The sequence below is a fragment of the Lactuca virosa genome, chromosome 4 (genome assembly GCF_052849685.1).
Source record: "Lactuca virosa cultivar CGN04683 chromosome 4, Lactuca_virosa_CGN04683_v6, whole genome shotgun sequence".
NCBI lineage: Eukaryota > Viridiplantae > Streptophyta > Magnoliopsida > Asterales > Asteraceae > Lactuca > Lactuca virosa.
The window spans coordinates 327,405,026-327,477,114 of record NC_136429.1 but is presented as its reverse complement, the minus strand read 5'-3'; the positions used below and the strand labels follow the sequence as shown (position 1 = coordinate 327,477,114).

The 72,089-nt window shown below is 35.4% G+C and overlaps 1 protein-coding gene and 1 long non-coding RNA gene across 12 annotated transcripts; both read left to right on the top strand.

Moving 5' to 3' along the window:
- Positions 1-28,262: 28,262 nt before the first annotated feature.
- LOC145108540 (7-deoxyloganetin glucosyltransferase-like) lies at positions 28,263-32,315 on the top strand. Of its 4 annotated transcripts, none has more exons than XR_013708369.1 (5): positions 28,263-28,860; positions 29,007-29,986; positions 30,836-31,346; positions 31,441-31,609; positions 32,113-32,315. XR_013708369.1 is itself a non-coding variant. In XM_079045577.1 (2 exons), exons 1-2 carry the CDS (start codon positions 28,344-28,346, stop codon positions 29,933-29,935), a joined length of 1,446 nt encoding a protein of 481 aa, XP_078901703.1. In that variant the 5' UTR covers positions 28,263-28,343; the 3' UTR covers positions 29,936-30,204. The 4 variants fall into 4 exon arrangements, 1 of the variants encoding a protein (XP_078901703.1); XR_013708368.1 differs by having other exon boundaries at positions 30,833-31,346; XR_013708367.1 differs by having other exon boundaries at positions 30,806-31,346.
- Positions 32,316-50,713: 18,398 nt separating this feature from the next.
- LOC145108539 (uncharacterized) lies at positions 50,714-53,633 on the top strand. Of its 8 annotated transcripts, none has more exons than XR_013708364.1 (3): positions 50,715-51,153; positions 51,448-53,254; positions 53,345-53,633. It is a non-coding gene; the product is annotated as an uncharacterized LOC145108539 (long non-coding RNA). The 8 variants fall into 8 exon arrangements; XR_013708362.1 differs by having other exon boundaries at positions 51,408-53,254; XR_013708363.1 differs by having other exon boundaries at positions 50,715-51,527; positions 51,644-53,254.
- The last annotated feature ends 18,456 nt before the right edge of the window (positions 53,634-72,089 follow it).

Here is a 72,089-nt window from a genome sequence, read left to right as displayed (position 1 = left end):
CGAGGTAAGCAGACCGCCACCCGACACGGCGGCTGGTGGCGGCAGGAGGCGGCAGCCACCACCTCATGGTGGTAGTTTTTAGTTTCTTTCCATTATACTTTTGCTAATTACAAGTTACAATGCCTTAACCAGGAATAAACACACACACACTAACTACATAAACACACACATGGTGGCACGTGGTGGTGGTGGTGGCCCTTTTGCGATTCCGGCCAAGACAAACACACACACGACACACGTACTGATCATATTTGCAGAAAACACCCCATCCACCCACCTGGTGGCTCACGGCGGCGGCAAAAATGGTCCCGACAGCGGCAGCGGCACTAGGAGGCTCTAAGATGGCGGTCGGAGAAGAGTAGGAGTAGAATGGCGGCACACGGCCTTGACAACGTCCTTGGCATCGATCATGGCGTCTCTTCCGATCGCTGACATTGTCACCGACGGCTAGGGTTGGCACTTCAAGGCAAGGAAGTGGGCAGCTCGCGAGCAACAGCAGCGGCGACATGAATGGCTACATCCGGAATGAAATGACGCCCTCACGGTGGCCTTCGATCCCAGCCATAACAGGAACAGCGACGGCTGGAGGAAGCATGGGCGGCGGCTCACATCTTCAATGGCAGCGGAACGACGCCAGCTTGCGGTGATCGTCTTCGTCAGCTGCTGCTATCCGGCACGGTGATGGCTTTTGTGGTCTCTGGTGGACGCGATGTCAGCAGAGGTTGCAGCGGCTTGGTGGTTCCCGACCTCTACAATGGAGGTGGCGGCGACTGGAGAGAGATGAGGAGAAGATGGCGGCTGATGTGTCCGGTTAGGGTTAGGGTTACGGAGTGGTGGACGTTAAATACCGACTCCATTTAAATATTATCCCATATTGACGCATTTAGTCCCTCCTGTCTTTTTTTTCTTCAAATTCAATCCAGAAGTTACCATTCCCACCCTGTCTCCTAAAATCCTTACAAAATAAATCCGATATTTACTTTTTAACCCCTGTTTCCATAATTTCTTTTATTTTAAGCCCCCAGAGATTCAAACATCGCCATTTGGCTTCCCGAAACCAACACTCCACTAATTATCATTTGATGTTGGACTACGCTAATATATAATAATAATAATAATTTCTTCTCGTGGTTCCGGTTAATTATTTAATTATTCTATTTTAAATGGGATGTTACAACTCTCCCCCACTTAAATTTGATTTCGTCCTCGAAATCGTTTCTTATCATTCCTTACACGCCCGACAACCTGAGCTTCATGGTCACAACTACAAGCATAACCCCAGCCCTTCCAAGGCAACCGTAACCAACCCCCGCAGGGTTCTAAAACCTGAAAATAAACGAATCTTGTTCAATATGATCACATTTACTTAATCTGAATTCTGAAGTCTCGAGGTGGTCTGGCTTCCTGACAGACTGCCCACACTGGATCCTTGTTGTTGAATTCGTTGCACTTATCTCCCAACTGGCTACTCAACTGCTAATAACCTAGGGTCCTCCCCCGAAAATAAAATCACAAATTCCACACTACAAGCTCTAACTCTCTTCCTGACAGGAGATTAGGTACTCCTTCTAGAGAAATTCGTTCTGATAACCAATCCCTAGCGATATAATGAACAACGAGATGTAAACTGGGTGATGACCGCTTTTGGATCAACATATCAATGTTTCCTTTGGTTCCTAAATCACATACATATAATGACCGACTCATAAGCACAAATACTCATACTTGGCCCAATCAGCCTTGGGCTGGAATACCAGGCATGCCTACGACGGGTCCAGTCATCCCTAGGATGGAATACCCTCGTATCACACGCATGTTTGGTCCAATCAACCCTCGGGTTGGAATACCAAACACGTCAGGTCCACTCAATCGTAGGGTCCGGTCATCCTCATGATGGAATACCCTAGATTGGAATACCACTATATCCAGAACTCGGGTCTAACCCATAACTTGAAATTCAAGGACCTATCCTTGCATCTCATCCAAAAATCCTCTGATTCGCCACAACCGAGTAACACTCATCTGAAATACTGGGTTCCAGCCCGGTCGCGGAGCTAAAGGTCTCCCACGTAGTTGCCTCACATGACTTCCGAACGAAATCCTTCCCTGGAACTAGTTGCCACTAGTTATCATGCCACTGCGACTCTAACAACCTCCTGATCAACCGATCGGATCCATGTGTCGTATCCCGTCGTCACCAATCCACGGCTAAAAGCAATTGCTACATGACCAATGGTAGCCTTACATCACAAGAAACCTTAAGTAATCCATTGCTTCCTTGATCTCATAATTGTAGTGACGTTCCTACAGTCTTACCACTGGCTTAATCAGGTCTAATTCATCTGCGTAATTCCCAAATCCAATCCGTGGGTTTCCATATCCTCCCTGCTGCACCCGAACTGGTGGGTACTACTGTTCCTTCCGCGTCCTAACAACGCACTCATGCTACCTACCAACCCAGTGAATGTTGCGGCTACACCCACAGACTTGCATCACTCTATCACTATCTGCTAACCTGGTGAATGCTACAGCGACACCCGCAGTCTTACAACACTTATCACACTACCTGATCGCTAGTGAATGCTACGGCTACCCCCGTAGTCTTACAACACTTTCCATACTACCTGATCGCTAGTGAATGCTACGGCTACCCCCGCAGTCTTACAACACTTTCCATACCGGTCGAACATGCACTCGACCTAACAGAAAACTGAACTTAATTCATGGCTAGAATCCCAACCTGATCCCCAAATTCTGCTATCAAGCACCGAGAAGACGCGATTACCATGCTGGGGGGGTCTTACCGAACTCCCAACTCACACAACACTCTAACCAAATAGCCACTAAGGTTGTCTTCCTTCCTGAAAATGATGCGAAACATGTCCCAGTTTCAAATCCGATCATGCTTCTGCATTCTGGGACGATTCTCCCCCACTTAGATTCAACTAAGTCTTCAAAATAAATGAAAATTTGAGAATTCCCAATCCTTCTCACTTTCCAACGATCGATCTGATGACAACCAGACCTTTCCAACTAGTACTCCTTTACTCGCCCACCCCAAATGATCACATGCTTCTAATAACTAGATGAATACTTCCTAAATCCCAGGGAAACCAACAGTTCCTTATGCTCGAATGATCCCACACCCAAATCTCGAAGTCCAAAGATAGATGCTCCAACTAGTCTCCCGCTCTCGGGCTCTAGAAATCATTCCATTCAGGGTTCGCACCCTGACTCCCTCACCCGCTCAAAAGTCCACAACTGAAATGCAGTAGCTGAAGCAACATCTGCCCTAAACTGGGCTACAAACTAACCCCAAGACATAGTCTACAATCCAAAAAAGTGAAATAGGTCACACCATCAATCTTTACCGCCTGATACAAGGGATCCAAGGCAAACCGGACCTCATATTTACTCATGCCACGTCGTGTGACATGCCCAATTTCACGGCCAGAAAAGACCGACTTAATTTATGCATTTAAAATAATTTCAGAGTAATCATTTGATTAAAAGTGTTGCGGAATTTGTTCCCAGATAAACATGATAACTATGTTATCAAATCATTTCCGAATAAATTTATTTTATTCACTTAAACCATTGGGATGTCATTGTCAATACAAAAACATAAGCATAAACGTAACTTACATTCATTTACACTAGTGATCTACTTCTCTTTTAATCTCTCACTGTAAAGCAACTTCGTATCGATACATGTGATACAATTAAACTGAGTGGGTCAGGCTTGGGAGCCTGGTGAGCATATAGGGTTTTCAACCCACAATAAATAATAAACTTATTAAGTTCTCAATCAACAATAAATTTATTAATTTCATCAACCAAAATAACCCTAATTACCCATTCCCATTATCCTCACTTTACGTCCCTAAAACAACTATCACAAGGGACCTAGCCTAAGGATTTTCACAAGGGGTGACAGCATTGCTTTCCTTCAGCAATTTATGTCAAATAGGCACGAAGTCACATCGTCGTCATGTGCTAGTCCATAGCTCTTATTCATCGACGGTATTTCCAACGGGAGTTCCCCCCCCCCCCCCCCCGCAATACATGTCAATGGGTTTTCCATATGCTAAGTCCATAGCTCTTATTCATCGACGGTATTTCCCACGGGTTTCCCCCCCCCCCACGCAATACATGTCAATGGGTTTTCCATACAGCTGATGAACATACAAAGGGGTTTCCCCAGCCATACATGCCCTAAAGGCACTCATGAGGGGAATAGAGTACAGCGAATGAACACTCTTGTCCATTAACACCTACAGGTTGCGAGCCTGCTAGTGTTCCACAGACCGTCTAGAACAGTCCATGGTTGTCATCCCTACTCTGTTGAATGACGGGGGTCAACGTTGGGTAAGGGCTTTTCTCATATTGCACCACTCACGCCAACGTTTGGGTAAAATCTTTTCCCATATTTCACCACTCACTCTCAACTCATGATCTATATCACTGATCATCTCATCTATCCAACTCACCTTTCATCACACACCCACTATTTAACTCATGATCTATGTCACTAACTCATGAAGCTAGTCCGATCACTTTATAAAAGAACAAAGACTCCAAAGCTCTTCCAAATAAAAGTATAGGGAAAATACTGATAAAGTACTCCTGTACGCTCCCGTACCCCGACACGTAATAGTGTCAAAAGGAAGAACTAATGGATGAACGCATAGTTCAAAAACACCTAATGAACATATAGTTCAAGAACACTTTATGAACATATAGTTCAAACATACGTACCGATTACAAGTCTACAAACGTTCCACTGGACTATCTAAAATAGTCTGTGGCCGTTGTCTATACTCTGCTAGATGACTAGATCATCTTAAACATCGATACCTCTCATCACTTTTATTTCATCACACATCATCTAATTCATCTACCCATGTTTTACCCAACATATTTGTAGATAAAAATATATATATACAGTTTAAAACTTATATAAAACATCTATTCAACAGTCACCTTAATTAAACAATCAATATAATTACACATAGCACGTATTTTAAAGAAAATACTTCATATATATGTGTAAGGTGAAAGTAACTACACACTGACTTGATTTAACAATAACCGGGCAGCACTTCGTTCCCTAAAACGATCGTTTCTAATAAAACCGGGAGTTTTATTGAGAAACCGGGCTCTACGAGGGTCGGGCTTCGAAACCGAAAAAATAAATTTATCGGGCTTCTCGGGCACTCCGGGACGTGTTCCGGGCGTTGGAAATGATCTCGGAGCATCGGGGGAGGTCAAAATGCTAAAAATATGAGTTTAGGGGTGAAAAAGGGCAAAATTCCAAAGTTACCTGGGAAGTCTCACAACCCTCTATTTATAGGGGGAAGCTTCTGATCGGACGGCTGAGAAGCCTCCAGGTGGCGAAGATCCGAAGCTCGCTGGACATGGGCTTGCACGTGGCTGCGCATGCGAAGGCTTCGCTGGCAGTTCCTGATTGGACCGAAGTCCGGGGCCGAAGTGGGTGGCTCGTGGCTCCTGCGAAGGCTCGGACGGATGAGTCACTACACACGCGTCGGATGCGAGGCTCGCCACCGAGACACACGCGTCGGACTCTCGGCTGCGCACGTGTCACTCCTCAGATGCTTCCACGGCTTCGGATGACTCAGCATATTTCGGACACGTGGCACTCATTCAGCGAAGGTGACGTGGCTGAAGCCACCTATGCGAAATTTCTCGGTTTTCGCGCCAAAACTTCTAAAATCCATAACTTTCGCATACGAGCTCCGTTTTTTACGTTCTTTATATGCACGCGTAGGTAAAATTACGCTCTACAACTTTCGTTTAGACTTTGTCGGCTATTTTTGACTTTAATTTTTAAATTATTATTTTTAACAGACCGGGACAGGAAATCCGTTAAAAATTCATAACTTCTTCATCCGACGTCCGTTTTCGTCTGTCTTTTTACCGTTGCGCTACTATTGACAAGACCTTCAATTCTCGTTTAGGTCGTGTCGGCTAAAAATCACTCGATCTAAAATTCGAGTTTTTAGCTGTCTACTGCTATGCTGAAACTTGGAAAAATCATAACTTCCTCATACGAAGTCAGATTTGGGCGTCTTTTTATACCTACTCTCGGTTTAACGAACACTACGAGTTTCGTTTAGATCACTAAGGCTAAAAAATAGTTTATCAAAAACTCACTTTTTACGACATTCGGCACCGTGCCGGTTTATCGTGAAACTTCGACAGGTCATAACTTCTTCGTTATAACTCGGATTTCGGCATTCTTTATATATCTGTAATCCTTGTCACGCTCACTACAAGTTTCTTAATAGATATCGGCTTTATCTAAAATTTAATTTTTGATGCTCATTTTTATTCTTAATTAATTAAAACCCTAATAATTAAGCATAAAACACATAATTCACATAATATTCACATAATTCCTTTTCATTTCTTCTAAATGAGTTACAAAGGTTAACCTAGACCATTATGTCAATATTAATGCCTAGCCTAGAAACAAGGGCGTTACAACTCTCTCCCCCTTAGAATGATTCCGTCCCCGGAATCACACATCAGCAAACAAATACGGGTAGCGACTTATCATGTCACTCTCCGTTTCCCAGGTGAGATTTGGCCCATTCGTATGTTTCTAACACATAAGCACTAATTCGACCATTTTACGTCACAACTTCCTAGTCTTACGGTCAACGATTGCCTCAGGTTCTTTAATCAACCTCTTGTTTTCATCCAACCTTAATTTAGAAATGGGAATTATGTCGGGCACATCTCCCGTAAATTTTCTCAAATAACACACATAAAAGGTATTATGAATACCCTCCAGTTCTTCCGGTAATTCTAGCTTGTAAGCTTGATTCCCGATCCTCCGAAGAACTTTAAATGGTCCAATAAATCTTGGACTCAACTTTCCCCTTCTACCAAATCTTATAAGTCCCTTCCACGGCGAGACTTTAAGTAAAACCGAATCTCCAACTTCGAATGATATCGGTTGTCTTTTCTTGTCAGCATAGCTCTTTTGAGCAGCTAACCTCCTTTCCCTAATCACTTTCAACTTTTCAGTAGTCTGATGGACTATTTCATGTCCCACAAACTGCTTTTCCTCAGCTTCCAGTCAACATGACGGCATTCGACACTTTTCCCCATACAAAGCGTGATAAGGTGCCATCTAGATGTTCAAGTGGAAACTGTCATTATAGGAAAATTCTACTAGAGGTAAGTGTTTACCCCAGTTACCTTGGAATTCTAGGGTACATGCTCTCAGCATATCCTCCAATGTTTGAATTGACCATCGGTTTGTGGATGGTAAGCTGTATTCAAACACAACTTGGTACCCAATTCCTCTTATAGACTCCTCCAAAATCTTGAGGTAAAACGGCTGTCACGATCGGATACAATCGTTAACGAAACATCGTGAAGCCTCACACTTTCCTTCACATAAGAATTTGCAAGTTTATCCATAGACCATTTCTCGTTGGCTGCTATGAAATGCGCACTCTTAGTGAAGCGATCAACGACCACCCAAATCATGTCGTGACTGTTCCTTGTTCTGGGCAGTTTAGTGACAAAATCCATAGTGATACCTTCCCATTTACCCATGGGTACATGTAAAGGATCTAAACTCCCATATGGTTTCTGATGTTGTGCCTTAACCCTAGCACAAGTTACACACTCAGCCACATACTTAGCAACATCGAGCTTCACCATCGGCCACCAGTAATAGGGTTTTAGATCCCTATACATTTTTATACTGTCGGGATTAATCGAGTACATGGTCTTGTGAGCTTCTTCCATCAGAAGATCTCTTACTCCTCCCATCTTAGGTACCCAAATCCTATCTTTGAATACCTTCAGTCCTTGACCGTTTGTATCAAACACCAATGTTTTATCCCAAACGTTCTTTCTTTCGGTCATTTTTCTCTAAAGCTTCCTCTTGAGCTTTCTTTATACTTTTCAAAATTGTCAAGACAACTTTAATTCTCAACGCTCTTGGCCTTTTCTTTTCAAGACTTACCTTCCGACTGAGAGCATCAGCAACAACATTTGCTTTACCAGGGTGGTAAAGTATCTCACAGTCGTAGTCCTTGAGTAATTCTAGCCAGCGCCGTTGCCTCATGTTCAATTCCTTCTGATTAAAGAGATATTGAAGACTCTTATAATCAGTGAAAAGTTTGCATTTAGTACCATAAAGATAGTGCCTCCCTATCTTTAAGGCGAATACTACCACTGCCAACTCCCGATCATGAGTGGGGTAGTTCTTTTCATGCTCCTTCAATTGCCTCAATGCATACGCTATCACTTCATCCCTTTGGGTCAGAATACAACCTAACCCAACTTCTTTAACAACGAACGCGATACTTCTATTAATCGCTTTGATCATCCTTTACTTCGATTTGACTTAAGTCAACTACTACATCGAACTTGGTTCTCTGAACCACGTAATAAACTCATCGTAGTCGGACTCAATTCGATATGACCACTAGGGTCGGAATAACAATCATCTTCTTAGTCATTACCGAAACGATGGTAACGACAGACTAGAATAAGACGGAATCAATTACGAGTTCCTTGGTAACCTTGTGACTTTCCCTGATCCAAGTGTGAGTCCTGTGCTTCCAGTAGTATAGATCTCTACTACTATTCACACCTACTCATACTCGTCCCAAGTACTGTCTCGCAGTCCCCAAATCCTAAAATCACAAAACAATTTAACACATACGAATGTGTCCAATTAATCATAAAATTTTCCTAGACTCTACTACGACTTCTTTCATGCGTATCTTCAATCATCAATTCTACTTCGACTCGGTTGGTGATGGAAATTCCAAACGATGGGACAACTTCAAGAATTACACCAATCGTTCCATCATCCTGCCAATCGAAGGTGTACTTCAGACGTACCATACTCCTTTAAACGTTTCATTATTTTATCAAACATATTCTAAAGACAAGATACCACTCTTACGATATCTTCTGATAGGTATCATTCACTATCATAAGTTTTTCATTTCCTCCATCTACTCAATTCTCTACGAGTCTTCACCATAACGCTTTGTACACCCAAGCAGACGTTCGATGTACCAGGCGAGAATTTAAGATAGGAAAGCTTTATTTACGATAAACGTATAAATCTCCATATCACTTTGAAACGTTTACATGTTAGTTCTAATCTCGTAATCATACGCTTAGAATCATACACACATAAGGTTTCCAGATCCGGTCGGCAGCAGACCATAGATCCGAATATATAATAGCATATAAGGCATCCTTATAGCTATAACATAAAATATTTAACACATAAAACATTTTAGGCATCTTTCCTAAAATAAACTTGTGCTCGTGCCTAAATTATGATAGACACTCATCTCACAATCATCACTTAGCATTCTAAGTTTAAGTCTAGAAATCCTACAAATTCCTAGTTCGCTTAAACTAATACTCTGATACCAACTGTGACATCCCCAATTTCACGGCCAGAAAAGATCGATTTAATTTATGCTTTTAAAATAATTTCAGAGTAATCATTTGATTAAACGTGTTGCGGAATTTGTTCCCAGATAAACATGATAACTATGTTATCAAATCATTTCCGAAGAAATGTATTTTATTCACTTAAACCATTGGGATGTCATTGTCAATACAAAAACATAAGCATAAACGTAACTTACATTCATTTACACTAGTGATCTACTTCTCTTTTAATCTCTCAGTGTAAAGCAACTTCGTATCGATACCTGTGATACAATTAAACTGAGTGGGTCAGGCTTGGGAGCCTGGTGAGCATATAGGGTTTTCAACCCACAATAAATAATAAACTTATTAAGTTCTCAATCAACAATAAATTTATTAATTTCATCAACCAAAATAACCCTAATTACCCATTCCCATTATCCTCACTTTACGTCCATAAAACAACTATCACAAGGGACCTAGCCTAAGGATTTTCACAAGGGGTGACAGCATTGCTTTCCTTCAGCAATTTATGTCAAATAGGCACGAAGTCACATCGTCGTCATGTGCTAGTCCATAGCTCTTATTCATCGACGGTATTTCCCACGGGAGTTCCCCCCCCCCCCCCCCCCGTAATACATGTCAATGGGTTTTCCATATGCTAAGTCCATAGCTCTTATTCATCGACGGTATTTCCCACGGGTTCCCCCCCCCCCCCCCCCGGCAATACATGTCACTCGGTTTTCCATACAGCTGATGAACATACTAAGGGGTTTCCCTAGCCATACACTCCCTAAAGGCACTCATGAGGGGAATAGAGTACAGCGAATGAACACTCTAGTCCATTAACATCTACAGGTTGCGAGCCTGCTAGTGTTCCACAGACCGTCTAGAATAGTCCATGGTTTTCATCCCTACTCTGCTGAATGACGGGGGTCAACGTTGGGTAAGGGCTTTTCTCATATTGCACCACTCACGCCAACGTTTGGGTAAAATCTTTTCCCATATTTCACCACTCACTATCAACTCATGATCTATATCACTGATCATCTCATCTATCCAACTCACCTTTCATCACATACCCACTATGTAACTCATGATCTACATCACTAACTCATGAAGCTAGTCCGATTACTTCATAAAAGAACAAAGACTCCAAAGCTCTTCCAAATAAAAGTATAGGGAAAATACTGATAAAGTACTCCCGTACGCTCCCGTACCCCGACACGTAATAGTGTCAAAAGGAAGAACTAATGGATGAACGCATAGTTCAAAAACACCTAATGAACATATAGTTCAAGAACACTTTATGAACATATAGTTCAAACATACGTACCGATTACAAGTCTACTAACGTTCCACTGGACTATCTAAAATAGTCTGTGGTCGTTGTCTATACTCTGCTAGATGACTAGATCATCTTAAACATCGATAACTCTCATCACTTTTATTTCATCACACATCATCTAATTCATCTACCCATGTTTTACCCAACATATTTGTAGATAAAAATATATATACAGTTTAATACTTATATAAAACATCTATTCAACAGTCACCTTAATTAAACAATCAATATAATTACACATAGCACGTATTTTAAAGAAAATACTTCATATATATATGTGTAAGGTGAAAGTAACTACACACTCACTTGATTTAACGATAACCGGGCAGCACTTCGTTGCCTAAAACGATCATTTCTAATAAAACCGAGAGTTTTATTGAGAAACCGGGCTCTGCGAGGGTCGGGCTTCGAAACCGAAAAAATAAATTTCCCGGGCTTCTCGGGCACTCCGGTACGTGTTTCGGGCGTTGGAAATGATCTCGGAGCATCGGGGGAGGTCAAAATGCTAAAAATATGAGTTTAGGGGTGAAAAAGGGCAAAATTCCAAAGTTACCCGGGAAGTCTCGCAACCCTCTATTTATAGGGGGAAGCTTCTGATCGGACGGCTGAGAAGCCTCCAGGTGGCGAAGATCCGAAGCTCGCAGGACATGGGCTCGCACGTGGCTGCGCATGCGAAGGCTTCGCTGGCAGTTCCTGATTGGACCGAAGTCCGGGGCCGAAGTGGGTGGCTCGTGGCTCCTGCGAAGGCTCGGACGGATGAGTCACTACACACGCGTCGGATGCGAGGCTCGCCACCGAGACACACGCGTCGGACTCTCGGTTGCGCACGTGTCACTCCTTAGATGCTTCCACGGCTTTGGATGACTCAGCATATTTCGGACACGTGGCACTCATTCAGCGAAGGTGACGTGGCCGAAGCCACCTATGCGAAATTTCTCGGTTTTCGCGCCAAAACTTCTAAAATCCATAACTTTCGCATACGAGCTCCGTTTTTTACCTTCTTTATATGCACGCGTAGGTAAAATTACGCTCTACAACTTTCGTTTAGACTTCGTCGGCTAATTTTGAATTTAATTTTTAAATTATTATTTTTAACAGACCGGGACAGGAAATCCGTTAAAAATTCATAACTTCTTCATCCGACGTCCGTTTTCGTCTGTCTTTTTACCGTTGCGCTACTATTGACAAGACCTTCAATTCTCGTTTAGGTAGTGTCGGCTAAAAATCACTCGATCTAAAATTCGAGTTTTTAGCTGTCTACTGCTATACTGAAACTTCGAAAAATCATAACTTCCTCATACGAAGTCAGATTTAGGCGTCTTTTTATACCTACTCTCGGTTTAACGAACACTACGAGTTTTGTGTAGATCACTAAGGCTAAAAAGTAGTTTATCAAAAACTCACTTTTTACGACATTCGGCACCGTGCCGGTTTATCGTGAAACTTCGACAGGTCATAACTTCTTCGTTATAACTCGGATTTCGGCATTCTTTATATATCTGTAATCCTTGTCACGCCCACTACAAGTTTCTTAATAGATATCGGCTTTATCTAAAATTTAATTTTTGACGCTCATTTTTATTCTTAATTAATTAAACCCTAATAATTAAGCATAAAATACATAATTCACATAATATTCACATAATTCCTTTTCATTTCTTCTAAATGAGTTACAAAGGTTAACCTAGACCATTATGTCAATATTAATGCCTAGCCTAGAAACACGGGCGTTACACGTCGACCCACCTGCGCTCATCGGCGCTGAAATACTGTCGCCAATCCCTGCGGCTAACTGACCCGAGCTGGAACACAACCTGATCCTGGGGTCACAATCCTACTCACTTCTTCGAGTTTGAAAACTGAAAGGGCACAACCCTTGCCCTAGAAACGACATTCCAATCCTATCAATTAACCATTCTACTTCCAGCTGCATAACTCCAGCTGAACATAATCATTACTCCTTTCTGGAGTCCCCACGACTCACATTCCAGCCTCGAGCAAAACCCCCGAAGCCTCAAATCTAGAAACTCATGTGCTAGACTCTCCCGCTCAACCTACAGAATGTAATGAGTATCGAACATCTCCTTGATCACAAATAACTGTAGCCCTTTGCTCATCAGAATATGTCCCTGTAAAAAATCCCGGTACTGGAAAGCTCGACCAGCTCCTCCCTATGACGTCGTTACAGCTGTTGAAGCTGCTGCGGCAGCCGTCTCAGCAATGGCTGCATAACGCTCGTCAAAATACTCAACCATGGTGGTCCTGATACACCTAATCATCTCCAGAATCTGTCCCCGAACAATCTCGATCACCTCCTCCCGGATGATCTCCCTGACACGATCCTCTGACAATACTGGCCTATCCTGGCTGCCAGCTCCCGATCCTGATCCGGATCCGGTCTCAAAACGTCTCGTAGCCATCATTCTGATAATACACCAGAAAGATCCCGTATAGTCCATATAATAACCGGGAACAAACTCCCAACTAAACCCCAGGGGTTGTGACTTCCTTGCTACGCGTGTGGGTCCTGTGCTTTCAGTAGTACGGGCCCATACTACCTTCCACACCTACCCATATTTGTCTCAATTATCACCACAACACCCTAACAATGTACATAAACATAGCGAACACTCAATCCTCACTCCTAGAGGAATGCTAAATATCTCATAACTGGCCTCCCGGCCTCACACAACCCACCCATCCATGAAACTTCCACCAACCCAGCAGCACTAGTGTATGCTAGCCATACATAACGCTGGACCCCATAGACTTTCGAATATCCAATCCTACCCTAAGCTCCCAATCAAACAAGAACAGAACATAAGGCCAAATCAAACATTCTCAGGCTATAAGATCTTAATTATGTACGGCCATCATGCATACACTAAGCAACTACAGTAATGATGTCAATTTCATATAAGGAAAAACCCTAGGCTATCAGGCATCATATAATCAGACAATTCTATCATGCAATTCCTGAAGATCCCTAGCCAAGTACTAGCATGCTGTTCTAACATATCACATAATCAAATACCGTATGGTATTTTGGGGTCCCTTACTGGCTCCGGCTGATCGTACACCCTGCATCCTCCTTTACTTATTTTGAAACCATTTAAAACCCTTTTGAAAATCTTTCCTTGTTTGAGACTGGGTTCACACGAATGTTCCTCCAATTCACTCAAACCAAGGCTCTGATACCAACTTGTAACACCCATAAAATTCAAGCCAATTTAAAACTTTTAAAACATATCCAAAACCATTAATCATTACAAAACTTGTTTTCAAAATGTATCATATCAGAGTATCCCAAAAACAAAGTCATAAGAAGTGAGGAGTTGTACGATCACGCCTTTGCCTTGCCACGATCCCCTGATGTACCTGAAACAATAAACTGAAACTGTAAGCCCGAAAGCTTAGTGAGTTCCCCCAAAATACCCATACCCGCAACAATACACATATAATCATAACAGCATACTATGGGTCCAATCAACCATCGGTTTGGAATACCCCAGGCCCTCAACCAACAGGTTGGAATGCCACCACACTATGGGTCCAATCAACCATCAGGTTGGAATACCCCAGGCCCACAACCAACAGGTTGGAATGACCACATACTATGAGTCCAATCATCCTCGGGATGGAATACTCACGGCCCACAACCCACAGGTTGGAATGCCCAGGTCTATTGGCTTTTGCACAAAGCAGATAAGCCTCGACCGCCAAACAAACATGTGCACATATAACAGATAATTACATAACAGTCTATAGACAACAAACTGATCTACCGGTTCATACCACATAACATATAATATTATATCCTACCCTATAGGATATCTAACTAACAGGTCATACCACATATCACATATTATCCTCCTACCCTCTAGGATATCGATCTAACAGATCATACTAGCATAACATAACCAATAACAATTCAAAGGGTCGGCCTTGGTGCCTTAGACCCTTGAGTATAGTGAGGATAACTCACCTGGTACTGCTGAAGTCCCGCAGATAAAACTCTAGCTGCTGGTTGACAGATTCCCGAACTGTCAACATAAAACAATACCCAATTAATAATTGGGTTCCAAGCCCGAACTGTCAACATAAAACAATACCCAATTAATAATTGGGTTCCAAGCCCAAGGTCCAATTAATAATTGGGTTGACAGATTCCCGAACTGTTTATGTTTAGCTCTCTGCATCTTTTCTTCAACACTGTTAAACTTATCCCTAGTTCCTTTGCTGCCATGATTATCGGCATCTCAAAGTACTTCTCTATCTCTTCAAACTCCAATGGTCTCAATCTCTTTGCCACCTTCCGGCCACCGTGATCAGTGGTGACAGCACTAGCACTACATGTAGCCTCACCACCGGATTTATAGTCTTCACTGAAACTAACCAATGGTAAATTACCATCCTCCCAACAATCCCATAAGCTTATATCTTCAAGGGGATCAAGATCGTGAAACTTATTTCTAGAAATGATGTTTTGATCCTTGTTAAGTACTATGGAAACGTTCTGATCGAGCCCTTCATGCAATTTTTCCGACAACTCGTAATCATGATGGTTGAGCATGTCACCACTGCAAAAATCCAAAAAAAAAAAATCAAGATAATCAAATCCAACACGATGAAAGACTCTTTTTGATCACTACAAATCCAAACCATGTTTTGATCAATGTCGACAAAATCACTTTTCTGTGCGTAAGATGGTGTAATGAGTGACGTTTATATATACCTGAAAAGATCTTGATGATCAAAGTACTGAAACCAATCGAGGTCATCTATGGGGTTTTGATGATCTGCAGGTGGATCCATTTGTGAGGGAGAAGTTAAAAGTCGCGGTAAGAATGTGATGATTTATATAAGTAAAGTGGGAGAAGTAATTAATAAGCAAATTGTTGGGAATGCAACAAAACAAGTTAAGCACTTCTGAAAAATTGATAAATGATTTCGGTAACACTCGCGGAATATAAACTAGTGAAAATTACAAATGAAATGGAATATATATAGTCTATGATGTTATGGTTATTGTGTATCTAACAAATGAAGAGAAAATGAATATATATATATATATATATATATATATATATATATATATATATATATATTCTTTGAGCCGTAACCTTCTTCTTCAATTCACACACATATACGGATATGTTGCTGCAAATTATGACTTGTGTGCCTCATGCATTTAATGCATCACATGCCTACTGCATATTCTTGACTTTGAAGCTACGTTCCAGTTTCCAATTTCCCCAGTAGCACAGTTTTCATTAGAAAGTACTCCAAGTCTTCACACATGAACCAGTTAGAAAGTACTCCAAGTCTTCACACATGAACCAGTTAGAAAGTACTCCAAGTCTTCACACATGCAAATTATGACTTGTGTGTCGCTATAGGTATGTCGTTGGCTCTTGTTAAAAACCTATAACGACAACAAGTCATCGTAATAGATTAAACCTGTGGTGACGACAAGTCGTCGCTATAGGTAACTAATAAAACTTTATTTTTTTTTTACCCCGAAAATATGATTGACAAAATCTATCCGACGAGACCCTCGTAATACCACTCGACGAAATCGAAGTTAACAAAAATCTCCACTTCGTGGAGGAACCAGTCAAAATCATGGATCGGGAAATCAAACGAACGAAACAAAGTCGTATTCCCATCGTGAAGGTCCGTTGGAACGCTAAACGAGGGCCTGAGTTCACCTGGGAACGCGAAGATCAAATGAAACAAAAATACCCACATCTTTTCCCAAACTCTTGATGTCCCAGTCAAATGCAAATTTCGGGACGAAATTCCTTCTAACGGGGGGATGATGTGACAACCGTCAAAATTGAGTCAAGTCAAAGTCAAACAAAGTCAACAAGTCAAACCGGTCAACTCCATTAACCCTTGTATGTTAAGGTTTACGTTGTACAATTCGCTATTTTAATGAGAAAACATCATTTGGAAAATTCATGTGTTTGATTTTCCTTAGCCTTAACTGTGCTAAACAACGAACCAAAGCGATAAAACACTATTGCACAATTATCGGGGGCTGTGTAAGACTCTTAAACATGGCTTAACGGGGTTTACAAATATGACAATTGTAAAAATCTCATCATATTTACTATTTACTATTTACTATTTACTACCTACTATTTACTATTTACGTTTTAAAAATTACTATTATTAGCCAATTAGTATTAACCATCTTCTAGAAACATTTGTCATGATTACATCATGAATATGTCATATACACTAACTAGTTATATGGAGAATGTCAACATTTAACACTTATTATTAAAGAATTATATATGAATAGTAATTCTTACTAGTATAAATACAAGGCTTAAGTCACTCATTTTCTACACCATTCTCTCTCAATTTCAAGACTTCCAAGGTTAATCATCAAGCTTTCTTCCACTCTTGGTTCTCGATTCGTCAAGGCATCTTCTAAGTGTTTTTGAGTTGAACACTTCTCTTCTCCAACATCCATCCTCTAAGAACACATAAGGTGAGTTCATACCCCTACATTTACATGTTTTTCTTAAGTTTTAAGGGGGGGAATACAAGTAAAATCATCAAGAACACAATTAAACTTTTTCTAACAGATTACATCAGAAAAGATGGACTTCGATTACGGACTGTTTTGGTCAACTTAAATATTTTAGTTTTCAAAACTGTTTCAGGTGCAAGTATTTCAAACTCTTAGCTTTAAAATGGCTACTTGCACATCTCCATATGATTTTTCTACAATTTATGGTGATTTTTACAAAACTGCCTATCATTTCAGAGGCAAACCCGGACCAGTCTGTGATTATGAACATTTTCACCTCTGTTAGAAATCACTAAAAATCATGATAAAATTTACGAACAAACTAGACTCATATTCCAAACTCTCAGAATTTGCGGATTTGGATTTGGAGCTTTGATGATTTTTCTATAAATTTTCTAAGAACAGTAACAGAAACTGTATTCAACAAAAAGCTGCTGTCAATTTCATTTCACTTTGTAACATGTTGAGCAAGGTGTATATCTTTTTGTGATTATATGTTATTGCAATATATGACATTTTATCTTAATATTTAGACACACATCAGTTTACAAATGGATTTGGACATATAAAATATAAAGAATAACAAGTGATTATAATCAAAGTACAACCGATACATTCAAACATTTAATAAACTATTTTGAATATAGTTTGCATACATTACAACGTACTACCCTTGGTTGATAAACTATAATAGGTATAGTTTATGATACATTACATAATACATACATTTAAAAAGGGTACATTTATACAAAGGATATTTTCATTAAGCAAGGTACGACCATACGGTACCAAGTTTTCATAACACGTAATTCTGTTAATGACTTTATGAAACATTACATAACACATACATTTAAAAAGGGTACATTTATACAAAGGATATTTTCATTAAGCAAGGTACGGCCATACGGTACCAAGTTTTCATAACACGTAATTCCGTTAATGACTTTGTGAGACATTTACTTCAAATTACCATTAAGTCTTGTATTGTAACCAGAGTCTCCTTGAGGGAGAGCGTGATAGTTGTGTATAGATCTATATTGGGGTTGACAAACCCACACCTAAACTGCATGCAACAGTTAGACCGATAGATCTGGGGTGACAAATGTCATAACATTTCCGACGCCTGAAGAACGTCGTTTTAGGCAACCTTGGTCATAGTATGGTTATAATAAACTCACATAAAGTATTAATAAACATTGGAATTTACGGGAACTTCATTAAAATTTAACGAGTTTATGTCGATTTAAACTTGCATTGTTTTACTATAAATATGACAAATTACTTGTACATTTCGGTCTTTGGGTTTTAAGACTACATTTACACATTAAGGAAAATATTGGATTTTCTAACACAAATACTACTTTTACAAACGAAAGGCTTTTAATAATACCAAACAAAAGCTTATGAACTCACCAACCTTTGTGTTGACACTTTTTCAAACAACTTGTATTCTCAGGAAATCATTAAACAGGTAACCAAGTGCTTTTGAGGATGGGGCGCTAAGGCGTCTACTATTTCATATTTTGTCAACATATTGTAATTGATTCGTAAACATGTAATTCATACAATGATGTCACTTTTTCAATTATATATATGTTGGTTGTGTTTGCTTCAATTACTATTACAATTGTTGTTATGATACTATACATGAAGTCATCCACCCCCGGACGTTTCCGCCATCCTTGGTTTGGGGGTGTGACAGATTGGTATCAGAGCACATTTTATAGTGAATTAAGTATATCAAACCACATAAGATATACAAACTATAAACACAATTGGGACTAATAGTCTCTGATTTGTGCATTTTTCAAATAAATATACTTTTAGAAAATAAATGATTTTTTTATTAAAAGTATAAATACATGCATACATGCTTATATAGTGTCATAACTAGAAGAACATAAAATAAAAGAAGAGGAGTTGTACATTATGGGTATGCCTTGGTATATGTAAATCAAGTCTGGGAAGGATATAGCCTGATCAACTATATCTGTCCGAGGAGTGAGTTGCATATACTGGGGGATAGTCATAATGGGCAACAAATCTATCAACCTAACTACACCCTACAGAGAATACTTTAAGAATCGAATCTAAACAGCTAAAAATACTATAGGAGTATTTGGTGATACTATAAACAACTTATGTGAAAACTAAAGACCTCTATTAGTAGGCCTATGATAACTGAATGCATACGCCAAGGTTATACATAATTAAAGATATTATAGACTCAGAATCTATGACTATTGCTCTACTTCCTGTTCCTTGTTTGGTTGTGGACTTAGAGTAGAGTCATTTATTCGAAAGTCTATTCTATCTCAAATTATGTATAACTGATATGCACTACGTGATTATAGACGTAACTAATAAGGATCACCCCTATAAGTAATTATAGGATTAGGCGTCTATTAATTATCTCTTCTACCCCTATTCTCGCACGAGCAACATGATGTGTAAATTTTAACGCCCGTACAAAACCTACTTCTACCCACTACCATAACTCCATCTCCAAGACGTTAACAGAAACACCAAGAATAGTTCACTAAAGTGCGAAATTATACATGTGTATATAAATGGTAAGGATATTTACTAAAAGGTTTATCAATGAAATAGGCATGCATTTTATTTCATTGAATCTCACTACTTGGTATTACAAACAATTTACAACTGGTAACTCTAAGATTCTTTAGGTGTACCTCGAAGTTATGTGTAATTAAGGAATGATTGACCTAGAAATGGTGAGTCCGCCTTAGGACCTGTTCCTTGTTTGGTTGTGGACTTAGGGTAGACTCATTAGGATCAACAGTCTAATAAAATTTTAATTACACATAACAGGGGGCATGTCAAGTGAATCTTAGGAGTGGATCAGACATGGAACAAATCACAAGATTATAATCAAGTTATTCCTACTAAATTCATAAGTCTATTTATATAGACCTCTGGTATAGAGTCGTCGGCGTAGTCGTGTCGGCAATCTAGAATATGGCTAAATACATAATACAAATTATAATACCCAAATTATACAAAATTTTCTGCATTAAAAATCAATAGACAAATACATAAAATGAAACTAAAAAAGAGTATCAAACTATCAAGAGAAAAACACATACAATGTAGATTAAAATCCACTAATGATAACAAAATGGCTAAGGATTGTTAAGTCCTCTCTTCTTATAAATAGCTTTGAAGCAAGCTTGCCTAAGCTTCTTTGTTCTTTCTGTCAATTCCATACCTGGCAATTTCTCCATCATCTTCTTGTGCCCTTCTAACGTCTCTATCTCCTCCTTTAATCCCAACTCCTAAATTTTTTTTTTAAAGGTAGATACAATATATTTTTCATGTGAGTTCACAAAATTTACAATGAGTTAAGTTTATATAAATATAAATCAGGGGATCGTAGTAAATCAATTGATTTGATGTGGCATATGCCTAGGACCTATGTTTAGTTATAAAGAAGCTAACGATTAAAATTTTAGAAAATATCAAAACTACTTTGGTTACCAAGTGCATGAGTAATGTATAGAAGGTTATTATCATAATTTACCTTGGCATTTTCAATGAGGGATTGAAGGCTCTTAAGTTTTCTATGAGGCCATCTGTTTATGTTTAGCTCTCTGCATCTTTTCTTCAACACTGTTAAACTTATCCCTAGTTCCTTTGCTGCCATGATTATCGGCATCTCAAAGTACTTCTCTATCTCTTCAAACTCCAATGGTCTCAATCTCTTTGCCACCTTCCGGCCACCGTGATCAGTGGTGACAGCACTAGCACTACATGTAGCCTCACCACCGGATTTATAGTCTTCACTGAAACTAACCAATGGTAAATTACCATCCTCCCAACAATCCCATAAGCTTATATCTTCAAGGGGATCAAGATCGTGAAACTCATTTCTAGAAATGATGTTTTGATCCTTGTTAAGTACTATGGAAACGTTCTGATCGAGCCCTTCATGTAATTTTTCCGACAACTCGTAATCATGATGGTTGAGCATGTCACCACTGCAAAAATCCAAAAAAAAAAAAACTCAAGATAATCAAATCCAACACGATGAAAGACTCTTTTTGATCACTACAAATCCAAACCATGTTTTGATCAATGTCGACAAAATCACTTTTCTGTGCGTAAGATGGTGTAATGAGTGACGTTTATATATACCTGAAAAGATCTTGATGATCAAAGTACTGAAACCAATCGAGGTCATCTATGGGGTTTTGATGATCTGCAGGTGGATCCATTTGTGAGGGAGAAGTTAAAAGTCGCGGTAAGAATGTGATGATTTATATAAGTAAAGTGGGAGAAGTAATTAATAAGCAAATTGTTGGGAATGCAACAAAACAAGTTAAGCACTTCTGAAAAATTGATAAATGATTTCGGTAACACTCGCGGAATATAAACTAGTGAAAATTACAAATGAAATGGAATATATATAGTCTATGATGTTATGGTTATTGTGTATCTAACAAATGAAGAGAAAATGAATATATATATATATTCTTTGAGCCGTAACCTTCTTCTTCAATTCACACACATATACGGATATGTTGCTGCAAATTATGACTTGTGTGCCTCATGCATTTAATGCATCACATGCCTACTGCATATTCTTGACTTTGAAGCTACGTTCCAGTTTCCAATTTCCCCAGTAGCACAGTTTTCATTAGAAAGTACTCCAAGTCTTCACACATGAACCAGTTAGAAAGTACTCCAAGTCTTCACACATGAACCAGTTAGAAAGTACTCCAAGTCTTCACACATGCAAATTATGACTTGTGTGTCGCTATAGGTATGTCGTTGGCTCTTGTTAAAAACCTATAACGACAACAAGTCATCGTAATAGATTAAACCTGTGGTGACGACAAGTCGTCGCTATAGGTAACTAATAAAACTTTATTTTTTTTTTTACCCCGAAAATATGATTGACAAAATCTATCCGACGAGACCCTCGTAATACCACTCGACGAAATCGAAGTTAACAAAAATCTCCACTTCGTGGAGGAACCAGTCAAAATCATGGATCGGGAAATCAAACGAACGAAACAAAGTCGTATTCCCATCGTGAAGGTCCGTTGGAACGCTAAACGAGGGCCTGAGTTCACCTGGGAACGCGAAGATCAAATGAAACAAAAATACCCACATCTTTTCCCAAACTCTTGATGTCCCAGTCAAATGCAAATTTCGGGACGAAATTCCTTCTAACGGGGGGATGATGTGACAACCGTCAAAATTGAGTCAAGTCAAAGTCAAACAAAGTCAACAAGTCAAACCGGTCAACTCCATTAACCCTTGTATGTTAAGGTTTACGTTGTACAATTCGCTATTTTAATGAGAAAACATCATTTGGAAAATTCATGTGTTTGATTTTCCTTAGCCTTAACTGTGCTAAACAACGAACCAAAGCGATAAAACACTATTGCACAATTATCGGGGGCTGTGTAAGACTCTTAAACATGGCTTAACGGGGTTTACAAATATGACAATTGTAAAAATCTCATCATATTTACTATTTACTATTTACTATTTACTACCTACTATTTACTATTTACGTTTTAAAAATTACTATTATTAGCCAATTAGTATTAACCATCTTCTAGAAACATTTGTCATGATTACATCATGAATATGTCATATACACTAACTAGTTATATGGAGAATGTCAACATTTAACACTTATTATTAAAGAATTATATATGAATAGTAATTCTTACTAGTATAAATACAAGGCTTAAGTCACTCATTTTCTACACCATTCTCTCTCAATTTCAAGACTTCCAAGGTTAATCATCAAGCTTTCTTCCACTCTTGGTTCTCGATTCGTCAAGGCATCTTCTAAGTGTTTTTGAGTTGAACACTTCTCTTCTCCAACATCCATCCTCTAAGAACACATAAGGTGAGTTCATACCCCTACATTTACATGTTTTTCTTAAGTTTTAAGGGGGGGAATACAAGTAAAATCATCAAGAACACAATTAAACTTTTTCTAACAGATTACATCAGAAAAGATGGACTTCGATTACAGACTGTTTTGGTCAACTTAAATATTTTAGTTTTCAAAACTGTTCCAGGTGCAAGTAGTTCAAACTCTTAGCTTTAAAATGGCTACTTGCACATCTCCATATGATTTTTCTACAATTTATGGTGATTTTTACAAAACTGCCTATCATTTCAGAGGCAAACCCGGACCAGTCTGTGATTATGAACATTTTCACCTCTGTTAGAAATCACTAAAAATCATGATAAAATTTACGAACAAACTAGACTCATATTCCAAACTCTCAGAATTTGCGGATTTGGATTTGGAGCTTTGATGATTTTTCTATAAATTTTCTAAGAATAGTAACAGAAACTGTATTCAACAAAAAGCTGCTGTCAATTTCATTTCACCTTGTAACATGTTGAGCAAGGTGTATATCTTTTTGTGATTATATGTTATTGCAATATATGACATTTTATCTTAATATTTAGACACACATCAGTTTACAAATGGATTTGGACATATAAAATATAAAGAATAACAAGTGATTATAATCAAAGTACAACCGATACATTCAAACATTTAATAAACTATTTTGAATATAGTTTGCATACATTACAACGTACTACCCTTGGTTGATAAACTATAATAGGTATAGTTTATGATACATTACATAATACATACATTTAAAAATGGTACATTTATACAAAGGATATTTTCATTAAGCAAGGTACGGCCATACGGTACCAAGTTTTCATAACACGTAATTCCGTTAATGACTTTATGAAACATTACATAACACATACATTTAAAAAGGGTACATTTATACAAAGGATATTTTCATTAAGCAAGGTACGGCCATACGGTACCAAGTTTTCATAACACGTAATTCCGTTAATGACTTTGTGAGACATTTACTTCAAATTACCATTAAGTCCTGTATTGTAACCAGAGTCTCCTTGAGGGAGAGCGTGATAGTTGTGTATAGATCTATATTGGGTTTGACAAACTCACACCTAAACTGCATGCAACAGTTAGACCGATAGGTCTGGGGTGACAAATGTCATAACATTTCCGACGCCTGAAGAACGTCGTTTTAGGCAACCTTGGTCATAGTATGGTTATAATAAACTCACATAAAGTATTAATAAACATTGGAATTTACGGGAACTTCATTAAAATTTAACGAGTTTATGTCGATTTAAACTTGCATTGTTTTACTATAAATATGACAAATTACTTGTACATTTCGGTCTTTGGGTTTTAAGACTACATTTACACATTAAGGAAAATATTGGATTTTCTAACACAAATACTACTTTTACAATCGAAAGGCTTTTAATAATACCAAACAAAAGCTTATGAACTCACCAACCTTTGTGTTGACACTTTTTCAAACAACTTGTATTCTCAGGAAATCATTAAACAGGTAACCAAGTGCTTTTGAGGATGGGGCGCTAAGGCGTCTACTATTTCATATTTTGTCAACATATTGTAATTGATTCGTAAACATGTAATTCATACAATGATGACACTTTTTCAATTATATATATGTTGGTTGTGTTTGCTTCAATTACTATTACAATTGTTGTTATGATACTATACATGAAGTCATCCACCCCCGGACGTTTCCGCCATCCTTGGTTTGGGGGTGTGACACACGGCGGCTGGTGGCGGCAGGAGGTGGCAACCACCACCTCAGGGTGGTGGTTTTTAGTTTCTTTCCATTATACTTTTGCTAATTACAAGTTACAATGCCTTAACCAGGAATAAACACACACACACACACACTAACTACATAAACACACACATGGTGGCACATGGTGGCAGCCACCACCTCACGGTGGTGGTGGTGGCCCTTTTGCGATTCCGGCCAAGACAAACACACACACACTGATCAGATTTGCAGAAAACACCCCAGCCACCCACCTGGTGGCTCACGGCGGCGGCAGAAATGGTCCCGACGGCGGCAGCGGCACTAGGAGGCTCTATGATGGCGGTCGGAGAAGAGTAGGAGTAGAATGGCGGCACACGGCCTTGACAACGTCCTTGGCATCGATCATGGCGTCTCTTCCGATCGCTGACATTGTCACCGGCGGTTAGGGTTGGCACTTCAAGGCAAGGCAGTGGGCGGCTCGCGAGCAACAGCAGCGACGACATGAATGGCTACATCCGGAATGAAATGACGCCCTCACGGTAGCCTTCGATCCCAGCCACAACAGGAACAGCGACGGCTGGAGGAAGCATGGGCGGCGGCTCACATCTTCAATGGCAGCGGAACGACGCCAGCTTGCGGCGATCGTCTTCGTCGGCTGCTGCTATCCGCCACGGTGATGGCTTTTGTGGTCTCCGGTGGACACGATGTCAGCAGAGGTTGCAGCGGCTTGGTGGTTCCCGACCTCTACAATGGAGGTGGCGACGACTGGAGAGAGATGAGGAGAAGATGGCGGCTGGTGTGTCCGGTTAGGGTTAGGGTTACGGAGTGGTGGACGTTAAATACCGATTCCATTTAAATATTATCCCATATTGACGCTTTTAGTCCCTCCTGTCTTTTTTTTCTTCAAATTCAATCCAGAAGTTACCATTCCCACCCTGTCTCCTAAAATCCTTACAAAATAAATCCGATATTTACTTTTTAACCCCTGTTTCCTTAATTTCTTTTATTTTAAGCCACCAGAGATTCAAACATCACCATTGGCTTCCCGAAACCAACACTCCACTAATTATCATTTGATTTTGGACTACGCTAATATATAATAATAATAATAATTTATTCTCGTGGTTCCGGTTAATTATTTAATTATTCTATTTTAAATGGGATGTTACATTTTTGATCCAATGCAATGGGCCGGACCACCTAAAAAATAATTTGAAATCCGTTCCGGAACGACCCATTCCGGATTTGGTTATTTTGCAAAAAAATAAAATAAATAAATAATTAAAAATTAAAAAAAAAATAGGTTATATTTTTTTAAATATCCAAAAAAATGGTTAGATTACTTGATTTCCCTTGTCTTTTCATGTTTTCTTAAAACCTTTGTACCATTTCATTAGCACCATCTTATAATAATTATGATTTGATATACTGCAACTTAGATATAGGCAACATTACCTATTTGAAAAATATTGAAAAAAAAAGTACTTTGATAGTCTAGTCTTCCTATATTAATAAAAGAATAGTTTTTTTTGTCACTTTTCATTTTCTTCGAGCTCCTTTGCCACATGGCAAATCCTTAGAGATCCTCATATATTTTAATTACAATATTAAACTAGGTATGAGACACAATATTAAATGAGTTTATTTATAAGTAAAATTAAATATTAAATTCTAAACATTTGAGAAGTTTAAATTTTAGAAAAAGTAAAAACAAATATTGAATTATTAAAATTAAAATTTTTATTTCTCTTTTAAATTTAAACAAATAATTTTAATAAATAAACAAAGGAAACTAATGAGTCTTTAATTTAGTAATTTTGAAATTAGAAAGAAAATCCTTCAATAAAGTTGATATGCATTTATTATTAAATGTCAATACTATATAAAATTTAATAAAATGAAAAAAATCATAAAATGACATTTAGAATAAAAATTAATTTAAAATAACCAAAAAAATGACATGTGACAAAATGAATGAAAATATAACATGTGACAAAAAGATCTTTATTTATTATAGTACATTAAATAGAATAGATTAAATTGTTCGGATTTTAAAATCACGTAAATTATAGAAAGAGGTTTAAAAGTTCTATTATTTAAGAGGATTACATCGAGATTTTAGGTTGACATCAAATCTCAATTAATTGTTTGATTGATTCCATATATATTAGAGACTAGGTATAAGACTCATGTATTACATGAGTTAATTAAAAAATATATATATATAATGGTTTAAATATTTTAAAAACTTTGGATTTATAAATAAAAAAGAACAATGAATTATTAAAATTGATTTTTTTTATCTTTTAAATTTAAATAAATAAACAAAATAAACTAATGAGCTTTTAGTTTGAGAATTTTGAAATAAGAAAGTAAATCCATTAATGTAATTGATATTCATTTATTACTACATTTATTAAAATTATTACATTAAAGTATTATGTAGAATTTATTAAAATAGAAAAACTCATTAAATGACATATGGAAAAGAAACTAATTCAAAAAAACCACAAAATAACATTTGACAAATTGAATGAGAATGCGACATTTGACAAAAAAAACCTTTATTTATTATAGTATGTGTTTGAAATTTATTTAAAATTTCATTTTAATAAATTCAAATAACTCAAAGATACATCATAAATATATGTCATCAAATTAAATAAATTTACAATAAAATATCACATCTAATTAAATTGGTCTAAAAATACCAACATATAAATATAACTGTCAAATTTTGATGAGAATATAAATCAAACTCAAACTCATTAAAACAAAAAATATGATATAAAAAACATTTGATTCATAATATAAGTATAAAATAAATCAAAATTCCAAATAAATATCATATTAGAAGTTCTTAATTGTCATCTCTATAATTTGTCATATGTTTTCATAAGATTTTATTATAATAACTTAATTTTTATTTTTCCATTTACCAATTTTCGATTGTGGTTTTTTTTGTTATATTTAAATTTATATTTTATTCTATAATATCATATTTTTTTCATTAATTGAGACATAAAAAATGTCCCATGTATTTCACGAATTTATTTGAAACAACCGTTATAATGCAAAATAAATATGACATCATAATATTAATTATTAATTTTTGTTAAAGTAGTTTATTAATTATTATCATCTTTGTCTATTAATATTCGTTAAATTTTGTTAACCGGACTATAACCTAGTCCATAAAAGATGTGTCATTGGTTTTCACATGCAAGGCTTTGAAGAGATAATTAACGCCTACGTCAAAAAGTAAGGACGTGCTTTATGGCTTTGTCTAACAAGAATTCGAAAGCTGGTAATCCCATTATCCGCTTCCTATAAAAGCAGTATGTTGTCATAGTAAAGCACCCATTTGATTTCGAAACACATAATGGCATTCATAAATGCGTTAGAAAAACCTCGTGAAAAACCTCATGCAGTATGCATACCATTTCCAGCCCAAGGCCACATAAACCCAATGCTTAACCTATCCAAACTCCTCTATTCCACTGGTTTTCATATAACATTTGTCAATTCCGAATACAACCAACAACGCCTGATAAAATCTCAGAGGTCTCGCAGCCTCCCATCTTTTCAATTTCAAACCATTCCCGATGGCCTCCCCCCTTCAGAAAACCTTGATGTTACACAAGATATCCCCTCTTTGTTGAGATCCACCTCTGAAACCTGCCTAACCCCATTCAAGGAGCTACTTTTGAAACTTAACAATACCGTTGGGGCACCTCCGGTGAGTTGTATAGTTTCAGATGGAATAATGAGCTTCACGCTTGAAGCATCAGAAGAATTGGGTATTCCTAATGTTCTATTTTGGACTACTAGTGCTGGTGGCTTCTTGGCTTATACACATTATATCACCCTCTTAGAAAAGGGGCTCATTCCGCTAAAAAGTACCTACTCTATACTCTATTCTTTTTGTAAATCTCTTTAATTAACTACACTGAAATTATCATTATATTTTTTAGTGCATCACTTCATCTTTTGAGGATAAACTTAAGCACGTTGTTTAATCCATTTCTCCATCATTCACATGCAGATTCAGTTGATTTAACCAATGGGTATTTAGAAACAGGGGTAGATTGCATACAGAGCATGAAAGGAATCCGCCTAAGGGACATCCCCAGCTTCATTAGAACTACAGATCCAGAAGATTTCATGATTAATTTCGTTATCCGAGAAACTAACAGAGCTAAAAAAGCATCGGCAATCATCCTCAACACCTTTCACGAGCTAGAGCAGGATGTTTTAGATGAGCTTTCTTCGATCTATCCTCCTGTTTACTCCATCGGGCCATTACATATCATGGCAAAAGTTTTTGACAGCGAAGATTTGCAGTTGCTGAGTTCGAGTCTTTGGAAAGAAGAGCCTGAGTGCCTAGAATGGCTCGACTCTCAAGCATTAAACTCGGTTGTTTACGTGAATTTTGGAAGCATAACTGTGATGACACAAGAACAACTAGTAGAGTTCTCATGGGGACTTGCTAATAGTAAGCATAAGTTTTTATGGGTGATACGACCAGACCTTGTAGGTGGAGACTCCAAAGTGCTGCATGATGAGTTCCTGGAGGTAACAAAGGACAGGGGGTTGCTGGCAAGTTGGTGCCCACAAGAAAAAGTTCTGAATCATCCATCAGTGGGAGGGTTTCTGACACACAGTGGTTGGAACTCAACTCTGGAGAGTATATCGAGTGGTGTCCCGATGATATGTTGGCCGTTTATTGCTGAACAACAGACAAACTGTTGGTTGTGTTGTAACCGATGGGGCATCGGAATGGAGATCGACAGTGACGTCGACAGAAAAGAAGTTGAAAAACTTGTGAATGTCCTAATGGTTGAAGAGAAAGGTAAAGAGATGAAAAGAATGGCAATGGGTTGGAAGGAAAAGGCGGATTCTGTGGCATCTCGCCGGACCTTGGAGAACTTGATCAACCAGGTGCTTCTTCCTGGCGTCCGCCAATTCATGTAGTTGAAATCGCTATCTAAAACCATGCCATGTGTTGCTCCATTTCGATAATTGGTAATTGTTATTTCCCTTTATATCACTTGTTACTAAACTTATAAAAATGTTATGACAGAGAGAGCCTAAGTGTTCAGTATTTCTGATGGAGTCTTCCATCGAATATTCTTCGATAATGCTGCTTGTACTTGTTACCAGCCCTCTATTCTGTCATTGAAGCTATGGTGTTTTAATTGTGCCTTTTTCTGCTACAAATTATAATGCTAGTTTGCCATCGATTATCGTATACTAACAGTTTTCCACCATTAATTTCGTCTCTAGAGAAAATTGGTACCTTTGCATCGCTATTATCTGTTACATGATTGGATATACAAATACATATTAAATAAAAGAACCCAAAGAGAACTTAAATATCCTCCATAATAAATGAAGGTTTTTTTTGTCAATCTCTCATAAGTTTTGACACTTGTTATTTTGTGGTATTTTTGAAATAAATATTATCCACTTGTCAACTTTTGATTTGTTTCAATTTTTAAAATTAAAGTCATATACTTATATATGTAATGTATTATATATATATATATATATATATATATATATGTATATATATATATATATATATATATATATATATATATATATATATATATAGAGTTAGGTTCAAATGTTTAAAGTAATTATTGTGTTATTGTATGAATGAATGTGGGCCAATCAATTTTTAAAAAATATTAAATAATTAATAATTTGTTTAAGGGGTATAATAGTAAACTTGAACAATTTTATTTTTAGTAAATATTGAAAACATTTAATATCCCTTTGAATTAGGAATTTAGTTTAAAACCCTAGGGTTAAATGATCGACCTTGATGCCTGAATCCAGTGCTCAAATGATCGTCCATGCCACCAGCAGGTCACCGACTCAACAAGTGTCTCCTACTTCAATCAAGATCACCAGCAGCTCATCCCTCCCGATTTTTACCCCTCCACTAATCGACGACTTATTGGTGTCGTTTGTAGCCCCCCTGTCGCAACAAGGCAACGACGCAGACCCCTACCCCCATCATCATCGCTTTATCGAAGAGCCCCAAGCCTCCTCCCCTATGTGGATTCAGCGACTCCCGTTCTACGTTTTTTGTTTCTGGGTTTGGGTCTTAGATCGTATCCATAGCCCTCCTATTTCCATTGGTGATGCAACCAAGGATGCAGATATTCAAATCCTCTGATTGCTAAAAATTTCGATACCTCAACTTCTCAAATCCTCTGATTGCTAAAAATTTTGATACCTCAACTTCTCAAATCCTTTGATTGCTAAAAATTTTGATCTGCGTGCGTGTGGATGGGCGTATGGAATGAATGTATTTGATTTGGAGGAATGGAGGAAGCAAAACATCACCCAGGTTTATCACTCGTGGCAAAATCTGGTAAGTGTTTGATTGATTCATCAATTGCAATAATAAGTAAAGAATATATATATATGATGTGATTGAAGTTGTAGTAACATTTGGTTGGGTGCAGAACAATGAGAGGTAGCTGTGGAAGTTGGGGACGCTGCCACCTGGCTTGATAACATTTTGCCCTAACTTCACTCATATTAGAGTCGTTGATGGAGTGGCAGTCGGATCCGATGATTCTCATGCAATTTGAATCGAATTGGATAAGCTCACCTCAAAGATCTAATCACTTGGTTTGTCTTCTACCTTCACTTCCTCTGAATTATCGTAATTTACTTCATGACAAACAACAACAATGACATATAGAAACTTAGAAAAAAGACTGAGTTCTACATGGTTGGAGCTGTAAATGTTAAGCCTTAATACTCATATTAGTTAGCATAGAAAGACTAGACATTTAGAATCTTGAAATTTCATATCAAATTTACTTCTTCTTATATGATAAAAATCAATTTGTTTCTGTAGATGATTCAATGGATGATATTTGTGAGATTCCAATTCTATTGGAATGGAATCACGAATTCCAGTTCTGTTGGAATGGAATCATGAATTCTAATTCTGTTGGAATGGAGTATGGATATTTTCTCACTAATTTATGCATGTTCTACAATTCTTGGGTATTGGTTTTGGTGCAATTCACAAGTCCACATATTTTCCCAGAGGAATTTAGTTTTTTATTTTTCATTTGCTAATGCATTATTGGAATCTAAACTACAATTTGGTTTTGTTTTCACAGAAGTTGATGCTTGAAGAACGGACCACAAAGTTGAAAGTGATTCTAAGCAACATTATTCTTTTAGAATGTATTAGTGTCGTTGTTAGATTTTGATGTTTTCTTTCTCGTTTAGAAAGTTTTTTTAGTTTTATTCTTTAACAATAAATGTAATTCTTAACAATTGTTACCCGTATTCTATAAGAAATAATGTATTTTTTGTTTTTTATTCTTCAATTGATTGTTCAAGAATTTGTTATTCTACAAGAAGTTTTTAAAGTCATGATCAAGAAATAGGTTCAAGAATATTTTTATTATTTATGGTTCAAAAATATTTTTATTTTTGAATATACTCATAAACATATTCTGTCAGAATGTCCGAATTTAAAGAATTATAATTCGTAAAATCGGATTTTTAAAATTAATAGAATCTATGATTCCTTAAAAAATGCAATTTTCCTTTATTAAATCTATATTAATTGACTAAAATACCCTTGTAATTAATTTAAATGATATTGTTCAATTATATTTAATTCAATAATATATATTAATCACTTTCTTAAAATAAGTAAAATTGATTGGCCCACATTTATGCATACAATAACACAATAATTACTTTGAATAGAATAACTTAAGCTTATATATATATATATATATATATATATATATATATATATATATATATATATATATATTAAATTGCAATAAATACGTTTCTTCCTTTCTTATTTTAAAGTTGTATATTAAAAATTATTTTTTGTTTACACTTTAATTTAATTTTTAATCTTTTTTTAAATCAATCCGTATAATACACGGGTCTCGCATCTACTAATATAATACAAAGATAATCCAAAGAATACAACGGCAAATTAACATGAACTTGTACCACTAGTCCACTAGTGGTTATTGGTTCATGATTCGTATTTGTAAATTTTAATTTATAAGAATTGCATAAATCATATTTGGAATAGTACAATTTTTTTCTCCGGATTTTGGATTTCTTTTTCAATCGTTTCTCGGTAAATTGCCGAAATTTTCTCTAGCATACTTTTATGCAATTCTTACAAACTACTAGAAAAAAAAAAGCAACCTTAATTTCGTACATTGAATGTTATTAAAGGATATAAATTACACATAAATGTGTCATTGAAGCCATAATCATAAATAAAAGATGACATGCATTTGTAATATCTTCATAAATTTAGGTTACTAGTAAATATTTGCGATGGTCATTTTGTATGTTGTAATATTTTTAACATTTTCTAGTAACAGATAAACAATCTGTGACATACATTGAAACAATTCATATATTGAAACAATTTTCTAATAAAATATCATATATTGAAACAATTCATTGAACTAAATAGCATCATATGTCAAATTTCAAAGTTAAAAAACTTTATTTGCCAGATATATCACTACAACAATTGGACCCTATGGCGACAACAAATTCAGACCCTATCCAGACGACAAGTCGTCGGTATAGGGTATGGCGACGACATGTCGTCGGCACAGGCGTGTCGGCATAGGTCTATTACGTCGTCGGCATAGATGTCGTCGACATAGTTTCACCTATTGCGACGACATGTTGTCGGTACAGTTTTTGTCAACCATATTTTCGGGGAAAAAAATAAAGTTTTATTAAAAACCTGTGGCATTACATGTCGTCGGGACACCTATAGCGACGACAAGTCATCGTGAAAGGTCTAAGCTATTACGATGATATGTCGTCGCTATAGGGTTTTTAACAGTTGTCGGTTATGGACCTATAGCGACGACTTGTCGTCGGGATAGCTACTGGTTGTTTTTTTTAGCTTTACAGGTTTTGTACATTACCATTCCTGCATTTTTAACAAATCCAAAAAACATTGCAGTATATATCAATTGAAATACATTAACTAGGTACCATTGTTCAAATTCAAAACATCAATTTAAAGTTTAATATTACAATAAGTAGTTAACTAACATTGTTCATAATACTAAAAAAACATCAACCATCATTGTCATAATCGTCTTCTCCTTCTTCTTCTCCTCCTCCTCCTTCTTCTTCTTCTTCTCCTTCTTCTTCTTCTCCTTCTCCTTCTCCTTCTTCTCCATCCTTTCGGCAAATTGTTGAGAGGTACTTGCTTGTGTGTTATTGTTGAATATAAAGTTTGGAAATGGTGGTGGTTGGAAGTGAGGAATACATGCCGTCAATGATGCATTATATTGTTGCAAATATTCTTGCATTTGTTGTGCATCAAATTGGGATTGAGATTGGGGTTGAGATTGAGACGATTTGGAAGTGGAAGGTCGTTCATTTGGAATTAAACCGAAGTTGGCGGTTGGTCTCCTACCCATCCCACGAGCATGACCACGTCTCGTCCCAAGGACACGTTCTAAACATTCTTCCTCTTTACTTCTCCTCCTTCCCCAACCTCGTTTTGCATTTTCTCATATTCATTTTGAATTTTCTCATAAAATAAAGAAAACAATTAACATACGTTAATTAAAACAAACAACTAAACTTAAACATTCAAATAATAATAATATTTCTTAAACAAGAAACTATAATTAATAATAATATATTTAAACAACACATTCATTTCGTTTATCACTTACCTAGTCTTCTTCTGCTCGACTTGTACACCAACTCGAACCTTCTTTCGTTTACCACACACACACACACACACACACACACACACACACACACATATATATATATATATATATATATATATATATATATATATATATATATACATATATATATGTATATATATATATATATACATATATATATGTATATATATATATGTAGGATCGGATGACACTCATTTTAAAGTAAGGACTCGTGAGGACACTTTAAAAAAATTGAAAAAAAATTCTTAAAAAAATAAAAATCATAAAATCGAGCATAGATCTATGTCCGGGAGAAAACAAAATCGGAAAATAAATTTGAATAATTAAAATTGAATCATTGATCATAATAATGCAAAATAAAAAATTAAAATTGAATCATGAATCAATTTTAATGATGCAATTTTTTTTCTCCGGAACATAGATCTATGCTCTATTTTATAATTTGTTTTTTTTAATTATTTTCAATTTTTTAAGGTATCCTCACGAGTCCTCACTTTAAAATGAGTTCTCACAGTAAACGGACAATATATATATATATATATATATATATATATATATATATATATATATATATATATATATATATATATATATATATATAACGAACTATTTTAAACCTTAAAACCATAGAACCATTATATTTTCAAGTTTAGAGTTTATTTTTTATCGAAAAAAAATCTAAAAATATCTAAATTTATAACTTTTTATCTTCTTTCCATTAATATCAAATTTGATATAATTTTATTTTTAATTTCTTGATCTGTTCAGATTCACAGTGTAAATCTGAAAATATTAAAAAAGTTATATATATATATATATATATATATATATATATATATATATATATATATATATATAGATTTTGGTATCAATGGAGAGTGGATAAAAAGTTATGAATTTATATATTTTTTGTTTTTTTATATTTATTTTTTATTTATAAAAATTAAGCTCAAAAAGTTGAGAAAAGATTGGTTCCTTGGTTCTAAGGTTTAATATGGTTCCTTGTTGAACACTATCATATATATATATATATATATATATATATATGTGTGTGTGTGTGTGTGTGACACACACACACACACACATATATATATATATATATATATATATATATACACACACACACTACAATATAATACCTACTGGTTGAAGTTGTGATGTTTAGCTGGTTTAGAGTTCATCACCAAGATTACCAAGATCAACAGCGTTGGCGCCTCTAACATCTTCGTCTTCATCGAATGGTAGTGGTGCCTCTAATTTCATATTTCTTTGATTTTTAACTCACACGGATGTTGATGGTATCAACAGATGAAGATGAACAAAAAAACGAATTAAAAAGAGGATTCGTTTGGCATTAGGTAGCAATTTGTTACTTTTAAATCTTCAAATTTGTTTCTTGCTAGATTTTTGTTGTTGTTAGTGATGGAACAATAATCAGATTGTTAAATATATCTCGTTTTTCTATTATTTATCATTTTCACTTGCTTAATTTTTTTCGGTGTTCCATCTGTGTTTGTGTGTGTGTTTTTGATATGTGCAGAGTATGAAAGAGGTTGTTACTTTTCAAGTCTGGAGTTATGCTAATTTCATAGGTTCTCACTTTTGGAACTTCCAGGTAAATTTAAACCCTTACTCGTTATGTATCTAATGATATATTCAGGTAAATCTAAACCCTTACTCATTGCTTCTCATTTCGTTTTGTTGTTTCCCTTTTTAAGGATGGTTTGTTGGGATTATTTGAAGACCCCCAAGCTGACTTGGTCTTTAAAGATCAAACATTGATATGGATGTTTTCTATTGCATTGGGGACACTCAACGAGTAAAATGAAAGGCAAAATAGTCGTACTGTATTACATGTGTCATATTATATGCTTATAGTGTTATATCATTTATGACTCAACAATGTACAAGGCATCCCTACATATACACCTTGCTTGATCTCAGTCTATTTTCAAAGTAATCACCAAATTTTAAAACAAATAGAAAACAAAATCTTAATATTAATAAAACATTATAAACCTTATGATTATATTTAACAATTACGGAATTGGAAGAAATATTGTATCTGAAAGTCTACAAGGAGATGAAATTAATGAAAGATTTTGTTTCTTCATAGAAAAATGTGATCATGTTTAAGTACGTTTATTCCCATAACTATTTACTCATAAAATGTCAGTTGTCACTTAGAAATACTAAATATTTAAATTTCAAAATAGGGAATTCAATATATCATTGATGATTCGGCAGTATTTTTCGGTGTTGGTGCATCCATTTTGGAGAATATTGCAAATGATCACACTAATATTCATGTTATACTTCTGTTGATTTGTTTATTATAGCATTCTACTTTGAAAAACTTACCTAATGATACAATATGTGGTTTTTTAAAAGCATGTTTTTATTAATTTCTTAATCTACAAGACAATAAGTTATTATTCGAGTGCGGTTTATGAATCTGTGATTCATTATGTTTCTCTCCCTTTTTAGGTGAAACGAATCGGTCTTAGCGGTGAATCGTTGAATGTGTAACATCCGCAAGAAGTACTCATTATGTTTCTCTCCCTTTTCAGGTGAAAAGAATCAGTCTTACCCATTTTCGAGGATCTCTCCAAGCTCAAGGCTAGGCTTGACATTTCTTCTTTCTTCTTTTTCCTACAAATCACGAAAAATACCAAGGTAAGCTTCATACCCCCATCTTTTCGTGTTTTTCATACTTTTCGGGGCGAGAATACAAGTCAAGTCTCGTTTACCCTTTGGATAATTGCATGCATTATTGTTATGGGTTGAAAATGGAACAAGTTCTTGAATAAAAAAGTTCTTAACATGTGTTAAAATCATAAAGTAAATGTTGATAAAATCTTTGTGTTATAGAAGTCTTGTGGTCATGATTGTACACCCAAAAATGGCGAAAATATAGGTGTTGTGCTAAAAAATGTTTAACTCATGGACATATGCATTTTTAGCTCTTATACTTAACACAGATATTTGAATATAATAAATCTTAAGGTTATTATATGTGTTCTTGTAAAAATTGAGACTTATTAGAGTCACAGCAAAATAGAATATTTTGTGTTACAAAATTTTCAAACCAATTATGGTGTGTTAAACAAACCACAAAAGCTTGATATTTTGCTAAAAATAATTTTATTAGTAAAATAGTCGTAACTATGTTGTCACTATTTTGATGGCTTAAAACCGGAGCGATTACGCTATTTTCACAACATATGTTATAATTAGACATGTTCACTAAAGATTATTTATAAAAAGTATTATGATTAATCTAACCAAAATGGTATACAAAACAGAATTTATGACATAAAAATGTGTGTGTCATAATCTTCCTGTCATGAAGCTTTTAAAGCATGAGTAATAAACTGTATGTCATAAAATCTGTAAAACGCGTGTCATAAAACTTCAGTCATAAATTCACACTAGTTATGTCATTTTCATTATTCAATAACGGGAGTCAAAGTTTGCGTAAATCCGTTAAGGCTCTAGTGAGACGTTCCTTCACCGTACCTACCTAGCGTACACCTTAAGTCCTGTATTATAACCAGAGTCTCCTTGAGGGAGATCGAGATCGTTGTGTATAGATCTATACGTGATTGACAACCCCACACCTCAGCAGTTCGCTACAGTTAGACCGGCAAGTCTAGGGTGACAAATGTCTACCAATTCCGACGCCTGAAGAATGTCGTTCAGCTATAACAGTCATATCAAGCATGGTTATAAGAGCTCACATAGGGATTAACAAATCTATCTTGGTTTATGGGAAGCTTACATTTCACCGGTTTTATTAAAATATAAAACTGCATATCATTTTTCAGTACACAGTCACTTACACTTTTGGTCTTAGGGTTTAAGACTACAGTTACTTATAAGAAAATATTGTATTTTCTGAGAACATACGTTTTACATTTACAAACAAAAGAAAACAAAGGACATGCATGCATATATTCATGGTTTCGGAGCGAGACTTACAAACCATTTTCATAGAAAATATCGGATTTTCTGAAAGTATTACGGGAACTATTCTAAACAAGTACAAAACCATTTTAAACAAAAATGCTTATGAACTCAACAACTTTTAATTTGATGCTTTTCAAAATGACTTGTATTCTTAGGGAACCAGTAATAGGTAATCAGCTATGCTATGAGATCAAATGGTGCAACCTTATGAAATTCTACTTTGTGTCACTTTTGTGTAACTGATGAACAAGTACAATATGTAAACTATCTAAGTATGTATTTTCAATGTATGTCGCTTGGAATGCTAAGTTTCATTTATATTCAACTGTTATGATACTATACAATGACGTCATCCGCCCCCGGATGTTTCCACCGTCCTGGTTCGTGGGTGTGACAGATTGGTATCAGAACATTATTTATAGTGAACTAATATATCAAACCATACAAGATATACAACTATAAATACAATGGGACTAAAACACTCTGACTGAAAATATACTTTCTCTAAATATAAGTATTTTTATAAAAGTATACATACATGCTTACATACTAGGAACAGTATCATAATAAGTACATTATAAAAGTCGTATGCTGAGTTGAACACTATGGGTACGCCTCGAGATATGTAATTAGACCTTGAATAAATATAGCTTGATCAACTATATTTATCCAACGTGTAATTAGCATATGCTGGGAAATAGTCGTAGTAAACGACGAGTCTACACTTACCGACGCTAAGATACCCAGAATCAAGCGCAACATTTAAAATACTATAAGAGTATTTAGGATACCATAGAACCACACACATAAATCCTCTACGTATTTCTCATACCTCTATTCTCGCACATACAACATGGTTGAATTTCACCACGAAGACCCCCACTACCCTGCCATAGCAGCTAATGGATGGATCGAGGAGAACCCAGAAGTGGGTCCTGAAGAATACCAAGAGGTGGATTACAAAAGGGAGGATTCTGATAAGGAGTCAGACGAGGAAGAAGGCGCTGGAGAAATCATTAGCGAACCTTACCCCATCGGGAGCAGGCAAGAGACCCTTTCTCTTCCTTCCTTCCAGGTACGTAAGCACCCAATTGGGGTCCTCTTGGGATGAACATTCCTAGTAAGAAAATATTGCCCATGTAAGGGAAAGCTTCGTTGTTGACATCTACCTTGCCCAGGATGCACCTCCACAAGGGGCAACTCAGCTACATGCCTGGACTAGAGGGGACGGCCGACGATCCGCATTAGGTATGCACCCACTACACCATACTACGAGCCCCAGCACCCTCACGAGTCAAGCACTACCTCTAATTGTACCACAAGTGTCCCGTCTAGGCACCCAGGTTCAGGCTCTCCATCATGAGGTAATGGAGATCGAAGGCGAAGCCAGGAATGCGACAATGCGAATTCGACGCATCCGCGAAGAACAAGAACACCATTCAGGAGCTATACTGAACCAGCAAGTAGAGCAGGAGGACATTACAAACCGTCTACACTCCTTAGAGGAGGAAGTGGCCACCATGAGACACATGTCCTTGCAGCCGAGGCTAGGGAAGCCTTAGCAGAACAGAGAGCGAATGAGGCCACTCGCGAAATGAGTGAGATGGCTGGACACCTTGTACGCCATTTTGGCATATGATAGACTAGTATAGCCGAGTGAGTTAGTGACTACACTGCTCACACTATGTCTTAGGCTTATTGTATATATATTTTTTTCTCACAACTGGTAGTAGTAAATCAAGAGAGGTACGATCTCCAAGACCCATGTAACCTGAAACAACTTAATGTATTGACAGCTATGTTCTATTTTGATAACTTAACATTCATACAATACCTACTACTTACCACCATAAGTACATTTTGATGATGTGATCGAAACATTTGGGAACCATACAACAAAACATGTAAATTTATATGCGTATGTAGATACATATAAATATAGAAGAGATACAACTAGCAACGACCATAATTACTTACGGACTCGTTTCATACCATACAATAGAAATCATGCCGCAACGAGGAAGTAACCAACATGTTGGCGAAACACCAGTTCTACAAATGGACCTCATTACATTCCAAGCCACTATAACAGCCGTCGTTACAGCCGTCATGGTTTAACTTAGCGCTAACAACACAAACGGAAACAGGAGCGGTGCCAGCAGTACCAGACTCGGTGGCAACCAAGGACACCAGCAGGTGTGCTCCTGTAAGGACATCCTAAACCACAAACCCAAGAACCCCCACGACAATGGAAGAGTATTAACCAAGAAGCGAAAGTTCTGGACCAAGCAAAAGGGCCGTCTGGCTCAAGGACCTGCCAAAAGACAACAAAGTATGGCAGTCCATACCACCGCTTCCCCTACTGCCTCGGTACCAACGAGACCATATTCTGGAAACCTACCTGAATGCCACAAGTAGGGATGAGTTATAAAACTGTAAAACCGGACCGGAAACGGAATCGAACCGGAACCGGAACCGGTATAATCGGAAAATGCTTAAACGGTCCGGGTATTGGGTTCCAAAATTACTCTTATCCGGGTTCCGGGTATTTTGGGTCCGGGTCCAACGGGTCCGGGTAATCAGGGTTTTAGAACCGGATATGTTTAAAAAACCGGAACTGGGTTTAATGGACCGGAACCATTTTAGTGGGCCAAGGAACCGGTATAGGGTCAAATAACCGGAACTGAAGGGTTATCTGTTGTGATCGACAACTCTCTTTGCACTTGCTCGACGACTCTCTTTTCTCTGCTCGACATTGAAAGGATCCTCATATGTTGTGATAATCATCAAATACATTCAATTTCGTTTTTTTGTGCTTCTATGTGATCGATGGCAACAACTCTCGTTTAAAAAAAAAAAGAATCATATTCGTCCTTTGTGTAAACTAGATAAATTTTTAATTCTTGTTGTAATTTTTTGTTTATTAATTATTTTTAGAACCGTTGAAAGATTATGTGACAAATGTGTAAATTAGATTATGTGCCAAATGTGTTCTTGCATGGATTCCCAGTTTCAAGATTAAAGGCAAATCCTGAAATACCATCATATGTTTAACATATATGAAATGGACAATCTTAAAGAAAATACTTGTATATATCGCATGGGGCCACCTGTTTATCTCAATCACATAAAAGAGCTAAAGATTTGAAAACTGGAATGTTAAACCTCAATTAAACTAATTACTATAATTAAATTTAAAATAATATAAGTTGCAGACGATTGCATCTTTGATGAGCCAATGAGTTTTCTGGAAACCTCGTGATTGAGGTAATTAGAAAAAAAATCTCGTTTTTTCCGGATTTTTCGGTTCTAAACCCATTTTATCCGGTTCCACCTTACCCACTTTGATGTTTTCGGGTTTTCCGGTTCTAGACCCACTTTACCCGGTACCGTACCCGGAATCGGTTCCTATATACCGGTCCGGTTTCCGGTTCTACAAAATCCCGTTAACCGGTTCCGGGTTTTTCGGGTCCGGGTCCATCCGGTCCGGGTTTGGACCCACTTTCATCCCTAGCCACAAGTGCAACTTCCATCACCAAGGATCCCGCCGAGAGATGCACTGCAATAATTGCAGTAGAAAAGGGCATACCACTCGCTGTTGTAGAGTGCCAAACCGACAGGCCACCCAAGCAGCTAAAACTAGAATGAGTCAGGTTTGCTACGAGTGCGGAGAGACCGGGCATTTCAAGAGGGAGTGCCCAAGGAATAAGAACAAAGATCTCAGAGACGTCAGAAGCATTGCCACAATGGAACCCGAGGAAGCAGTGAAAGACCCTAATGTGATCACCGGTACATTTCCCCTCAACTAACTCATGTGTTTGCGCACCTTCATAATAGGGGTGGGGAAAGGAAACCCATAAGTCACGAGTATAATTTCATACTAAATCGAAACCCTCAAACATTCACGAAAATTCTCCCGGTAGAAATGACTAGCGGAAGAACTGAAACCACCAACAATACATACCTAGGATGCACTCTAACCCTAAACGAACATTTCTTCTAAATTAACCTAATATCAATAACAATAGGAAACTTTGGCGCGACCATTTATATATATGTTTTAGATAAAACCTCGCCAAATCCACATCATACGTTACAAGAAACCGTTCGACTTAACTCACTAAATAACGAAACCCGTGTTATCTATAGCGACAAACCCGACACAAACCTCTGAATCGTCCTTTGCATCTAGACTCAGAAGTATCTATGTAAGAGGTACCACACTCTTTCTAGGCCCACAATAGAAATAGGGAGCAGGAAGCGAAAGACATCAAGAATATTACAGAGCTTTATGACCTTCCCGAAGTGTTCCCAAAAAATATTTCGGAAATACCACCCATATGCCAAGTTGAGTTCGGAATCGACCCAGCTCTTGGAGTCATTCACATAACCAATATCCCCTACACCGAATCGACGACCTATTCAACCAACTTCAAGGAACGAACAAAAGTCGGCATACCACTAGCTCAGAATTTCGTAGGAAGAAGAAATTCCCGAGGCAACCTAAGAATTATAAGGTCAACTACACCACACACAACCTTAACTTTGGTGAAAATAGTGTTCGCCTTAAGGTTTAGAGACACTACTTTTGGTGCATCAAGTACACAGTCCTCATTAGCCATGACCATCCATTCACCTCACCATATAGGACGCAAATGCAGACCACCCCTGTGTTAGACTGAGATGACCAACACACGGCTAGCCAAAGGGCAAGTACCCGACGACAATGTCACCGGCCTCGAGATCACCAGAGAGACAACCGAAGAGATCACCCAAATTCGAGCACGACTAGAGGCATCTCGAAACTGACAAAAGAGTTATGCAAGTAAGCGACAGAAGCCCTTAGAATTCCAAGTCTGTGATCGCGTACTGCTAAAGGTCTCTCCTTGGAAAGGGATGATACGCTTTGGGAAGCATGGAAAGCTGAACCCAAGATACATCGGACCATTCGAAATCCTTGACAGGGTTGGTCCGGTGGCTTACAAGATACAGTTACCACCAGAACTCAGCAATGTACATCCTGTCTTTCACGTGTCAAACCTGAAGAAATGCTTATCTGACGAGACTCTCGTTGTCCCGCTTGGCAAAATTGAGGTGAATGAAAATCTCCATTTCATTGAGGAACCAGTTGAATTTATGGATAGAGAAGTGAAACAAACAAAGCAAAGCCGCATTCCCATTGTAAAGGTCCGATGGAGTGCCAAGCAAGGACCTGAGTACACCTGGAACGCGAAGACCAAATGATGCAGAAGTACCCCCCATCTTTTTCCCTAGTTCTTGAAGGCTACATTAGAACGAATTTCGGAACGAAATTCCCTATAACGGGGGGATGATGTCACAACTAGCAAATTTAGGGTTGAGATGATGATTCATGTACAAAAATTTCCTCTATGTAACCTTGCAACATCAAATTAGTGAAATTCAAACTACAATGTTATTTGAATACATATGAGCGTACATTTAAAATCAAGTTGAAAGAGCCTCTTACAAGCCCAAAACTTGATCCAATAGCTAAGCCCAAACAATTTTGGGCCTTGACCCAAGAATTCTCAAACCAACACCCTATTGGACCGAAAACTCTTCTTTGGGCCATATTGGGCCGAAAACCCTTTTATTGGACCCAATTAAACCCAAAAATCACATAAATACTTCAAAACAAAAACCCTACTACCTTTGGGCTTTAATGGACCGAAAACCTCTTAATGGGCCAAGCCAAAACCCAAAAGCCCATGAATTTAGCCCACTATGGCCGAAAACCACATAGGGTTCGGTTAGGGCATGAGCAAAAAAAGGGGAAAAAAAAGAAATACCAAAAGAGTGACACCTCACTTATATCCCACAAACCTCTAGGTAAGTAACCACCATGTATCCATGTAATGGTACTAATGACCACCAAATAACAAGGAAGCAACCGACACCCCCCCCTTAAGAGATAGATCGGCTGATCCCACACCCACACACACACAAAAATCATTTGCAACCCATTCTACTCTCCAAACTCTCTCTTTTTCTCTCAAATTTTCGTAAACCACCTTCAAGAGAAGTTATATCTTCAAGTGGTCCTAAGAAATCTTGGTAAGTTTCTTGTAAAACTCAAGTGATTTTATACACCAAAAGGTTAAAATCATCACATTTACACACCATTTTCATGTGTAGCTTCTTAGAACATCACCCATTTTCGAGGATCTCTCCAAGCTCAAGGCTAGGCTCGACATTTCTTCTTTCTTCTTCTTCCTACAACTCACGAAAAATACCAAGGTGAGCTTCATACCCCCATCTTTTCATGTTTTTCATACTTTTCGGGGGGAGAATACAAGTCAAGTATCGTTTACCCTTTGGGTAATTGCATGCATCATAGTTATGGGTTGAAATGGAACTTGTTCTTGAATAAAAAGGTTCTTAACATGTGTTAAAATCATAAAGTAAATGTTGATAACATCTTTGTGTTATAAAATTTTTGTGGTCATGATTGTACACCCAAAAATAACGAAAATATGGGTGTTGTGCTCAAACATGTTTAACTCATGGACATATGCATTTTCAACTCTTATACTTTACACAAATATTTGAATATAATAAATCTTAAGGTTATTATATGTGTTCTTGTAAAAATCGTGACTTATTAGAGTCACAACAAAATAGAATATTTTGTGTTACAAAATTTTCAAACCAATTATGGTGTGTTAAACAAATCACAAAAGCTTGATATTTTGCTAAAAATAATTTTATTAGTAAAATAGTCGTAACTATGTTGTCACTATTTTGATGGCTCAAAACCGGATCTATTATGCTATTTTCACATGTGTTACAATTAGACATGTTCACTAAAGATTATTTATAAAAAGTATTGTGATTAATTTAACCAAAATGGTATACAAAACAGAGTTTATGACAAAAACATTTGCGTGTCATAATCTGCCTGTCATGAAGCTTTTAAAGCATGAGTAGTAAACTGTATGTCATAAAATCTGTAAAACGTGTGTCATAAAACTTCAGTCATAAATTCACACTAGGTATGTCATTTTCATTATTCAATAATAGGAGTCAAAGTTCGCGTAAATCCGTTAAGGCTCTAGTGAGACGTTCCTTCACTGTACCTACCTAGCATACACCTGAAGTCCTGCATTATAACCAGAGTCTCCTTGAGGGAGAGCAAGACCGTTGTGTCTAGATCTATACGGGATTGACAACCCCACACCTCAGCTGTTCGCTATAGTTAGACCGGCAAGTCTAGGGTGACAAAAGCATACCAATTCCGACGCCTGAAGAATGTCGTTCAGGCATAACAGTCATATCAGGCATGGTTATAAGAACTCACATAGGGATTCACAAAACTATCTTGGTTTACGGGAAGCTTACACTTCACTGATTTTATTAAGATATAAAACTGCATATCATATTTCAGGACACAGTCACTTACACTTCTGGTCTTAGGGTTTAAGACTACAGTTACTTATAAGAAAATATTGGGTTTTCTGGGAACATACGCTTTACATTTACAAACAAAAGAAAACAAAGGACATGCATGCATATATTCACAGTTTCGGAACGAGACTTACAAACCACTTTCATAGAAAATATCGGATTTTCTGAAAGTATTACGAGAACTATTCTAAACAAGTACAAAACCATTTTAAACAAAAATGCTTATGAACTCACCAACGTTTTAGTTGACGTTTTTCAAAATGACTTGTATTCTCAGGGAACCAGTAATGGGTAATCAGCTCTGCTATGAGATCAAGTGGTGCAACCTTATGAAATTTTACTTTGTGTCACTTTTTTATAACTGATGAACAAGTACAATATGTAAACTATGTAAGTATGTGTCTTCAATGTATGTCGCTTGGAATGCTAAGTTTCATTTAAATTCATCTATTATGATACTATACAATGACGTCATCCGCCCCGGACGTTTCCGCCGTCCTGGTTCGGGGGTGTGACACTGATGGAGTCTAAAGGAAAGTTGTAGATCTCATCAAGATCTTTCCATGGATATAAAAAAAAGCTTAAAACATACTCCATATGAAGAAGTTTTGGAATTTACAAAATCTGCTATTTACGTCGCGCACAGCCAGATGTGTGCTGGTTGCGCGACACATTCTTCTAAAAGGTGAAAATGTAGACCACGGAGAGGCCGACACGTGGAACAAAGTGGCCGGGGAGAAGTAGCCTTAAAATGTGCGACGTGCACCTCCTTTGCATGCTGTGCACCGCAAAAACGGTAATAAATAGGAGGTCAAGCCTCATTCCCTTTCCACACCTCCCAAGATCTTCTCTTTCATATTGTTTTCAATTTTATCCTGTTTTCCCTTAGTTTTAGTCTTCTGCGAAGCCCGGCGACCCCTAAAGTATGCTCTGTCAGTGCAATTTCCTAACTTTGTCATGAAGAACTTCTATAAGTTACGCTAGACTCTATTCTTTTCAGTGTAACTTATATTTACAGTCATAAGTCGTTATTATGAATTTATAAATAAGATTTGTCAATGGTTCCAACGTCATATTATTGATTGATCTAATTGTGTGGATGATGTCTAGGTTGGATTTAATGAGGTGTTTAATGTGGGATTTTCAAACAATATACTAGATCTGTATACTAAACGGACCCTACCTCTGATATGATCATACTTGGTTTTCCCTTACCAGCTATAGATCAGTATATATTGGGATTATTGAGGAATATAGACTATTAATTAGTCATAAGAGGTAATAAACTAAGGCTTAGAGATAATTGAACCTATGCCATATCAAAGGAAAAGTCAAGTGCTAAAGCGAAGCGCTATCCAACTTTCCAGTCATCCGCTATAACAAGTGAGTGCATAGTTACCTTCAGCTTACTCATAGATATCAAATATTTATTTTTTTTAGAACTCTATATGTGCTTATTATCCGAGTTCTTGATATCCATGTTATATGAGATAACGATTTTTCCAAAAATATTATATATGTATTTTACCGTACTCATAATATAAAGGGTGGGATGGGTAGAAAGATATAAGAGAAATGACATAATAGTTAAAGACTATAAGAAAATAGATAATCATAAGAAACCATATTAGAGATAGAATAATGGTGAGAAACCGTACCAAAGACAGAATAGTGGTGAGGGATCATACCATAGATAGGGCAATAGACCAGGCCCAACAGAGACCAGTGGTCAAGCAGATTATTGATGACGACCACAGACTATTCTATACAATCTAGTGGATCACTAGCAGACTTGCAACCTGTAGGTGTTAATGAATCACACAAATCGGGAGTATGAGTTATGGGTTGATTCGATTACTCTAGTTTCCCATGGAAATTCCTTAAGCAGTATTTTTATACTCGTTCCTTATAGAAATCTATAGGATAGAACCCTTGAGATAGATCTTATCGAATAAGAGAGAGAGAGAAAGAGAGAGAGAGAGAGAGAGAGAGTAACATGAATGGGTAATTGGGTTAACTGTTTTGTGTAAATTATATATGTATTTTAAAAGAGAAAAATTATATTATTGTGGGTTTAAAACCCTATGTACTCATCAGGTTTCCCAACCCGACCCACATAGCTTCTTTGAATCACATGTAGCGATACAAAGTTACATTCATAATGAGAGATTCAAGGAGATATAGACTGTTAGTATCTTGAGACATTGTAAGTATCCATTTATGATTATGTTTTATATGAGTTACGACATCCTGAGTTTTAAAAATATAAACAAAACACATTTCTTCGGAAATTCTATGATAATATTATTATCATATTTTGGGACAAATTCTGCATAATTAGTCTTTTTAAAATAATACTCTGATTTAATAAGCATAAACAAATCGGTCTTTTTTGGCGTAAAAATAGGGATGTCATAGAATGAATGTGGGGCCATTTATTTATATGAGGGGAGACAAATGCTAGCAGGGAAAGGGAGGTAAAATTTTGTTATGGTCCTCAATGGAGCCTTGCTAGCACCATCATTAATTGGTATATTTTTCTCCAAAAATAGTGAATTAATTGTTTATCACAATTGTATTGTTTATAATACTTGTGCAATCTTTGCTTGACAAGTTGCAATTTTTGACTCCTGAAATGGCACATGATGTGGAAGACTTGCAAGCCAGTGAATCACTTATAGTGCATGGATCCCTTGGATCTTGTATGCATACGTGGTCGTTTTGTGTTGTTTTAAGCACCTTAACATGAGAATACAACTTTTTTGTATTGATCTCCTGTTGAAAACGGTAAAAGCAGTCTTTGATTTCATTTAACTTCATAACACAATATTTAATGTATGGTTGACAGAGCCTTTTTGTATTGATATGTTTTCTTGTGCTTGAAATAGGTATTGTAGATACAAAAATGCTACTAGAACTATTCTCAATGTAACAAGAATGGCAAGAAAAGTAGGCTGAAATAGAATCCAAATAAAATTTCATTGTAAAATTTAGTGATTTAGAAAGAGCCAGAGATCTATTTTTCTTTCTCTTTGTAAATATTAGTCGTATGTTTGCATAGATACAAGTATATACGTCATTATGTGTCTAAAATTTTCTAATTTTACATTGATTATATAGGATAATGTTATGCGTTGAATTAAGTGTTATCTTGTGGGTATATATTTTTACTTCATTGTATTTTTGGCTTTTATTTTTAGTTAAAGTGATAGTTGATGAATTTGAAGTGATTGTCCCTTTTTTCTAGAAGTGGTTGTAACCATAATTAGACCTGGAAAACGTGTCGTGTCGTGTCGGGTTCATTTCATGCCAAGACATTAAACGAGATGAGAGTGCTTGACCACCCGACCCATTTAATTATCGTGTCGTGTCGTGTCAACCCGTTTATTTTCGTGACAATTTCATGTCAGGTTTCGGGTTAAGGTTTAAACCTTATAAATATAGTGTTTCATGTCGGGTTGAAACATTTTAAAGGTTGAAAAGTAAGAGTCATGGAGGAACAAAAATGAAAAAGTGAAATGCTGGATTTGGGAGGTGGAACCGAAAAAAAATTATACTCCCTCCGTCTCATATTTATTGTTCATTTTTGACTTTTGAAGTTTCTACTTTGATCTTAAATAGTTTTATTTGTGTTATAAATTACTTGATAAAATTTATAACAATGAAAAGTCATTTAAAACACAATCCATTCATATATTTTTGTGTTAAGTGTTATATATCAAAAACAATAATAATTATGGTCAAATTTGAAGAACAAAGACTTCAACAGTCAAAATTGGACAATAAATATGGGACGGAGGTAGTAGTAAGTTTAGAAAGCAAAATGGAAAGAGTTAAGAGTTAGGAAGCAAATGAGATAGGTAGTGAGGAGGAGTAAAATTAAATCACTTTGAAAGTTTGAGTTTTACTTTTAATTCTTGAATTTGGGCCACTAGAAATGTATAATATTGAAAAGATTTATAAAAATATGAAATATATATATATATATATATATATATATATAATTAAACGGGTCATCTTCGAGTTGAAAGTCTTGATTCTAACCCTACCTGTTTAGTTATCGTGTTGTGTCGTGTCAACCTGTGTACATAAACGGGTCGAAATCTCTGACCCTAACCCGCTAACTTCGTGTTGGGTTCGTGTCGGGTTGTCGTGTCGTGCCAGATTTTGTCAGGTCTAACCATAATGTATTGGCATTATACTGTTCTTATATATTTTTAATGTAATATATCCTGGTTTTGTTCATAGGAACCGAGATATATTACATTAATAAGCCCTGATAGTTTAACTGGGTTATACTACTTTTTACACATATTACTCGCCTATAAGAAACCCGGTTGAAAATCGTGTTATTTTAAGTTTTTAATCGGGTTCTTTTACTCATTTTGTAGTAGTGACATATATATATATATATATATATATATATATATATATATATATATATATATATATATTATCTTATTATATAAACCTTATTATTTCTAAAAATAGATTTAAGACTTTCAAATATTGAAGCTGAAAATACAAATAGTTAATGCCTAAAACAAAAATTGATGAGGATAAAATTTCCTTTTTCATTTGAGGTTTCAAACTGAAGTTATTCCCCTTTTTAATACCTGGTCGATAGATGGTGAATCTCTAGGCAAATATCTCGGTTTTTGACTTGGCCCGTCTCATTTGAATTCCCAGTAACCGTTTGCCATGATAACTGGAAAATAGAACCGCGCCACCACTAAACACCATTCACCAGTCGCCGCCTGCCTACAAAAACATTATGCTCACAATTGCACCATCACAACAACTCTCTCTCTCTCTCTCTCTCTCTCTCTCTCTCTCTCTCTCTTCCTTTTTTTCTCTCTTAGAAACCCTATACGGTACATAGAACATCAAGACATGTCTACCTTTAAACTCCACCAAGCGCCGCCATCAACCACCCAACTTTGGACTTCACGCTTTACATCACCACAACCATTGCATCAGTCATCACCGCCTTTTCCTCCTTCCCCACAGAGTCGACCTCCTTCTCCTTCTACATAGTAGTCATCTAAGGTACGTAATATGTTCAATTTTTTGCAACCCAGGGATGTTTGTTCTTTCATTACATCCCTAAAACTTACAAAGTTCATAAGTTTTGTCCAACACATAAAAATTGTCAACAAAAATAGGAATGATTTTTCTTTTTGATTTTGGGTTTTTATGATTTTTTGGTTTGCTGATTTTGGGGGTTTCCGACTAGAGCTTGAATGCTTTTGGGTTTTTCGTTGCATCTTGACAAATTTTATATGTTCGATTTTTGGTTTCAGGTTATATTATTATGTTATTTTTTAGGACTCTTGGTTTCAGGTTGTATTCGCAGGTAGATAATATTTTGTTGGATTTATCGATATCAGGTTCCTTCTAATGCTTTTATCAACTATCTCAAGGTAAAACGCACCACTATATCGACTTAAGGGATTTGAGTTCAAAATTTTGGTTCCATATCTTGTTCAGTTTCCTTATGTCTCCCTCAATATTGGATTTTTTTTTAACAATTATATAGATTAACAAAAACCCTAGCATCAAGAAGCTGTCAAATGGCCACCAGTTGCATGGTAAGTTTCCTTCAAGTTTATCTTCTATAATAATCATTCTCTAATCTAACCCTTTGGAATGTTAATAAATTATACCATCAACTTACATGCCATATCTTTCATGCTTCAGTACCTATTGTGTAATACAGAGACAAAAGGGAAACATGATTTAGGAATTTGAATTATATGTGTGATTTTTAGTCTTGGATACCTATAATCACTTTCTCATGCTAAATGTATGTGTAAAGCGTGGTGGCCTAAAGATGCCGGTTCCTAAGGGTTTCGTATTTCCTCAAATTGCTCTGATGGAGTAAATATATCCTTGGTGAGACCTTAGCCGTATCCATATGATATGGTAAATCTGTTCTCTAACCTTGGTTCATATGTGCAGGGATTAATTGAAGGTGAAAAAGGAAGTTTGAATGGAGCCTAATGGTTCAATCCTAAAATATTTTATAATCCCTCAAAAGTCAGGGTTGAAGAAATTGAATAACAAGGAAACAACTAGCATCAAACCAAAACTACCATGATTTTCAGTAACGCTTCCCCTGACACTCGCATGATATTTTATATTTGCTGCTTCTGCCAATTGTCCTTAAAATTGCAATTGTTATGGATATTTTAAACCTGCCTATTTTTTATTCTTCATATTTTAATAATAAGATTTATGTACGAACATGGTATATATGGAGCACGTGTGTATGATGGTGGAAATGATCTCTATGAACCAACATATGAGTTTTAAAGATGGTACATGTTTTTCACTTTGGGTCCTTACCCTTTATAGCTACTCAATATTCCATGTTTCTATCCCCTCTCTCTACGTGGGACACTTGCCTTCGCTTATTTAAATATTTTCTCAACCTGATATAAACCACACCATAAACCGATTTTGTTTTTTTTTTCTTTCTATGAAGCATGTGCTGGAGTTTTTAAGTTTGACTCTCCTGGACTTTGAGAGGGTCTCAAGAGCTTGATGTGAAATGTGAAAAAAACTGGTTAATGCTTGATTAGCTATGGTTGGAGTTTGTTGGAATCCTTTTCGCATATCTGAGTTCCTTTTGTCTTTCTAAACCCTAGAAAATGAGATTTCTTTTACATATTTTATGGTGTATAATCTTTAAAACTTATGATCTTTTTTGTTGTGCCTGTTACAGAAAATATGGTAACTAAATTGTCTTAAAAACTTGGAATAATGACATATTTTTCTTTGAAATTGAAGTCATTTGAGTTTTTGAGTCAAACGGAAGCATGTTTGTTTAATAAAATGGAACTCTTTTACGTATATGTGAAGGTTTGGTCTCTCCAGTCGACGCAATAAGTGGTTCTATGTTCCCCGTTTTGACCATCGATATGGAAAAATCATTAAAAACAATCGGCTGTAACTCTACATAGTTGATATGGCATGTATATATATTGACTATTTCCTTTTTCTTTTCTTCCTTTTAGAACAAGACATGGTAGCTTAGGGAGACTTCTATATGGTGTATAATATAGGTGATAATTTGAACTAAAGAAAACCATCGATGTGTGGTTGTTGCTAAGGAGAATCGAGGATCGGTTCATGCTTATCTTGCTAGGTGAGTTTCAAAATCTTTATTCTTTTTCATTTAATTTTCACTAGAAAAAGAGTTATTTTCTAAATGATGAATGTTTTCATATTTTTCCAGGTGTGGGATAGGGAAAGCAGCAGACGTCCTCCTTTTTCATAGAATATGCCACCACTAATGGAAAAATAAGATCGTATTAAGCTCATCTACACATCACACAAATGGTTAATTAAGAAAGTAGATTTTTATTTTTGAATGTGTTTCCGTGTGTGGAAAAAATAGAAATAACAATAGACTTTCTATTTTTGTCTGACACATCCAGCCACGCGAACAGAAATGGCATTGCACTTTCTGCTTTTCTTTCATTATGTCATCCTACCTTTTTTTTTATTTAATTTTTATTTTTATAGCTTTTTTCACTATACTAAAAGTTATTTTATGATTTTTTGATTTTTTTAGCTTAATAATTTCCCTTATAATAGCATTGTACTATCTATAACTCTATCCCAATGAATGGTCCCCTTATATATTGTCTGTGTTTTTTCTACCATTGAATTTGATATGATCTGTGTTTTTTGTGTCATAGGATTAAAATTTGAAGATGAGAAGTCCTATATTTAACGTATTAGTTTTTTTTTAGTTTATTTTTTTGTTTTTTAGATCAACGTTGTAAGTTGTATATTCTCAGAAATTTTTACTTATCTAAGATTTATTTTTAAAGATCTTTGGTAAAAGTTTCAACTAGATGTATAATGTATTTTTTATGTAAAAAATAAATATTGTTGTAAAATTTGTTTTACGAGAAGACATGGTTAGTTAAGAAGTATATTTTAATGGGGTTTTGGTCTTTTTTATAATATTATTTATAAAAGATTGGTTCTGTTTTTATTTTTTAAATGTATAAATAAAGACATTTTATGTTTAATAATGTTTCTTTTTATTTAAATATAAATATATATTTATCTTATTTTTAACTCAAAATAAAAGATTATTTATTTTTTACTTTAAAATAAAAAACATATTTTTTAATCAAAACCGTAAAAATAATTTATTATAAACAAACAACAAACTTGGTATATAAACTAAAACAATATAATAACTTTAATTGTAACTCAAAAAATAAACATAAATTTATTTTTAACCAAAAAGCAAATATTGTATAGCACATAATTTTATTTTTAACCAAAAAGTAAATACTTTAATTGTAACACTTTGAATTCTAACTCGTAACAAAAGAATCGTTGAATTGAAACTAAACTAATGATATTTATCGATATATTGTTTCTTATTTTTAATATGATATGTTTCATAAAAACAAGTTACTATGATATGTTTCCCATCTTAAACTATTCAATTGGCATCATATTGTTACATTGTCTTGAATCGAGTTCTTAACACACGGTTTATTTGGTTTAGTAAACTACTTGCACAAAACAATGAATCCAACTTTGACGTTATTTTTGATATAAATGTTACGTAGTTTAGTTTACTATGAAAAATGGTTATTTTTTAAGAAACATATCATATTAAAAATAAGAAACAATATTTTTTTGTCTTGTAACATTTTTAGTGCATCTTAAATTAAAAAGCCTTAGAATAATTTGAACATACAGTACAAGGATGACAATCATGAGTTTAAAATGCTTGTATAAGGATCGAACTTCCTGTTTTTTAATTTTGTTTTTATAAGTAATGACATTGTCATGATTTTTCACAAGTACTTTGCTTTAAGGAATTAAAGTTATCTGCCTTTGTTTATTAATAGCTATTGTAGTGCCAACATTACCTTAAACTCACCTTTGATGTTAGAGATGTTATCTGGTTCCGAACCTACCCGAACAGGAAGAACCAAATACTGAATTTGAACAAAAATTAGAATCGAAAATTGGTCCGGTTATACCAATATGCGATTGGTTTGGGTATTACCGGTTTTGGTATTAACCGGAAAGGACCAGAAAACATGTACACTTTGTATTGGAACCGAAAAGAACAAGAAAAACTAGGTTGTTTTGGTAAAAAAAAAAAACATGTATTCTATGCTATTTGGTACTCTTTTTAAACTCAGGGGCTATTTGATATTTTTTAACTAAAGGGGTTGTTTGCATTACTTAGTAAAGATAATCTTATAGCCTCATCCAGATTTTCTTCACAAATATTGGCTCCATAAAACACTCACAGTGGACTTGCAAACTCCCCGCAACCCACTTTTAATGATGTCATTGTGACACCGCCACTTCTTCTTTGGTTTTGTCTTTAACATATGATATATTAAATAAATATATTATATTACATAAAGGATTTTTTTTTGTCGACCTCATATTTTTTTTTGGTCGATCACAAAAACTAGAAGGCAGAAGAAAAGGATCGTGTGTGTGTTTGATTAGATGTAGGAAAAAAAATTAATCATTTAAATACCGTTGGAACCGATTAAGCCCAAAAATTGAAGAATCGGATCGAAATACCCGATAACCGAATAAGTCCAATTTACAAAACTTGGAACCGAGCCGGATAGCGTATTCGGTCCTAATTCGGTTCCGGTTTGGTTTTTCGGTCAAAATAGTAATTCCTACTTGATGCTAGAGTATATGCCTTTAGAATTTTGATAAAAATGTTGCTAAATATATAACTCTATAAAGTATATAAACAATAAATCTATAAAATAAATAAAAATTTGTTAAATATTTGGGAAATGGAAATATACTGTGTTTTTACATTGTTTTAGTTAGTAGCAATTAGGCATTTGGAATGGGAAATGGCAATGTGCTATTTTTTTTTTATCAATGTACGTTTAGTTAATATCGAATTCATACTATCTTTTATCAATGATGTTTTTTATCAATGTACTTTTAGTTAGCAGCATTTAACTCTTTGAAATGTGAAACGACAAGAAACTAAACATTGTCTGCCGAAAAAAATTATTCGCCGCCCGCCGCTTTGCGCGGGTAACGACTAGTATATATATATATATATATATATATATATATATATATATATATATATATATATATATATATATATATATATATGGAAAAGTTCAATAGAGAACCATAATTATTGGTTTTTCAAGGAACCAAATCTTTTTTTCAATTTCTAGAGCTTATTCTTTATCGAAAAAAAAATCTAAAAATATCTAAATTCATATATTAACATTGTGAATGTGAAAAATATTTTTCGGATTCACCGTGTGAATCCGAATTCACATTGTGAATTTTCAAAGATTCACATTGTGAATTTGACGTAAAACAAAATCAAATTTGATATCATTGGAAAAAGGATAAAAAGTTATGAATTTCTGTATGTTTAGTTTTTTTTTTTTTTTTTGATAAAAAATAATTTCTAAAAGTTGAAAAAAAGATTGGTTCCTTGGTTAATTATGGTTCTCTATTGAACCTCATCCTATATATATATATATATATATATATATATATATATATATATATATATATATATATATATATATATATATATATATAAATCTTAGTTAAGTGTAGTTAGATAATAAATGGTAGTTCATCTTATTACCATGTACCGTAAGATCATATCCATTCATTTATTTTAATCTAATGGCTAGAATTTGATCATACATTCATACAATACTTATGATTCACATTTGATCCTAGCCCTATATATATATATATATATATATATATATATATATATATATATATATATATATATATATATATATATATATATATATATATATATATATATATATATATATATATATATATATATATATATATAACGAAGCAACGAAATAAATCATTAGATGAATTTAAAGTAAAATGATTCAGAAGGAAAAATTCTCAAAAATAAAACATCTTCATGATTTATATTTAAGTAAATCAAGAAAAATTCACTTTTATGAGAATTTTAGTGAATAAAAACAAAATAGTTGTAAAAATTAATATTTTCTTTTTTGGGAATTATTTTGTTAATCATGTTATTTTTTATTCGTTTAGCGATTCATTTGATTTGCTCGCAAAAAAACAATTTACAGAACAACTAAAACGTTGAGAACACAAGAACAAATCGTAGCTTTTTAAATATTTCGATCTATGACTAATTGAATATAATTGAACCGGTCATTTAAGCAATGAATATAATTGAACCGGTCATTTAAGCAAATTAAAAGACTAATGATAAGAATATGTAACTTTTCAATGAGGATAAGGATATAACAGGAATTTCAAATAATTCTAGTAAATGGCATCTCCTACAAATTAGTTATTAGCAATGAAATCTCTATTTCTCTTATTAAACCTACGAATTGAAAGAAAGGACACAAACTCTAAATTAAAATTTTTCATCCCCACCTTCACAATCGACAGACCACCACCATCTTTGCTGATGACCATCACTACCAGGAGCAGACTCAAGTGGTTCCGAGGAGGTCTTAGGCCACTACTCCGCTTCACCTCTTGAAATATTCGTGCCACTACTCTATTACTTTTGGTCGAAAATATTTTTCTGGTGTCACCACTATCGAATGTTTCTACATCCACCACTGATCACCACCAGCATTAGCCTTCCTCGCCTCTCAATCGTACACCACTGTTGTTAACCTTCTTGACCTCATTTACCATAAAACATGCCACCGGCCACAACCTGCAATCAATTTACCTGACATCATACATATCATCCACTAGTTCACAACCCAATCTTGCCTAAAACAAAAAGATACGCATAAAATATTGTTTGCAGATTAGAATTCAATTGCTCCTGTTGATCAATTGAAAAAGAGAGAAGAGAGGCTAATTTGATTTTACTTGGGTTCTTGGTTTTTCGATCCGAAACACAGACGATGAAAAAAAGGATGTCAAATTTTCTTGTTTGGAGGCTGCGACAGAAGGAGATAAAGGATATACAAATAAGGGTCTACCACTCTATCTGTTTTGCTTAACTAACTTGGTCCATTCTTGTTTCTTATTTCTTTTAATGTTTTTAGGTAGTTAAAATGATACATATAGCACACGAATTTTTTAAGGTTGGCCATTTTAGTCACTTAAGTTTTTTTTTGTGGCTTTTTTAGGGAACCAAGTTGTGGGCAACCTGTCCTTTTAGTCCCCTTTACTCGTTTTAGCCGGTTTAGGGGACACATAGACAAAACTTAGGGCCCACCCATCTCTTTGATCTCTCTCTCTCTCACAGTTGAATGGTTGTTACCCAGAAACCAATTACCACCAGCATCTTCCTTTGTTCACCACCAACATCTTCTGCCAGCCATTATTACATTTTATCCAAGATCAGAAGAATAAAATCACACCCGGATCTGGAGCAAAATAAAGAAAAAAGAATAGGAACAAAATAAATTTGAGGAACAGAGCACCGAATGTGACTTCCATGGACAGAAGCTCAGTCATTGCGCCGAAGATGAAAATGAATGGGATGTACGACTTCTTGATATCCAAAAACAACCATCGTTTCATCTTCTTGTTCTTGACGAACAGATCTGGAAACCACTTTCTTTATCCAAGATTAATAGAAGCAAATACCACATGATTACCATGGTTCTTGTTTTTCACAAACAGATTTGGAAACCATCTCTTTTCAGTGACGAAATCCAAGATCCTTCATATGTTTTGAAACATGCAACTCAACCCCCATCATTTTGGATTCACCATATGCGATTTCACAATGTCTACCATCGTTTTGGTTGAGAGAGACTCTAAGTATCAAAATCATCTTTTATGTTCATCTGATTTTAACCCATATGCAAAGAAATCGACAAACCTCATATGCCAAGATCGAATTTTTTATAAACCTCATCTGTTGCCGGTCCATGAAACCCATTTGGGATCATTGAATTTCACCATGGCTTCCTTTATAATACCCACTCGCAGAGCTCCATTTTCAAAAAAAAGGGCCATCTAAAACCTAATGTGTAAAATATTTCTTCTCCTTAAAATCATAACATATTGTGTGATGGATAGATTGAGATTTCATTAGATTTGTTTAGGATTTTTTTCTAGGGTTTTCATTATAAATCAAGAACGGTAAGTATAGATTTGACTTTGGTTTTGGTTTCCTTTTAATTTGGTGCAGGTGTTAACGACGGTGGTTATCAGATCTGATTGGTGCTTCCTATATTATTTTGGATTTTCATATTTTGTGTGTGTGTGTGTGTATGAGAGAGAGAAAGAAAGAGAAGAGAGAGAGAGAGAGAGAGAGTTTAGAGACTGTGGGATCTTTTAATTTTTTTAATTTATTAAAATATAAAAATAAGTGAGCTGGCAAAGGGGTAACCGGGTTACCCTTTCGTTTTCTCAAAATGACATATTGGACCCGACAAAACCAATTTTGTTCCCTTAAAAGACACGGAAATAATATAAGGGATTGAATGTGATAACCCTAGAAAGTCCGTAGGCTATATGTGTCATTTTCTCTTTTAATTATATTATAAGATGTTTTGTTTAATCCATTTATTTGTTTTATGTTTTAAATTCATATATTTTACCATCAACATTTTGATATGTATTTATCATATTTCTTTGGATTTTATTAGTAGTTAGTTATTAGTTATTAGCTTTTTGCAATTAGTTATGGACGTTAAATGATTATGTAAACATAAACATATAATCATCCATTCATAAATGATTACATCATAATCAGTAAATTTGTCTACGTGTTATGGTTATTATGGATATAAGTGTAGACGTGAATAAAGATTTAAGGATGTCAATTGTTGTTTAAATATCATGCGAGATGGTCAAAATATATTCTCATTAAGGATTGATTGTGTAGAACCAACTGAGTTTGTGGTGTATCATTTGTATTTGAGGAGGCTAACCTAAAGGTTTGTGTGTCAACAAGTTGAAATGGAGAGAGAGGCTGCCTGGGAAGAAGTTCGAAGGCGTCGAAAACCATCGGCGAAAGAAATCAATGAAATCACCACGTATTTTGTTTCCAATGTACCAGAGGGTACCATGAAAGGGGAGATTAGAAAGGTGTTTAAGGATTCCGGGAGACTAACTGATGTGTTCATGGGGTTGAAAATTAGAAAAAATGGAAAGCACTACGCTTTCGTAAGATTCACGGGGGTACAAGACGTTAAAGAATTGGAGAGGAAACTTGATGGCTCGATTGTCAGAGGGCGAAGACTAGAGGTGAACTTGGCGATGTATGGAAGGAAAGACCCACCGGGTACAGGCAAGAAGATGAATCATGACAATCCCATATGGAAACAGAGAAACAATACCACCCAGCAGGTGCCGAGGTACAAGGAAGGATTCAGGGATCAGAGGACATTTGCAGAGGCCTTGGGTTACAATCGCCAGATTAAGAAAGATATTCCAATGGCCACCTACCCGCCACCACCACCACCTACTGTCATGCAAAGAGACCAGAGTATACTGAGTTGGCTTCGAAAAATTTCACTCATCGGAGAGGCAAGGTCACTCACACATCTGGGTCACCTTCCAAAGCTGTTACTCATCGAGGATGATGCCTACATAGAGTTCAAATACATTGGCGGTGTCACATCTGGCAAAATTAGGTTAAGATGTGAATTCCTAAACAATATAATCTCCTTGTATAAGCCCAAAAACTCGATCCAGTAAGCCAAACCCAATCATTTTGGGCCTTAACCCATAAATTCTCAACCTAATACCCTTATTGGACCAAGACTTCCTTATTGGGCCCTATTGGGCCGATAACTCCTTCAATTGGTCTTTTTGGGCCGAAAACCCTTCATTGGGCTCTAATGGGCCGAAAATTTCTTAATGAACCAAGAACTCTTTTAGGCCAAGCCCAAGATTTTCTTTATTTCCCTCTCCTATTAGACCAATCAGCCCATTTAAAAAAAATGAATAAATAAATAAGAAAAGAAAGAGAAGACAAATACAAGGGTTGACTTGGTGGTGCCACCTCCCTAATACCCACCATACAACAATGCAACTATCAAATCAAGGTTCCTATAAGACAAACACCTCCTTCCCCTCCTTCCCTCTCTTATTCATGGCCAATACACACACTCACACACTCCACAAGTCCCATTCTTCTTCACCAAACACTCAAGAAAACAACCTCCTTATTCTCTTCTAATTTTCGAGTTCATCATCTTCAAAGACCAATCCTAGGCTTTTTGGTAAGATCTACACTAAACTCAAGTGTTTTGTTTCATATTTATGCTTAGAACATTCAATTTACACACTTTGTTGTGTGTCAAACTTCTTAGAACACCCATATTTTCAAGATCTCTCCAAGTTGTTCAAGCTAGACTCAAAGTTTCTTCTTCATCTCCTCCTACACTTAGAAAATCCCCAAGGTGAGTTCATACCCCCTTGTTTTCGGTTTTATAGTGTTTTTGGGGGAGAATACAAGTGCTTTTGTGTTAGATCTATGTATATATGCATGTTTATGTGTTTAACTTTTAGATCTTTACTTGAAAATGAAGTTTATCACTTGGATCTTCATAAAAACCTTGAGAAAAGTATGTGTCCTCACATATAATACTTGTAAACTTGTAGATCTGGGATTTATCCACTTAAAATAGAAAAAACAAGTGTTGTGAACAAACTTAGATAACTTAAACTCAAAAATCAGCCCTTGACAGAAAAGTTTTAGTCCAATCTCGAACTGTTTTGACCTCCTTAATGGTAATATTTTTCAAAACTGTTTTACATGAAAAAAGTTCAGGTTATTACCTTTAAAATGACTACTCTCACGTTTTCATACGATTTTTCTACTATTTTTGGCGAATTTTACAAAACTGCCTATCAGATTTGAAATAATTTCGGACCAATCTGTGTAGGTGTGCAATTTCACACTTGTTAGAGGCCAATAAAAATTATGAGAAAAATTGTGAACAAAGTAGACAAAATTTCCAAACTTCCAGAATTTACGGATCCAAATTTCGACTTACGATGATTTTTCTACAAATTTTCCAACAACTAAGTCAGAAAAGCCAAAAACCAGAAAAATGTGTATTTCACAAAAATCAAGCCAAAAATGATATTTTTGACAAAAATGGGTATAAAATGTTATTTTTACCACAAACTAGTCATAAACACAAGTTTTGAACAAAATGGGGACTAAAGTGTTATTTTTACTATAATTGGGCCTTAATTGAAAACTTTGTGACTTATTGGGCCAAGAACGTCATTTTTACAAAAAGTGGGCTTTTTATATCAATTTTGTAAATAATCGAGCTAAAATAAACAAAACAATAACAAACGGGTTAAAAACGATTTTCTTATCCTTACTGGGCCTGGAAATAGTATACATGTTTAGTGGGCCTTAGTGTCCTTTTACATGTATATTGGGCTCAGGGTAGACATTCACATTCCTTTTGTGCCTGGAAATAATAGATACGTATAGTGGGCCTTAGTGGTCCACTTACATGTTTATTGGGCCTGAGAATGAGTTTTATATGTGTTCTTCTTTCTTTTCCATGTAAATTTTCGATTAAGGATCTAGTGAGACCTGTCGGTTGGCACCTTTGAGTGTACAATCGTAGCCTGTAGTTATAACCAGAGTTTCCTGAAGGGAAAGCGGGAGTTTGTGTATAGATCTATACGGGGGTGACACCCCACACGTGAGCTGTTCGCTACAGTTAGACTAGGCCAGTTTAGGGTGACAAAAACCTTATTCTATTCCGGCGGCGTCCCAAAGACGCAAAGACAGGCGAAATTGTCATTATTATGTATGGTTATAGCGACTCACTTAGAGGAATTAACGTTATAAGATTTACGGGAAACTATTTTATTTTCTTTATTAGGATAAAACAGGAAACTATTCTATTTTCTTTTTTGGGATAAAACAGGAAACTATTCTATTTTCTTTTTTGGGATAAAACAGGAAACTATTCTATTTTCTTTTTTGGGATAAAACAGGAAACCATTCTATTTTCTTTTTGGGGTAAAACACCGGGGTTGAGATTTCAGCATTATCTATTGCAGACAACATCGGGTTGTCTGGAAATCATTCTCTTTCTATTTTTGTAACCATTAACACACATGCATTAATATAAGATCGGACACAAATAATTCAAACCATTTCTTTTTAGAAAGTATCGGATATTTTTGAAAGCACTTTGAAAACGATTCTAAACAAGTACAAAAACCATTTTTATTCAAAACTGCTTATGAACTCACCAACTTTTTAGTTGATGCTTTTCAAAACGACTTGTATTCTCAGGAATTCCAGTAGCAGGTAATAAGTTCGACTATAAGATCAAGTGGTGCGACTTCAAGAAATTTTACTTTCTTACTTTTGTGTAACTGATGAACAAGATTCAATATGTAAACTATGTAAGTGTGTATTTCCAATGTATGATGTTTGGTTGCTATGTTTCATTCATATTCAATTGTTATGATACTGTACACGAAGTCATCCGCCCCCGGACGTTTCCGCCGTCCAGGTTCGGGGGTGTGACAGGTGGTCTCAAAGTACTACTACTCTTCAACGACTCGATCAAGGCCAGAAAGTTTAAGGAAGACAATAACAGATGGAAGGAGCACATGAGATGGGTTGAATGGGGAGATAAGATACAACCCACATTTGATAGGGTTGCATGGATACGGATTGTAGGACTGTTTGGTTGTCAAACCAACAAATAATGGGATAAAAATAATAACAATAAAATTCAAGTCACTGTTACTTCATACACTAGAGATAGTATAGAGTAAGCAGGGTCGGTCCACAGGAATACGGGACTTCTTATTTAGCCATATTCTCACACATCATACAAACAAAAATTAAAATGGGGGGTTGTGTTTGAACTCGAATTAAACTTCATAAATAAGCAAGATTGATAACAAAAAGCAGTCAAAGAAGTACATTTCCGATTCTGATTCCTATACATGTATTATGTTGAAAGATGTAATATGATTATAACTCATGTTCAATCTAGGTTGGTAATTTAGATATTAATAAACTCTAATATCCAAGTTGACAAAAGTATTTTATTCAAAACAAGTTCTTCAAATAAAACTTCATTTAATTGATTCAATCCAAACAAGCTCTTGGATCAAATCATTAAATGACATTAAGTTCTTGTAACAATTACCAACAATGTTCAACATTCCTCATAACCTTGGGATATGAACATTTAATCTTTGATTACACTGATTTTGATCTAATTACAACCAATCAAGTGCATGTTACTAACATCAAATCATAAAACATATACGAATTTCACAATTTGATTAACTAGATTGATAAGAACCCTAATTCATTGATCAAGTGAAAAGAGAACCAATCAAACATGTAATTAAGTCGAAATCAAAGATTACTAGATAATAAACATAAAGTCAAGTGCAAATTACAACTTAACAACAAACACTTAGGAATCCAGAATCAGAAATGATTGAGAAATTAGCCACACATGTCTAAGTTAACTACAAATCTAACAAGTATGATCTTCAAATCAACTTACAAAAAGCAAATTAAAGTGTTTCCAAAGTGTTAGATGATGATATGATACACCAAAATCGCCCCCCTACAGTTCCAAGTCGAAGTTCTGTTTGAATATATCAGAAGAACATCCTAAATCGGAAGTTAAGAATTTGAATTTCAATCAGATCACGTTACACGGCCCGTGTAACACATGCCTTGCCATTACACGGCCGTGTAATGACTCTGATGTGTTGAAAAGCTTCCAAAACACGGCCGCGTAACGTATGCCTTGCCAAAGCGCGGGCCGTGTAATGACTCTGTAAGATAGTCAATCTCCAATTTTCTTCATTTCTTCAATTTAGCTCCGAAAGTTCCGAAATTTCACCGAGAGCTTCCCTTGACCATCCTAAGCATGCTCCAATCTTCAAATAACCCTGAAACATCCACAAAAAATGGTGAAATATCGATAGATCCTCGATAATGTCCTTTAATGCAAAATGAATGAATATTATACTAAAAATGCAATGCAATGCTATAAATAAACATGAAATTAGCTTATGAAAAGGTGCAATTTATGCACCTAACAAATCTCCCCAAGATTGAACCTTTTCTTGTCCTCAAGAAAACAAAATAAAAATTAACCTTGGAAGAGATGAATGCAAATGCAAATGAAGAAATGCAAACATAGAAATAAAAAGAAAGAATGCCTCAAGTTATTTATCCCGACAACATAATCATGATTAAAGAGTTGTCAACCTATACCCCAAACAAATACGAATGTACTGCATTCCAAATCGGGACAGTAGAAGACTTGGAACACAAAGATTTGCCAACCACTTGGATTAATTGCATAGAACCATAGTATAAGGCATCTGCTAGTAACTTTTATTGTCAAGGTAGGTGCATCTCAATCTATAGGGCGTGCTCACTGAAGCACTCAACTCGTGTATGCACTCATTTCACAAGATGTGTGAACTCACTCCTATCAAAGAATCTACACTCGTTATTTAAGGTGGAGGGCACTCGGCGTCGGTAAGGCATATCCCATTCTTCTTAGTTTTCTCCCCATGATCTTCAATAGCTTGTGGTTGCACAATCTTCATATCTTCTTCCAAAATCCGTGTCAACTCTCGGTAATCCACAATAGGAGATAAATCCATAACCATATCAGGAGCGCAAAAGAAATATACAACAACAACAAATATACAAAATAGAATCATATAATCATAATTATTGGCTTCAAAATAAACTTCTAATGCTAAACAAGCCAACAAAATCAAACACAAACGAATTTCCTATAAAATATCATCATGAAAAATCTGGAAAGGCTTGGTTCGGTTCTTTTTTTTTTGATAACTTGATAAATTGATTTTTGAAGAACTCTTTATAAATGACAAATACTTGTTGAGATTTGACTTTGAAATTCGTCATTTTGATGATCTCACGGTTTTTGACTTTGGAAAACAAATTGGTTTAAAATAACGATAAACTTCTAATATTTACAACTAGAAAACTAGAATGAAAATAATAAACAACTTTAACAACTATTCTTTGGACACATTGATTTGACTTTAAAATGCAAAAAGACTAATGTCAAAAAAGCTGCATAAATCCTATTATTATTATTATTATTTTTTTTTTCGAACCAATCTTTTTGAACCAAGCGAAGATCATGTATAATCCAACAAAAAGTCAATTTGTCTAAACTAAATATTACAAAACAAAATAAAACAAGCATATATACAAACGATTAACAAAATAAACTAAAAACAAAACTAGACAACCAAATGAACTTTTGTGCCTCCTTATGCCTTACCGATTCACACAATAACGTACTCACGGGTATTTTAAAAAAAACGCCCTACATTTGATTATCACCTGCTGTGACCCGAATTATTTAAGAGGAGCTGCTTGTCATAATATACCTCAATGCACCGCCACTAAGTGAATAGCAAATAAGTGTGTTCTCAATAGTTCTAAAGTTTCACAAATTAGTGACACCACATGTATAAGGGGGTATAAGCAGACAAAACTTTGAACTTGACTATGTATTGCGACAAAAAGTTAAAGGCATTCTAAAGATGAGAAGAAAGAGGAGAGAAAAATTCATGAAATGATCCTAAAAACCTAAATGAAAAAGAAAAAATATTTTTGTATTTTTATTTTTATTTTTATTTTTATATATTTTTTATTTTTTTATTTTTTTATTTTTTTATTTTTTTACTTTTTTTTTAATCATGCAATGAATGAATATGCTATTTTTTTTATATGATACACCCTTCCCCAAGCTTAAGATATAGCATCGTCCTCGATGCTTGAGAAGGAGCGGGACTTGAAACTACTCGTACGGGTCGTAACATAGACAGACTGGACATAGAGATGTCCCAGTAAAAGTGATGGCAGATTTATGACATAATCAAACATGAATCCAAAAGCCGAATGCACACATAGACATGGATATAAGTCAACAGAATTAAAACTTGGCAAGGTCAACCATAGTCAACTCATGTCGAACCGAGCAAAACCTAGTGACAAATGACAAAATAGTACAGCATGCATGCTCCTAAATTTCCACTAAAGCAATCAGATTCAATAATTTGAAGCAAAATACAGTCAGCTTGATAAATCTTGCAAATTCAAAAGTTTGACTTTTATCAAGAACAAAAAAATTGGAATTAGATGTGCACCTGGATTAAATTGTTGATGCTCAAAATATTGTTGTAATCCAAGGTGGTGCTCATGTGGGTCTCGTAACTGGGGATTGAGGATTGATGTTTTTTTCTTGGACTTGAATATGTAGTCTTTGAATCCCTTGAATCCCATCAATCAATGTTTGCAGCCATAAAAATGCTTCCTGTATGTCAATATCCTGCAAAACTGACTTTGGTGGCAAAGCTTGGTCGAGTTTCATAAGAAAACACCATTCAACTTTCCCATTTTCCAGTGGGTGTGATAAAGACTTAAGAAGCATCAATCAATCAAAAATACATGATAATCTTGGTATATAAATTGAATAAATACACCGAGTCCCCGACAACGGCGCCAATTTGTTTGGTTGTCAAACCAACAAATAATGGGATAAAAATAATAACAATAAAATTCAAGTCACTGTTACTTCATACACTAGAGATATTATAGAGTAAGCAGGGTCGGTCCACAGGAATACGGGACTTCTTATTTAGCCATATTCTCACACATCATACAAACAAAAATTAAAATGGGGGGTTGTGTTTGAACTCGAATTAAACTTCATAAATAAGCATGATTGATAACAAAAAGCAGTAAAAGAAGTACATTTCCGATTCTGATTCCTATACATGTATTATGTTGAAAGATGTAATATGATTATAACTCATGTTCAATCTAGGTTGGTAATTTAGATATTAATAAACTCTAATATCCAAGTTGACAAAAGTATTTTATTCAAAACAAGTTCTTCAAATAAAACTTCATTTAATTGATTCAATCCAAACAAGCTCTTGGATCAAATCATTAAATGACATTAAGTTCTTGTAACAATTACCAACAATGTTCAACATTCCTCATAACCTTGGGATATGAACATTTAATCTTTGATTACACTGATTTTGATCTAATTACAACCAATCAAGTGCATGTTACTAACATCAAATCATAAAACATATACGAATTTCACAATTTGATTAACTAGATTGATAAGAACCCTAATTCATTGATCAAGTGAAAAGAGAACCAATCAAACATGTAATTAAGTCGAAATCAAAGATTACTAGATAATAAACATAAAGTCAAGTGCAAATTACAACTTAACAACAAACACTTAGGAATCCAGAATCAGAAATGATTGAGAAATTAGCCACACATGTCTAAGTTAACTACAAATCTAACAAGTATGATCTTCAAATCAACTTACAAAAAGCAAATTAAAGTGTTTCCAAAGTGTTAGATGATGATATGATACACCAAAATCGCCCCCCTACAGTTCCAAGTCGAAGTTCTATTTGAATATATCAGAAGAACATCCTAAATCGGAAGTTAAGAATTTGAATTTCAATCAGATCACGTTACACGGCCTGTGTAACACATGCCTTGCCATTACACGGCCGTGTAATGACTCTGATGTGTTGAAAAGCTTCCAAAACACGGCCGCGTAACGTATGCCTTGCCAAAGCGCGGGCCGTGTAATGATTCTGTAAGATAGTCAATCTCCAATTTTCTTCATTTCTTCAATTTAGCTCCGAAAGTTCCAAAATTTCACCGAGAGCTTCCCTTGACCATCCTAAGCATGCTCCAATCTTCAAATAACCCTAAAACATCCACAAAAAATGGTGAAATATCGATAGATCCTCGATAATGTCCTTTAATGCAAAATGAATGAATATTATACTAAAAATGCAATGCAATGCTATAAATAAACATGAAATTAGCTTATGAAAAGGTGCAATTTATGCACCTAACAAATCTCCCCAAGCTTGAACCTTTTCTTGTCCTCAAGAAAACAAAATAAAAATTAACCTTGGAAGAGATGAATGCAAATGCAAATGAAGAAATGCAAACATAGAAATAAAAAGAAAGAATGCCTCAAGTTATTTATCCCGACAACATAATCATGATTAAATAGTTGTCAACCTATACCCCAAACAAATACGAATGTACTGCATTCCAAATCGGGACAGTAGAAGACTTGGAACACAAAGATTTGCCAACCACTTGGATTAATTGCATAGAACCATAGTATAAGGCATCTCCTAGTAACTTTTAATGTCAAGGTAGGTGCATCTCAATCTATAGGGCGTGCTCACCGAAGCACTCAACTCGTGTATGCACTCATTTCACAAGATGTGTGAACTCACTCCTATCAAAGAATCTACACTCGTTATTTAAGGTGGAGGGCACTCGGCATCGGTAAGGCATATCCCATTCTTCTTAGTTTTCTCCCCATGCTCTTCAATAGCTTGTGGTTGCACAATCTTCATATGTTCTTCCAAAATCCGTGTCAACTCTCGGTAATCCACAATAGGAGATAAATCCATAACCATATCAGGAGCGCAAAAGAAATATACAACAACAACAAATATACAAAATAGAACCATATAATCATAATTATTGGCTTCAAAATAAACTTCTAATGCTAAACAAGCCAACAAAATCAAACACAAACGAATTTCCTATAAAATATCATCATGAAAAATCTGGAAAGGCTTGGTTCGGTTTTTTTTTTTTTTTTTGATAACTTGATAAATTGACTTTTGAAGAACTCTTTATAAATGACAAATACTTGTTGAGATTTGACTTTGAAATTCGTCATTTTGATGATCTCGCGGTTTTTGACTTTGGAAAACAAATTGGTTTAAAATAACGATAAACTTCTAATATTTACAACTATAAAACTAGAATGAAAATAATAAACAACTTTAACAACTATTCTTTGGACACATTGATTTGACTTTAAAATGCAAAAAGACTAATGTCGAAAAAGCTGCATGAATCCTATTATTATTATTAGTATTATTATTATTATTAATTTTTTTTTTCGAACCAATCTTTTTGAACCAAGCGAAGATCATGTATAATCCAACAAAAAGTCAATTTGTCTAAACTAAATATTACAAAATAAAATAAAACAAGCATATATACAAACGATTAACAAAATAAACTAAAAACAAAACTAGACAACCAAATGAACTTTTGTGCCTCCTTATGCCTTACCGATTCACACAATAACGTACTCACGGGTATTTTAAAAAAAACGCCCTACATTTAATTAGCACCTGCTGTGACCCGAATTATTTAAGAGGAGCTGCTTGTCATAATATACCTCAATGCACCGCCACTAAGTGAATAGCAAATAAGTGTGTTCTCAATAGTTCTAAAGTTTCACAAATTAGTGACACCACATGTATAAGGGGTATAAGCAGACAAAACTTTGAACTTGACTATGTATTGCGACAAAAAGTTAAAGGCATTCTAAAGATGAGAAGAAAGAGGAGAGAAAAATTCATGAAATGATCCTAAAAACCTAAATGAAAAAGAAAAAATATTTTTGTATTTTTATTTTTATTTTTATTTTTATATTTTTATATTTTTATATTTTTATATTTTTTTACTTTTTTTTAATCATGCAATGAATGAATATGCTATTTTTTTTATATGATACACCCTTCCCCAAGCTTAAGATATAGCATCGTCCTCGATGCTTGAAAAGGAGCGGGACTTGAAACTACTCGTACGGGTCGTAACATAGACAGACTGGACATAGAGATGTCCCAGTAAAAGTGATGGCAGATTTATGACATAATCAAACATGAATCCAAAAGCCGAATGCACACATAGACATGGATATAAGTCAACAGAATTAAAACTTGGCAAGGTCAACCATAGTCAACTCATGTCGAACCGAGCAAAACCTAGTGACAAATGACAAAATAGTACAGCATGCATGCTCCTAAATTTCCACTAAAGCAATCAGATTCAATAATTTGAAGCAAAATACAGTCAACTTGATAAATCTTGCAAATTCAAAAGTTTGACTTTTATCAAGAACAAAAAAATTGTAATTAGATGTGCACCTGGATTAAATTGTTGATGCTCAAAATATTGTTGTAATCCAAGGTGGTGCTCATGTGGGTCTCGTAACTGGGGATTGAGGATTGATGTTTTTTTCTTGGACTTGAATATGTAGTCTTTGTATCCCTTGAATCCCATCAATCAATGTTTGCAGCCATAAAAATGCTTCCTGTATGTCAATATCCTACAAAACTGACTTTGGTGGAAAAGTTTGGTCGAGTTTCATAAGAAAACACCATTCAACTTTCCCATTTTCCAGTGGGTGTGATAAAGACTTAAGAAGCATCAATCAATCAAAAATACATGATAATCTTGGTATATAAATTGAATAAATACACCGAGTCCCCGACAACGGCGCCAATTTGTTTGGTTGTCAAACCAACAAATAATGGGATAAAAATAATAACAATAAAATTCAAGTCACTGTTACTTCATACACTAGAGATAGTATAGAGTAAGCAGGGTCGGTCCACAGGAATACGGGACTTCTTATTTAGCCATATTCTCACACATCATACAAACAAAAATTAAAATGGGGGGTTGTGTTTGAACTCGAATTAAACTTCATAAATAAGCAAGACTGATAACAAAAAGCAGTACATTTCTGATTCTGATTCCTATACATGTATTATGTTGAAAGATGTAATATGATTATAACTCATGTTCAATCTAGGTTGGTAATTTAGATATTAATAAACTCTAATATCCAAGTTGACAAAAGTATTTTATTCAAAACAAGTTCTTCAAATAAAACTTCATTTAATTGATTCAATCCAAACAAGCTCTTGGATCAAATCATTAAATGACATTAAGTTCTTGTAACAATTACCAACAATGTTCAACATTCCTCATAAGCTTGGGATATGAACATTTAATCTTTGATTACACTGATTTTGATCTAATTACAACCAATCAAGTGCATGTTACTAACATCAAATCATAAAACATATACGAATTTCACAATTTGATTAACTAGATT

Excerpts from the sequence above, each read along its gene's own strand:
- LOC145108540 (XM_079045577.1), top strand. The coding sequence starts at position 28,344 with ATGGCATTCATAAATGCGTTAGAAAAACCTCGTGAAAAACCTCATGCA. Across the intron at positions 28,861-29,006 it reads GGGGCTCATTCCGCTAAAAA|ATTCAGTTGATTTAACCAAT; the intron begins GTACCTACTCTA and ends ATTCACATGCAG.